Source organism: Coenobita brevimanus, chromosome 39, assembly GCF_032717465.1.
Source record: "Coenobita brevimanus isolate Jiangsu-jjx chromosome 39, ASM3271746v2, whole genome shotgun sequence".
NCBI lineage: Eukaryota > Metazoa > Arthropoda > Malacostraca > Decapoda > Coenobitidae > Coenobita > Coenobita brevimanus.
This window is the reverse complement of record NC_136992.1, coordinates 10,004,969-10,077,057: the sequence shown is the minus strand read 5'-3', so window position 1 is coordinate 10,077,057 and position 72,089 is coordinate 10,004,969.

The following is a 72,089-nucleotide window of genomic DNA, read 5'->3' as shown; positions in this document are numbered from 1 at the left end:
CCCACATCATGTCACTTCACCCCTTCTTACTCCACCCTACCTAAGTTCAAATTTACCCCATCACACCCCACCTAACCCTCAAACTATGCCATTCTACCCCACCCAACCTCGCCATTCCCTACCCTGTCTATCTGTCAATTTTATCACATTTCTCGCCACACCGTCCCGCCGACGTCTACTCAACCGTATCTGTCAGTTTTACCCCTTTCCACCACATGCAACCCCGCCAATACCCCACTGCACCTCATCCACCCCTCCATTACCCTACTACACCCCATCCAAAATTGCCGTACGCTACCCTGCCTCCTTTAGCACTTTTACGTACCTCACTCCAACCCACAATTATCACACTACCCCCACCCAACCTCGTTATTACTCCACTCCTATCCACCCAATCCCACCATTACCTCTCACCTGTTAAATTAACTTCACTCCTCTCCGCCCATTCCTCTCATACTGTACATCACAACTCTTGACAGTTTTACCCGATTCCGTTACAACCAACCCCTCCATTACCAGTTCCTCCCTCCCCCAACGAATCCTGCCATACTCCAGCTGTTAATTTTACCTCATTTGAAGCAGCTCAATGCCGCCATTGCCATACTCCACGACATCCAAACCCTGCCAAACTCTGCCTTACCTCGCTTATCACTTTTAACCCACTCCTCCCCACTACCCAATTATTAACCCACTCCACTCCCTCAATCTCTCGTACCTCACCCCGTCAGTATTACTTCCCTCCACCCCTCTCAACCCCGTCATCATCGCAGTCCACCCCACCCAACCTCTCATTATTCCACTTCGCTCCACCCATCCCCATGAAACTCTACCCTACCTCAACTGTCAATTTTACCCCACAGCACACAATTCAACCCCACAATCACCCAAATTCCAATCCATATTGTCGCATCATACTCTTCCTTACCTCATTTGTCAGTTTTACTCAACTCCGCCGTACTCAGCATCATCATTACCCACACCACCCCTCACAAACCCGACAACCTCTACCTTACCTTATCTGTCAGTTTTACCTCTACCTACCCCAGTCAACCATACCACTACCCCACTACTCCTACCTACCGCGCCATTTTCTACTCTTCGAAGCATGTTAATTTTACCCTACACTGCCTTAATGTTGCACGCTAAAATATACCTCATCTGTCAGTCACACCCCACGCCACTCCACCCAAACCCCGTCATTTCCACACTTCACTCTGTCCAACCCTGTTGTACTCTACACAAACTTATGTCAGTTTTAGTTCACTCCTTCCACTCAACAGCGTCATTCTCTACCCTACCCTGCTCCACCATACACAACCTCGTCATTCTCTATTCTACCTCACTTTTTTTTTTTTTTTGCGAAGAAGAAGGAACCAAAGGCCGCGAGCCCGCAATTGTTGTTCCTTCCAAGAGAAAAATAAAATACAAGTAGGTTTTAACCTACTAATCCCGATCAAACCCCGCCATTACCGCACTTCACCTCACCCAGAGAACCATACTCTACCCTCTCTCACCTGTGACTTTAACCTCAGTCCACCCCATCCAACTCCGCCATTACCACACTCCACTACATCGAACTCGACCATACTCTATTTCACCCTACTCAAACCCACCATCCTCTACCTTACCTCAGCGGTCAGTTTTGCCCTAATACAGCCGACACATGCGAGTCACACAGAGTACGTCGTCTGTCAGTTTTACAAACTCCACCACATCGAACCCCACCGTTATGCCATTCCACCCCAACTCAGTTATACTGTAGCCTACCTCACATTCCAATTTTAACCTACTCCACCCTACCCAACCACACCACCTTCCCACTCGAAAACAATCAACCTCATTATACTCTACCATATCTTACCCGTCAATTTCACCTCACTCCACCACACCAACACCTACTGTACAGTTATCCCACTCCACCCCACCCAGTTCCGTCAAACTTAACCGTTCCTCAGCTGCCAACTTTACTTTGCGTACTCCACCCTTCCCAGTCAGTCAATACCCAGCTCCACACATCCAAACCCATCTTTTTCCTTCCTGCCTCACCCGTCAGGTGCAACCCATTCCATGCAACTCAATCTCATGATTCTCTCATTTCATCCCACCACACCCAGTCATACTGTAGCCTATATTATATGCAAATCTTACACGACTCCACCTCACTCCATTCACACTAATCCCTGCCATAATCGACCCCACCTCACTTGTCAGTTTAAGCCCACTCCACCATACCTAACTCCACGATTATTCCACCCCACCCATTCCTTAAATTATCCCATTTCACCCCACTCAGGTGTGTGACAGATGCAACACATCCACAACATGCCTCGTGTTACACCAAACACAAGTCCCCTCCATCTACTCCAACAGCCACCCCACTCACACAAGCAGACATCACAACACAGTCCCAACGCACAAGCACTACACCTACAACACAGACACACGTAGGGAACACACCACCCCGAACACGCATGACCATATTATATGTAAATGTTGATGGCCTCGAAAAAAAAAATCAGAAATAGAACTATCCCTCCAAGACCACGATATATATGAAGTACTCCTACATGAAATGAGACACACACACACACACACACACACACACACACACACACACACACACACACGCACACAGCAGACCCCGAAAATCAAACACTACTCACACATCTGTTCAGACAAAACTGAGGGTCTTGGGGGAGGTCTCATTACATAGAATCACCTACCAATCCTCTACAGAGACACACCACAAACAGCACAATCATATTTAAAGAATGGCACGTTAGAAATACAGTCACTAAGTATCAAGTCTGGCTGCGGTTGATGAGTCAGCTTGGCCAGACAGACCGAGGTTCCTCTACTAGTAATTAAACATCTTCTCTTCTCCAACTTTTCCAAACACACACCATTATCCAGCATCACCCGACCCAACCCCACGATACTCAACCTTACCTTATCTTTCAGTTTAATCTCACTAGACCCCACCCATTCCCACCATGCATCAACCTACCTTACTTGTCACCTGAACTTTACTCTGCTCTTCACCAACCAGTCCCGTCATACGCTACCCTACCTCACCTGCCAGTTTTACCACACTCCTCCCAAACTAGCGCCACCATCATCCCAGTCCACCCAGTCCAACCTAACATCAAATGTTGGTTTTACCCCACCCTATCCCATTCAAGCCCATCCGTGACCCATTCCACCCCACACATAAACACCATACTTTACCCAACCTCACCAGTCTATTTTACCCATTTCCACATCAACCTGTTCAGCCATAATTTTTCCTAACGCACATTAAAGTTTTACCCCCCTACAGCCCACCCATCCGTGTCTTACTGTACCCTACCTCACCTCTTATTTTACCCAACCCTGCCCCAGCCAACCCCACCATTACCCCATTCGACCTGACCCATTACCACTATTACCCTAATCCACCCCACCAAACTCCGCCATTATCCCAATCCAACCCAACAACCCCCTCCATTGATCATTCGATCAATCTGCTCCATTACCTGAGTCCACCCTAACAAACTCAGCATTTACCACAATATACTCAGGTATATCCCACTATTACGTCACTCCAACACACCAGACACCGCATGTACCCCAGTCCACCTCACCAAACTCTGCCTTTACCTAATAGCACCCCACCGAACTCCGCCATTACCCCAGTGCATCCCACCAAACCCCGCCATTACCCCAGTGCACCCCACCAAACCCCCATCATTATTCCCAGTGCATCCTACCTACACGTATACCTTCAGTGATGCCGCAGAGTAGGGTCTCAAGGGTCACTGATTCCAGCATTACGCCCTGAATCAGCATTACGCCCTGAATCAAACACGACTAGGCTGTGTGGCTCTGAGTGAACACCAATGAACAGTGTAGTTTTGCTTGTGTGACCATTATTGTCCACGGCGAACCATATTTATATTATGACATAATGCTAAATGTGAAGCTATTCAAAGAATTCGGACCAAAAACAGTCCATTGCTTACCTAATGGTGCTGGAGAGACGCCTTCACGAAGTATAACCATATAACGGTGCATTGTGCTGCTCATCTGTACAGGCGCTCCTCAACTCTCTCTCTCCCACGAAAGGAGGATGATCGCCTGTAGAAGGGCAGCTTTTGTCTTAAGTCCATCGGGTTTTTCTCCAAATGAACCTGGAGCCACAACAGCAACAACAACAACAACCTTGCAGTTCCTCAGCATCTGGGTCTACGTTGCATCTACCTGTTACACGAAATCAATCACACTTCCATACACTTGACTGTAAATAATTTGAGAGAGAGAGAGAGAGAGAGAGAGAGAGAGAGAGAGAGAGAGAGAGAGAGAGAGAGAGTTGGGATGCAAAAATGAAATAACTCAGGAGAGGGAGGGAATCTGGAGGTAAAGGGGACAAGAAATGCTCGTATATCGTAATACAGTGAAGAGCAGTATGTGATTACATAGGTTTTGGCTATTTAGTAAGTTATAAACACCAGAGAATATGAGACATTCAAATGCCACTGCTTCAGGTGTGTATATAAGGCCTCCACCTGAAAATCTCTGTTACTCTGTCTGAAGGTGTAATGTACTGTACATACAACAGTAGTTAGTGTTGCTACTTTCATTTTTCCTGTAGGTAATAGTATATCTGTCTATCTACTGTATTTATGTATCTATTTATCTATAATTACAGATATGGGTATATTTAATATTCCCGATCATTGCCGTCTTTCCTTATCCCCTCCCCCCCCCACAAAAAAAAAAATCTAGTGAAGTTTTTAATTACTCACATAACCTGTGGTGCGGAGACAAGCTTCGTCAAGAATGCAAGACGCCAAACTCGCACTAACAACTTGACGAGGAGCCTAATTCCATGGCGCAGTCTGGCAGGGAAAGTTAAGACAAATTCTGTCACAGAATATCATCCCTTTCAGCCACAAGCCATCTATTTTGCTAATTTCTTTTAGCTATTAAACAAGCTTATCATCCATTTACGCGATGTAACAATATTTTCCTGTGGCTCTACACTGAGTGACAGTCAAATGGTTTCTTATACCTCAGATCATTCATGCCTTAAATGCCTGGACTGATCATCCCAGACCAGGACTTCTACGATCCTGATGAGGCAACAAGGCTATGACGCTGTTGACATAACTGTAGAGGTAAATTTACTTATGAACATTATATATACCAAACCTATGAATAACTAACATAACCGTGAAAACCAAATTATTTTTTCCTTCTTTGTTAGGATGAGCATCGAAGAATATATTTTTCACGACTAGATTAAGTATTGTGTGTGTGTGTGTGTGTGTGTGTGTGTGTGTGTGTGTGTGTGTGTGTGTGTGTGTGTGTGTGTGTGCGCGTGTAGGGACCCCAGGCTAGGCTATCGTAGTCCAGTACATTTAGCGGTAGATGACCAACTACTTCCCATGGTGGCATTAATTGATCGTAAAAACTTCCTCTTGGAGATACGAACCTTTGCAAGGCCGTAACTCAGAGTGGAGCGTTCTAACCACTACACCACCAGGTTTTTGTAATATCTGTGACTAAACTTCAGTATTATCGATTTATTACGTTTAGGACAGCACTTAAGAAGGAATGGGTTAATGCATACTATTTACTGTATGACTCCTCCAGCTGAAAATACTGTCCTGAGTTAAATAAAATCGTCTGCTTAGTAACAATAAAATGAAAAAGAAGTCATTTCCTGATAGGGTTAAAGTTTTTGCGTAATTCTGAGATGTTGATATTAGTTTCAAGATATTAATGAATTTATGATTAAAACACTCACACACACGCACACACACACGCCCATACCCATGCACTGAAACACTGCTTTGTTAGCAAGGTAGTATTTACAAGGGAGAGAAAAACCTCCCTAAAACACAAGAAAGTTGCCTTTAAGACGTCCAGAGTATTTCTTTGAGCCTACACAGTGGAGCTTTATTATACTCTTTTCACCTTAATTTGGTTCAAGCCTTTGTCCTTTTGCGTCTTGTTTCACGTAGCTTGGTGCAGAATATAATGCTACGGCCTGACATCCTTTCCTCAGCGCTTCTTCGTGACTAGCACCATGTCTTGTGTTGATCTGTTGCTACAGCTCAGCATTCAAGATGGACAGAGGGCAATTTTAGGCCAAGAAGCAGTAAAAATGATATTACACACTCGTCTGTCTATCTGTCTGTCTGTCTGTCTTTTGGTCTGTCTGTCTGTCTTACCGTCGTTCTGAAATTCATGTTATACTTTCATTACAATCCTGAATGTCCCATCCCTACTCAGTGAGGACCACGTGTACTTCTCGGCGTGGGACGGGATATGGGTGTATGAAAATAAAGATTCCAACATGGGCAACCTTAAGAGACTACCGGGGGAACTGCTGACCGCCATGCTATCCCAGGTGAGGCCAGGTCGGATTACAAGAGATTAAGATAGATTAGCTTGGGCTAGGTTAGCTCTGATCAGGTTAAGTTAGATTAGGTTGGGTTAAGTTAGCTTAGGCCAAGTTAAGCTAGGTTATGTTGGATCGGGTTAGCTTAGCTTAAATCATGTTAAGTAAGATTAGATTGGGTTAGGTTAGCTTAAATCAAGTTAGATTAAGTTGGGTTACGTTAGCTTAGATCAAGTTATGTTGCACTGGGTTAGTTAGGTAAGGTTTCGTGGTTCGTAATGGTGTTGATGTAAAGTTAGTGACTCTGAAGCTCGTACTAGGATTGATAGACGGCTGAGTGGGAGGTCAATCATCACTTGGAGAGAGAGAAAGCTGTGTGTAATGGTCTTCATAGTTGTTAAGGGCCTGGGGTTATGAGAAGTGTCAAAACAAAAATTGTGGAGATGGGAAGGAAACAGGTGAATGTTGAGGGATGAAGTAAGTACTTGCAAATGTAATATTATGCAGGTGATGCTGGATCTTAGTTAGCACTGTTACATAGCCTATGATTTCATCATCCTTTGTATAATTATAACGTACAGTATGCTGCATATTTGATCACGATTCGCCTCGTGGCTTCCATAGTGACCAAGCTTCCGTGTTCTACCTCACTCCCCCCTTCTCTCCTTATAGTAGAGTAATTCGTTCTTTCTATTATTCAGAGCAGGAGTGTCAACTCTTTGTCCCCTATGGCTTCATTTGCGCATCCTTCTTACAAGTTGTATCAAGCTCTGCCGGCCCCTATATAATGAGCTCAGTCTCTGCATTAATTGCCACTTAGATCTACTCCTCATTTTGTTCACATCTCTGTCCTCCCCTGTACAGTTGTTATTATTTTTGTGAGTGCTCAGGAAGTCTCCAACCATCTAGCTGCTGTGTAATTTGAGTATAAGTGTTATTCCATTTTTTCTTGTACTGTATGGCATAAGCTGTTAATTCGTAGGCCTGGTGAGGTTTTTGTGACTCATGTGGAGTTTTTGATGTCAGCCATCATTAATAATATTTTGTATCTGTAATAATATATCTTGCATTAACTGAGCATTATCCGGTTTTCTCATTTTATCAGGGCTGACTTAGATAAATTTACTCTCGCTAATTTCGTGCTAATAGAGGCTATTGCAGTTAACCATATATTTAACCTGTTTTTTGCCATTACATTATCCTTATGAGTCCTGAATGTTTAGTTGTTAGTTTGAGCATTAAACTTTAACTTGTAATTTTACCTAACTCTTTTGTTTTGAACCTGGACCTTTACGGGACAGTAGCGATTTAGTGTTCTCACTTGAAGTGTTCATTATCTCTCTCTGTTCCGTAACAGCACTCACAGGCTCTGATGTGCTGCTAATGTAATGTTATGCAGGTGATGCTGGGTGTTTGTTAGCACTCACAGGTTCTAATGTGCTGCTAATGTAATGTTATGCATGTGATGCTAGGTCTTTGTTAGCACTCACAGGCTCTGATGTGCTGCTAATGTAATGTTATGCAGGTGATGCTGCGTGTCTGTTAGCACTCACAGGTTCTAATGTGCTGCTAATGTAATGTTATGCAGGTGATGTTGGGTCTTTGTTAGCACTCACAGGTTCTGACATGCTGCTAATGTAATGTATGCAGATGATGATGTACTGCATGTTAACACTCTCAGGTTCTTGTGACTCACTCACAACTTAATAAAATCATCTGGCGGTTCCCAGAATGGAAAGCTAGAGATGTCCCGACCGTGACAGAGTTAATGGCAGGCACGGATTTGGGGGAGGGAGAGGGGGAGGGGTACGCCTCCTCCTGTTTTCCGCAAACATTAATATTTTTAAAGTTATGGGTATGAATATAAAAGTAGCAAATATTTCATTTCACTTGAATTTATCTAGATAATCGTATTGCTGTTATTAAGGTATGTAAAAATTAGGGGCATTTTTTGGGGTAGTTTAAATGCATTAACTGGTATGGATGTAAGGAATTCCCCCTCCTCTATTCCAGAGGGCAGAATCTGGTTCTGAATGGTACATGTACTGACACTCTCAGGCACCTACAGCTCACTTTAAGGTGTTTACAATGAAAAGAAAAATTAAATATTCAGCTGCTGGTGGGTCATAGGAACCTAGGTATAAATACTGGTATCATTAACTCTCTCATGGTCAGGACAGTCAAGTATTTTTCGTTTGGGAGTGAGACTCTGGTGTGGCGTGAATGTCAAAAGTAAAGAATTTTCTGTCACGCATAAAGTTTTCAAGCGAAGTGTTTTGGTCATCAGGCACAGAGCGTTGCCATGCAGTACCTGAGAGAACACCACCACAGGAGGGATTACACCGTCGACAACTGCCAGGACATCAGGTAGGCTAAGAGTGGTCAGAGCACTGCACTGACATCAGGTAAAGGTGATTTGAGAGCTACTTGGACATTAGGTTAAGGGCGATCCCAGAGGAAGTCAAGTAAGAGTGATCCCAGAGCTACTTGGACACCAGACTAAGAGCGATCCCAGAGCTGCTTGGATGCCAAGTCAGTGCGATCCCAGAGCTGCTTGGACGTCAGATAAGAGTGAACAGAGAACTACACTGACATCAGGTAAGACTGGCCAAGGAATTACATGGACATCATGTAAGAGTGACGACCATCATCTATGTTAACCTCTAAACAACTTCATTCGAGAGGTTAAGGTGCTGGAGCGGGACACCTTCATGTGGTGGCACCAACATGACCAGGCAGCTCAATTACCTCTTTATAAAAACGTCTTGTAACTACTTCCTTGTCTCAAGAAACAAGTATCGTTCTATAGAATTTACTAGTGTATCTCGTCTGTCATTTACCATTCCTTCTATAAACAGTCCTACACATGTTTTACCAGCCACATTCTTACCTACGTTGACATTAAAGTCTTCAATCAGCAATGTATATTTAGACCGTCTTGTTCCATTACCTGATTGATTTCATCATAAAATGTTTAAGTTTCTTCGTCTGAGCTTTGTGAAGTTTATCAATCCTTTCACGTTCACCCTGTTAGTTTTCTGGAGATGGAATCCAAATACTTGTTTGCACCGCTTGGTAAATATTTTCATTCTTGGCCAGTTTCACTCTCTAAAAGTTGCTTCATTACCATTCACCGTACCTCAGTGGCCCCCTAAATATTTACTCTGTTATAAACTCAAAAAAAAAAAAAAGTATTGTATATTATATTCTCAGCTACGTAGGTCCAGACTTTGCTCATGCTGCATAGGCTACTACCTATGATCTTGCGTTCAAGTCAAATTTATGAACTTTTAATTGATGGTTTCAGATTTTGATACAATTTAAAGTGGAAACATGGAATTTGATATGAACCTGACAGTATCAGCTGAGTCAACAGCTTCTGGTGTCTCTCCTGTGACCTTGGGAAGGAGCTGAGAACTGGTGACAGTTTCGTTTTGTGCCATGCATGTCCTGCCCTGATGTGTTAGAATGTAATTCGAATTCCTTGAAAGCAATTCAAATGAATTTGTCACAACTTCTGTGTTGCCGAAAAGTGGATCTTCAAAATATTTCCCACGAGATCTGCAATAAATTCCATGAAGGGGTTCATGAATCTGGCCACCCAGGCGAGTGTGTCTGATTTAATGTTGACTTTCACTACGTTGCCAGCTGTTTTCTGATCCTAAGAAGTCTATTCCACAAATTGGTAAACATATCAGTGAGTTTATTATAACGTGACAGCTCAGTTCATCCCTGCAGGTACCGCCAATTACCGACTATTGGTGTGGAGGTGGACGTGTTGTGCCGCGGGTCTTCCTCACTGCAGGTTGATCGTGTCACCCTAGTACTGCCACAGGCCAAACCCCACATTGCCTTCCACACACGTCCCACTGCTACAGCAGCTGCCACTGCCAAAGCTGCTGCTGCCATCAACATTGTCCTGCCACTAACGGGTCGCAGGGAAACCTTCCAGCAGTTCCTGGCCGACCTACAGGAGGCAATGGCGCCACAGGCAGATCTGCAGCTTGGCCTGACTGTCGTGTACATTGAGGATGGAGGAAGCGAGGCAGCAAGAGCCGCGCTGGAGGTAGCCACAGCTGCCATCCCTCGCCTCCACACTGACTTCCTGCTGCTGCCACCACAGAAGTTCTCACGTGCGCGTGCACTGAAGGTTGGAGTGGAGCAGAGCAACATCACAGCCCCGGTGGTGTTCCTATGTGACGCTGACGTCATGTTCACCAACACCTTCCTCACACGCTGCCTCGCCACGCCAGTCAGGGGATCACAGGTGGGTGGCAGGTGGTGTCAGGTATGTCAAGTGTGTGTTGCAGGTGTAGATGCAGGTTAGGTGCAAATGAGTGTAGGAGTGTCAAGCAAATCAAAGTTCGTCACAGGTTTGCTTCAGGTGTTAGTATGTGTCAAGTGTGAACCAGCTGTGTCACAGGTGGGTCAGGTATATTACAGGTGTGGCAGGGAAGCCAGATGTATGTAAATGTTACAGCTGTGTCACAAGTGTGTCAGGGGTAACAGGTGTGTTAGGGCTGTCAGTGGGGCACGCGTGTGTCGTGGATGCACAGGTATGTCTAGGGTCAAACTTGATTGGACATCTCATTTATTGGATCCCTCGATATAGTGGCTTTAGTGGAATGCTGCCACCCTCACCAACACGCATCAGGGATTGTGGGCATGATAACTTGGTCAGTAAAGCAATTTCTTCATGCAGTTTTGCACATACAATTGGCCTGTGGTAAAGACCAAGCCTAGATTTTCAAGTTTCTCGATTCACCCTTCCCACCCAACTTCAAAGCTAATCACAGAGTGCCTCAGAATCTAGGAGGCGTTTTGTCTTACATCTTCATGCACACAGAAGTCTTATGCAGAGGACAAGCCTACTGGTTTTCAAGGTGTTCGGTGTCCCTCGCCCAACCCACAACAACCCGAACGCATGGCACGTAGTCGATGCTGTATCTTATTAGTCAGGTCACCTTATGTTGTTTTGCTTTATAGCTAGGATTATGGCGAAGGTCATGTGTTGTAATATTCAGCTTCAAAGTCAGTACCACCCCCCAGTATTCCACACTTCCCCAAACTGTCATAGATTGTGATTGCCATACCTTTTTTATTAGATTTTCTTTTGCTGCGTTACCTCACATGCATAATAAGACTGTGATACAAATATGACAAGGGAATTATCTTTAAAAAAAAAAGAAAAGGGAGGGGGGGCGTCCGAGGAGGAAACAGGTGAAGGTCAACCCTCGTCAACCACACCTCATTGTCCCAAGCCGGTATTTGTCAGTTACATACATCAAAGCTCATATGTTTCAACAATGCCCTCCATCACATTAGTAGATTCTGTCTCTCGGTAAGTAGACCATTTCTGTATCTTTAGTTTAATACACAAAGTTGGCCAAGGCAAAATGATGCCAGTTCAATTGATTTTTCACTTTTACTGCAGCCTCTCACCTTTACACACACACACACACACACACACACACACACACACACACACACACACACACACCATTTGTACACCATGCACCAGGTTATGTGCTGTGTTAATATCACTTTACGAAACAAACTGCAAATTCTTAATTAACTTGCTGTCAAGAAAATTTAGGACACACGTGCACATTTGTGTTGCTTGTGATCTCGTACAGCAGTAGGAAAGAGCCATTCAGTTATAGTGCCTTGGTGGTATATTTCTATTACAAAATATTCATCACTTATGATACCTAACAAAATGTGGTATTTAGACGTAAAGAATATTGCACAACAAACTCTATGGTATCTCCTACAAAAATCAAACGCATTATATATATATATATATATATATATATATATATATATATATATATATATATATATATATATATATATATAGATAGATAGATAGATAGATAGATAGATAAATAAATAGATAGATAGATAGATAGATACAGATATAGATATATAAGAGAGAGAGAGAGTCAACCCCCTATCAAATCCTCCTTTCTAGGTGTACTTCCCCGTGGCCTTCTCCCAGTACAACCCTACCCTGCTCAACCCCCTGGGCGGCACCCTCAAATACCCTCAGGCCAAAAGCTGGCTGGAGGAACCCTACCTGGACGACAACTTCGGCTTCTGGCGCCTGTGGGGCCATGGTGGGGCGCCATCAGACGATTTGTTCATGATTCTCTTTACCTGAGTAAAACCGTCTGTGGCATACTATGAGACTTCACAGGTACCGTACACCTTACATATAACTACATCATACAATGCCGTACCATACACACACACACACACACACACACACACACACACACACAGGAACTCTTCCAACCCCTGCATACCAATCGTTCAGTTCACATCTGCTTCCCCACGCAGGAATGGTGTGCATCTACAAGTCAGACTTCGTGCGAATAGACGGCTTCAACCCCAACCAGACCCAGTGGGGAGGAGAGGACGTAACCTTCCTTAAGGTTACCGCTCGCATGGGCTACAAGATTGTTAGGTAAGGTGGTGTGTGGGGTTGATTAGTGGTTCTTAAGACGGTTACGTGTTTTAACATCGGACCTCACCAGGCAAGAGCTGGTGTTAGGTTTTGACAGGTGTGTGTGTGTGTGTGTGTGTGTGTGTGTGTGTGTGTGTGTGTGTGTGTGTGAACATATCAACTTAGTCTCACCCGATTTTAACCATACATGATAGAAGATCTGAGTGTCAACAAATCTAATGAATCTGTCTTATTTTAGAGCAATAGATTAAAAGTCAGTCAGATGGCTACGTGAAAGTCAGAGCTGGCATAATCAGCTTCAACAGTTTTGCCCATTTCAGATCAGGCTTGGAGTACGATTTGATGGAAAGGCAAGAATGACGTTATTCAATTTTTAAATCAATCAGTCAAAGGTCATGTATTTGTGAGAGTAAACGCTGAAAAGATGATGGTAGTAATGGTGAGGAGGAGGAAGAAGAAGAAGGAGAAGAGTTTATGATGATGATGATGATGGTGACTATGATGATGACTGAGAGTCGGTTAGGGTGATGCTGCTACTGCTGCTGATGTTCATGGAACGGTTGAGGTATGACATTGAAGATGATAGTGATGATGACGGTGATGATGATAATGATGATGATGATGATGGTAACCTTTGGTAATCACCTGCAGATCTCTGGACTACGGGCTCTTCCACCGCTACCACCCCAAGAACTGCTCAGCGGTGGGGCAAGGCCATATGATGGCGTGTTTAAGGGTACGTGCTCTGTGTGTGTGTGTGTGTGTGTGTGTGTGTGTGTGTGTGAGTTCATTCTCTCACCTTGAGGATGCCATTTATAAATTTTTATTCATTTTAGTCCAGTCAAAATAGCCTCTCCCCGGGCTCCTGCTCTCATAATTTCGTGGGTAATATAGGAACGGACAATGAATGGTTTGTTTGATGTTTCAGAACTGTATCTAGCTTAGGATAAACTGCCAAGCTGGTTACGTGCAGTCAAATACTAAAGTCCGTTCGCCTCCCGTGCCTCTTTCTCATTACTGGATTCACAGATGCTTGAATGTGACGTAGTGGATAAGGCGTATATTATCAACCACCGATGAATGATAATGTGCACCTCACTTCACTACGTCACAGTCAAGCGTCTATGAATCCAGCGATGAAATAGAGACAGGAGAGGTGAACGGGAAGCCTTCACCAACTCCTTCATTGTTTGAGGGCCTTTCCTAAACAACACAAAATCGTCTGCTTCAAGCAAGAATCAAACTACCGACTTTAATTCACTTAAGGCTAAGGGCTGGAGGGGCTGCATATCCGAGGGTAACTGGCGTTTTTGCTCACATAATGCTACTCAGGGATGGGTGAGACTGATTACCCTCTCTTTAAAAAAAATGGATGATGACTGGCAGACCTTTCATTGTTTGAGTTATGAAATGAAGCGCAGTGGTGTAATCAACTCGGCACTTCTCAAAACAAATTCATAAATAAATAAAGTTAGTTTATATATATATCCTGATAAAAAAGAAAAAAAAAATGGGAGTGTTTTTGAGAATGACGGATTTGGAAGACGGGAATCAGTACTTCACAATAACAACCCAGCAGCGAGTCAGACACAAATACGCCAGCTGACTGGATGGCCGGAGGACAATTACACTTTTTGGTAGTTCCTTTACCATAACTTGGAGCAGGTTTTCGACATTTTGCATCTATTATCCGTAGCTCGATGCCAAATGAGAGCTCTATATCCTTTTCATAGCACTTCTTTGCTACTACCACTGTGTTTGTGTTGATCTTCCTGTACCAGCTCCGCATCTAAAAGAGAAAGTAGTTTTGATGAAGTTAAAAAGAAAAGAGTATAGTGCGATAGGCCAGGTAGCATTCAAAGCTCAACAGCGCGAAGCCTACACGTGATAGCGCTGTGCAAACTGGGTGGAGCAAGGCAGTTGCGGTGTCCACCAGGGAGCCAAATCTTCTCATTTTTTCCTTGCAACTAGCCGAACGAAGGACCCTGGTCCGACCCTGGTGAGGCCATGTCTACCATAATAGGGCTTCGGTTCCCTACGCGGTGTATGTACTGATCTGTCCCTGTAGTATGACTCCCCAGAAACAGTTGCATGCTTGTGGTAAACGGATCTGACGGGCCACACAGACTGGTGTTAAGCTACAACAATGAAAACAACAGCAACTCAATGTCAGCTGTGTGATATAGGTACTGACTGATTGGCTGGCGGGAGGACAGTTACCGTCACTGATTCATTTCCTAATCAGACACTCACAAATCTCCAATAAACCCAAGTCGCCTGCCCACAGTTTGCGGCGAGTAAATAAAACACTTTCGCCGGATTAGTACAGATATAATTAACCAGCTTCATAAATCGCAGTAGTGGTAATACACCCAAACTGCCTGGCGTGTAGTGCTGGAATGTGGCCGGGGATTAATGAACTGTTTTATTTGCGGTAGGTGGAGGCGCTCACCATCCACTCATTCGATGTAGTGCTGCTCTCGGATGTCTGCCCTTTCCTCTCCTCCCTCTTTTCCTTACTTCCTCTTCTGTCTTTCTTTACTTCATTCTTTCCTCGTCCTTTTGCCCACGGGTGACTTTACACTCCCTCTTTTGTCTTTCTTTCCTTCATTCTTTCCTGTTCCTTTTGCCTATGGGTGACTCTACACTGAGTGGCACGCCGAATGGTTTTCTGTACACCAGGAAACCGTTTACTATGCTGGGTGGTAACCATATAACTAAATCATGGCGTCTGGTGGCTTAGTGGGTAATTGCGGCGCTCCAATCGGATTGAGCCGGTGAAGGTTTATATCCAAGGGGTGGTTGGGGTTATTGCTCACGGTATGCCACTCAGGGATGAGTGAGGCTGGTCACTCATCTTAAATGTCAGGACCAACTTGCCTCGCCCCGGGCTTCTACGCCCCTCATGGGACAACATAGGATTGGATGATGGATGGATGGATTATTACCGATGAATCAAAGAATGATATTCCTGCTGATGCCAGATGATTATATTCACTGAGGGAAAATTATGGCAGTTAATTGGTCAATAACTATCTTGACTTACTAATTACAGGCAGGACACGGTACTTAAGTATTCTGTTTAGGCGATCACTACATAATTATGTTCAGCATATGTTTGGCTACACACTCCTAGCCCTCTTCTGTCTAACTTTCTAATTCGAGTTAACTGACATTATTAGTCCTTCATTTTCACAACAGGAATACTGAAGAACAATCTTCCTCAGTCTGTCTTTCCTACTGCCTATGACCTCCACAGTGTTTCCGGGCATCTCGAAACGAACGAATTTTCTTCTGGCATTTTTTTTAAAGAGATCGTTTGCAGGCTTTCAGATTCCGGTTACTTCTAATTAGCATAGAGAAAACAAAAATAGGGAATTTAACCTAGTGCCATTATTATTATTATTATTATTATTACTATTATTATTATTATTATTATTCGTATTGTCATTCCCCTGCCTACAACCTTCAATCATTTAGCCCCACCAACCCGGTGATATATATTTTATTTTAATCACGCTACCGACAGACGAGTTAATGGAACTTATAACAGCCACCCATAGCAGCAAGACAATTAACGAATTCTATATAAATGAAGGCTATAATTAATCCCTAAATTAACTCCATCGCCACCATCGACGCCCTGACCTCAACCCTCCAGTACCAGCATTTTGTGGAGTGACCATTTCCCCGAACTGGAGGTTCTTTGTTGCAGTGTTCAGTATAAATGATCAGTATCTGTATCACTCAGTATTATACATAACGGTATAATTACCAGCCGAGATAGCGAAGCTGGTATTAGTTTTCGGTTTGTTTGTGTGTGTGTGTGTGTGTGTGTGTGTGTGTATGTGTGTGTGTCTTAGCACTATAACTTCGCAACCGCTCAAGATATCATCACAAAAATTTACAGGTGTGTAGTTGGAAGAAAAAGTGATCACGAGTTCGAAATTGGTGAAAGTAGGTCAAGGGTTGCCTGTTACCACGACAACTTCGCAACCGCTCAAGATATCACATAATTTTGCAGGTGTGTAGTAGGGATGAAAAGCTCCGAGTTCGAAATTAGTGAAAGTAAGTCAAGGTAAAGGTTATATTCCGACCCGCGCTAGAGATGTATCGGCTCGCGGCTGGTGTGATTCCTCCCTTGGGGGAGCCTAAAGTTATATTTACTCTCATGTAGGCAAAGCAATAAATAAAAGTAATGCAGGGCCGTGAACAATAGGAAGGAATGATCGATAAATATATGGCAGAAAGTGAAAGATAATGAGAGAGAGAGAGAGAGAGAGAGAGAGAGTACCTTTCAAAGACTATCTATCTATCTATTGCCAGACGCCTCAATCCCGTTTGGGGTGGACACAAACAAATTGCCTCCACGTCGCCCTGTCCCCCTCCATTTCACTGCCCTGCTCCCAACTCGCACCCCCCTTTCTCATATACCTCTCCACCCCATCCCTCCATCTCATCCTCGGCCTCCCCCTCCCTCTTCCCCCCTCCACCTCACTCACATACACTCTCTTCGTCAGTCTCTCACCCTCCATCCTCTCCACATGGCCAAACCACCTCAGTGTGTTCCTCATAACGCTTCCTATCACATCCACATCCACACCACAACGCTCTTTTATATCCTCATTCGTCAGCCTGTCTCTCCATGTGACTCCACAGGCTCCTCTTAAATAACTCATTTCCACTGCCCTCACTCTTGACTTGTGTCCTTCCAACAACGTCCAAGCTTCACTTCCATAGGTTAGAGTTGGTATCACAATACTGTCATGTAGTAACTTTTTCACTTCCATGCTCACTTCCCTGTTTCTTATCACTGCTTTCAAGGAACGAGCAACTTTTCTTCATTGTTGTACCCTTTCAAGCACTTCACTCTCCAAACCTCCATCCTTACTCATCACACTACCCAAGTACTTAAACGTACTCACATTTTCCAGTTCCTCACCATCCAACCTCGCTGTACATTCACTGACTTCACCTTTCTCAAAGACCATCACTTTACTCTTCCCTACATTCACCTTTAAATTCCGTTTCTTACACGCTCTCCCAAACTCATCCACCAAGCCTTGCAGCTCTCCTTCGTCTTCACTCAACAACACAGTATCATCTGCAAACAACAGTACAGGGAGTTTCCAAACACTATCCTCTCTCACCAGGGCCAATCCAACATCCATTACCCTACCTTGTACCTCTTTTATTGCCCCATCCATTTACAGATTGAACAACCATGGAGACATGACACATCCCTGTTTCAACCCAACTTTCAAAAAGAAAAATTCACTTAGTTCACCATCTACACTCACTGCAGCCTTAGCACCATCATACATACTCTTCACAGCATTCAACAATTTCCCATCTACTCCATATATTCTTAATACTTTCCACAATCCTTGTCTATCCACCCTGTCATATGCTTTCTCCAAATCCATGAAAGCCGCATACAACTTCTTTCCCTTCTCTAGAAACTTTTCCACTAAACATCTAAGAATGAATATCTGATCTACACAACCTCTTCCCTTCCTAAAGCCTCCCTGTTCTTCTCCAACTAATTTCTCTGTTCTTTCTCTAACTCTGTCAATAAGTATCCTACCATACACTTTTCCTATTATACTAAGAAGACAAATGCCCCTATGATTACCACACACTTCTTTTTCTCCTTTTCCTTTGTACAAGGGAATAATTATACCTGACTTCCAATCCTCCGGTACTCTACCTTCCTCCCAGGCCAATCTGCACATCTTCCACATCCATTCTACTACTATCTCTCCCCCATGCTTCAGCATTTCACCACACACTCCATCAATTCCTGGGGCTTTCCCCAATTTAACTTTCTTCATTGCTTCCACAACTTCTACCTTACTGATTTCTTCCTGTCTTCTCACCTCCCTCCTTCTCCCAGCCATTCCCCAGCCACTTATACTCGCATTACTTCCATCCTGTATGTTCAACAATTCCTTAAAGTGTTCTCTCCATTTGCTCACTTTTTCTCCTTTCTCCACTAGTAATCTACCATTTTTATCTTTCACTCCCCTGCTAACCTCACTTCCACCCTGTCTTACTCTCTACACCTCTTTCCAGAACATTTTCTTACAGTCCCTCCACTTTACACTCAAATACCTTCCAAATTCCTCATCCACTCTCTTCTTACTCTCTCTTACTAATCTTTTCACATCTCTCTTTCTTTTTACATATAACTCTCTCCTCCGCTTCTCAACTTCTTCCACGCCCCTATTTCTCATCCATTCATTGTATGCTTTCTTGTTTTGTGCCACAGCCTGTCTCACCTCTTCAGTCCACCACGCTGTTCCTTGCACCCCCCTCCGTCTTCTCTTCCTCCCACACAGCACATCACATGCTGCACATATTTCTTCTGTAAATATCCTGCACACATCTTCCACGTCCCCCATCTGCTCCAATTCATATTTGCCCAATCGTTCTTCCACTTCTCTCTTATACTCTGCCTTTTTCTCATCCTCTTGTAACCTTTCCACTCTCCTTGCAACTACTCCTTCCTCTCGTCTTTCCCTTCTTCTATTCCTCCATCTTACTTGCATCCTAATTCTGGCCACCACCAAGTAGTGGTCAGAAAGTCCACTCCCCCAACCTCTATAAGCTTTTGCATCCATTACACATCTGCTCATCCTTTCATCCACACACACATAATCAATCATTGCCTTTCTTTCATTCAGTTCACCACCCACCCTTCTCATCACTCGCCATGTATACCTGTGGATCATTTTGTGCCTGAAGAGGGTATTGGCTATCACCAACCCCCTCCCAGCACAAATGTCCACTAACGCACTGCCATTCTCATCTATCTCAGCAGGCACACCCCACTCACCAACTATTCCATCCACCTTCACATTACCAACTTTACCATTCATATCACCAATCAAAAACACTCTCTCATTCCTTCCAAACTTTTCCATGCACACTTCTACATTTGTCCAGAACTCTTCTCTCACTCTTCTAGCACGATCTTGCGTTGGCGCATACACACACACACAATCGCCCACATTTGTATTCCAACTTTCAACTTTACCCACACAATCCTTGACCCAACTGATCCATACTGTCTTATGCTCCTCTTCCATCTTTTACCCACAACTATACATACTCCTTCCTTTGCCCTCTCATTCTCACCTACTCCTGCACATATACCCCATCCATTCTCCCATTCTCTCACACTTTCTCTTCCCCATTTTGTTTCAGTTATTCCACATACATCCACTTTCGCACCCTCAAGCACCTGGACAATCTCTCTCTCTCCGACATAACAAAGCAGCTACTACAATTGTCTGAAGAAACGCCTAACGCTCAGAGTACACCTAATAACACCTCAACATTATTACTTACCCGCTGAATTATCCATGAGCAATCAAAGTAAAATTAACAACACAACGAGAATACACTGGTGACGCTTGAAAGCTGTGTGTGTGTGTGTGAGAGAGAGAGAGAGAGAGAGAGAGAGAGAGAGAGAGAGAGAGATAGTGTCACAAGCGCACTCCGTGTCCTTTGCCTCACTACAGCGTGGAATCGAATACTGTTCCTTTTCGCTTCCTCGAAGCAGTGTCAGAACCGATGAAGAGACGAGAAGTTGACCACCTGACTTTCAGTTTCATGATTTGTTGTTACTGATTAGTTGTTGGTTAGTTAATATTTTATTACAGTACAAATAGTCGAAAGCGAGTTACAGCATCTTTTAACTGTCTTGAAAGTGTTACAACTAATGAATCAATAACATGACTACCCCTCTGAATGTTAACGCCTTCATGACGACCGAAAGTTTAACGATTTTATTCAATCTTCTCCCAGACAGTTATATTTATCTTAACAACTGCCTTCAATCGACCATGGATTATCAAAACTACACATCCGATGATGACATAAATCTTAACTCTTTTAGTGTCGTTTCCTACAGACAACTTCACAGTAGTTATCTTCAGAGAAGCCTTTCAACGCCAAAGGGTTTATGATAAAGCTTGTCAATATTTCTGTAGGTTTAGATTTCCTTTGCAGGTCTGGGGCTGTGATCAAATGAGTCAGTACCCCAACCCTGTCAGCTATGACTGACTGGCTTTGCAAGATCTCTCCAGGCTCTGACATCTATTACTCTTCTGGGACTGTAGGTCAATGGAGCCAGATTTTGTGCAGGCTGATATTGTTACACTGATCATTAACAACCAGGTGTGTTGAAATGTTGCTTCATTAATAACAAAGATGTGTAATAAGCTTATTGGTTAGGCATCAAGAATAGGCTACAAGTGTTATGATGTAATGGAGACGGTGCAGTAAATTCCGTGTTGGGAATATAGAATTACAGTACAGTGTATACTGATACACACACACACACACACACACACAAACACACACACACACACACACACATATATATATATATATATATATATATATATATATATATATATATATATATATATATATATATATATATATAAATCAATATCTATGTATCTATCTATCTATCTATCTAAATCAATATCTATGTATCTATCTATCTATCTATCTATCTATCTATATATATATATATATATATATATATATATATATATATATATCTGTATCTATCTATCTATCTATCTGTCTATCTGTCTACATATATATATTCATTCATTTATTTATTTATTTATTTATTTATCTGTTAATAATGAACCAATTTAAGTCAAATTTGTCACCTACTTTCTTCACTTCATTGCAATTTATCCACAGTTATATTAAATTTTGATAACGATGTCCTTCAGCGTTTAAACAGAACTGAACCCGATTTTCCAAACCAGCAACTTTCCTTTGCAAGTTGTCCACTGGGATGGCTACATCTCCCTAACAAACTTTTTTTTTTACCTGACGAAGTGTGCCTGGCTTATTTTTAAATCTTGTTACTTGAAGGAAGAAATATGTCTTGAGTAAAATAAGAATAATAACTTCATTTGTATTTATCGAGTACGGCCTAATCATTGCCTCAGTGCAGATGACCGACTGACGTCCACTCACAGCTGTTTTGGTGAAAGAACAAAATTTCATTTTAGCAAACTGCTCTGTTACTTAAATGTTGGAAAATTTCTCCTTTTCATGTGATTGAAACAGACTGATGTTTGTTCCACTTTAATCCAGACATCAGTTAAGGATATTTAATGTTATTCTTGAGCCTCAAAGGTGTGAAAGCTGTGTGTGTGTGTGTGTGTGTGTGTGTGTGTGTGTGTGTGTGTGTGTGTGTGTGTGTGTGTGTGTGTGTGTGTGTGTGTGTGTGTGTGTATTGTATATGGGGGACCCAACGCTTGTCTCATTCCTATATTAATACTGAATCATCATCCAGAAATCCACCTACTCTTATACATGCTTTATTATTATCATAACAACTCCAGTTATACCTTAAAAAATCTGAACTCGAGTCCACTTCGGGGCAAATAAAGACAGCTCATTATACCACACACGCTGAACCAAACCCAGCCTAATATGAATCCTCCTGTTTTTCTATCTATGTCTTTGAAAGTATACCAGCCTGATCTAATTTAGCCCAATTTTGTCGAACTTTACTTAACCTAATTTCACCTTGTCCCTCCCCTGCCCATCAGGTCAAGGCTATTCACGAAGCCTCCAGCCTGACCCTGGGTATGTGGCAGGTCAGAAATGAGGTCAACACGACGGCTTTGTGCAGCACTCTGACGACGAAGTCACACAAGCGAGTAAAGGAGATGATGGTAAATAAAACGGCCAGGCATTCGGGGAGAGGAATGAAGAGGTTGGAGAGAAGGAGGAAGAATTGGCGAGGAAGAGGAGATGGAGGTGGCAGCTTGTGGTCTAATGTGGTGTATTTACAGATAGCGTTGCTGTTGATGATTACTTTTAATATAATTCTCCTAATTTCCTTATGTAACTATCGGCACGAGAGGCGGTTTAGATAAAAGTAAAGGAAGTACACAGAATTACTGTACTGGACATTGTTTAGTAAAGAAAATTCCAAAGGATCTGTGTTGTAGGAAATGTAGGAAAGGGAAGGTGTTGTAGGGAGAGGTGTGGTAGATTGATGTGTGTGTGTGTGTGTGTGTGTGTGTGTGTGTGTGTGTGTGTGTGTGTGTGTGTGTGTGTGTGTGTGTGCCATTAATATATACATTTATACAAAATTTACATAGTACAATATGATAGTGACTGTCTGTCAAGACAGAAGCTCCCTGACAGACAGATATATCAGTTCAATGTAAATGCTTTCAGCATACCTGTACTTCTAAGTAACCTTAACTTTATAAAGAATTCTATAACTAATAAAAGTCTAATATCTAAAGGTATTTGTGAAAGTGATTACCTAGGAGATATACAATACAATGTTATGAAAAGTATTAACAAAAATATTTACATTCAGATTTATAACCTAGGAGGTATACAACACAATGTTATGAGAAGTATTAACAAAAACTATTTACATTCAACTTTATAAGATGGATTATGTGGTAACAATCAAAATGAATAGCAACTGATTTTACAGAGCCATACATAAATGTGAAATAGAGCTGTTAAGAATTCTGAAGTATATAATTTTTAAATTCCCTTTTAAATATTAAAAGATTGTTTATTTTAACAAGAACCTTTTTATTTGGTGGTACACTGTTAAATAATTTAGGGCCAAAACATGATATACTATTTTTATATAGTGTTGTTCTGAATTGTGGACAAATTAAATCTACATTATTGCTTCTTGTCTGGTGAAAGTTATCAACAAATTTAAATATTTCATTTCCTACATAATTTGTAAGCATTTTATAAATCAATAATAATGAAAAATATTTAAGTACTGAATCAAATTTTAAAATTTTCATTAAAGAAATAGTTTCGTTTACTGATTCAAACATACCTAAGACAAAAATACATCTGAAAACTATCTTCTGTGCTCTTGTTACCTTTCTCTATGAATGATGCCCATGTACAGTCAACAAGAGTTCCACCTGGCTACCTAGTCGCGGGATATGGCTAACTTGGCAACAGCGCGTGTGTGTGTGTTCGTGTGTACATGCCCGAGAATTTTTCGAATCATCAAGCTTCATCCTCTTTGCCGTATTATTTTATTATGTGGTCATTGTATTATGCTGTGATATTGGCTAATACATACTGTGTGATTGGTATAATGAGCTGTGCACTATGCTATTTATAAATCCTGATTTATATAAAATAATTCTTCTCTTATCTTGTAGCGTGAACCACGATACAGGATGAGTTGTGGTTCAGAAACATCGCGCCATTTATGGGTGAACTTGCTCAATGTTTCTGAACCACAACTCAACCTGTATCGTGGTTCACGCTACAAGATAAAAGAAATATTTTATATAAATCAGACTTTATAAATAGCACTGTGCACAGCTCATTATACCAATCACACAGTATTTATTAGCCAACATCACAGCATAATACAATGACCACATAATAATATAATACAGCAAAGAGGATGAAGCTTGATGATTCGATAAATTCTCGGGCATGTACACACGAACACACACACACGCGCTGTTGCCACGTTAGCCATATCCCGCGACTAGGTGGTTCAGGTGGAACTCTTGTTGACTGTACGTGCCCAGATGGATACAGAGTATGTTAAGTGAGAGTAACACAAGGTATAATAAATACTAATCATTGCATCTGTAGTAAGATTATACTGTATTTTGTACATTATTCCAAAAATTTTTGAAACGTTTAAACATACTTCATCTACATGGAATTTCCAATTTAGATTTTCGTCTATTCGAACCCCAAGGAATTTTGTGTTGTGTACTTGATTTAATGTTTCTCCTTCTACAGTAACTGTAATGGAGACAAGTAATTTTTATATATTTATCCTGAAAAATTATATAATTAGTTTTAGAAACAGTCTGAATATATTAGATGTCACCCACTGATAAATTCAATTCAATTCTGTAGTTGAGTTTGAATGTAAGAATTAATATCTCTGTCAGTTAATAAGAGATTGGTATCATCAGCGCATATAATAAATGGTAATTCAGAATATCATTTATTATATCGTTTATGTATATGAGAAAAAGAATTGGTCCTATATTTGACCCTTGTGGTACACCTTTGGATATAGACTTAAACTGTGAAGAAGTGTTATTACAAATAACAGACTGTGATCTATTACAAAGATAGTTACGAAAAAGTTGTAGCGGCACACCTCTTATCCCAACAGGTTTTAATTTGTCTAATAAACTACTATGATTTAATTAATCAAATGCTTTAGACAAATAAATTAAAATGCCAACTATATAAAGTTTATCTTCTAAAAATTTATAGACATCGTTAAAGTGCAGTACTGCAGTTTCTGTTGATCGATTTGCTCTAAAGCCATGTTGGTAATGAGTTAGTAGATGTTTTTTTTCAATATAGTTAAACCCACAGCAATATTTTTTTCAAATACTTTACTAAAAGCTGGTAAAATTGAAATTGGCCTGTAGTTATTAATGTCACATATGTTACCAGACTTAAATATAGGAATGACTTTGGCCTTTTTTAAATGATCAGGAAATATGCCTTGTTAAAATTTTAAGGAAAGATTAATTATGTAGGATAATGGAATGGCCAATGATTCACATGAATGTTTTAGTATTTTTGGTGAAATTTCATCATAACCTGGAGCATCAGATTTTAGGGAGTTTAAATAATTTGCTACTTCACTGCTATTTGTTGGAGACATATACATAGAAAAAACAGGAGATTGATTTAAATACTGTTACGTCCCCGTCCCACACTGCCACAGGCTCCAACAGCAGTAGTACAGTATAGGAAGGACGTTGCCCAGTGAGTTGTTCTCCTTATGGTCAGCCTTAGGTGTTCAGCACACAAGATCAGCTGAGGTGTTGTAATAAACACTGGCTGCTTAAGTTCGCTGTCTTTATTTTTCCAAATAATGACACGAATGTTTTTCAACTTCACTATTCTCACAAGCACTGGAGCTACACAAACTTTACTAACTGATATTACACTTAATGCTTGACAACAGTTCACTGTTTTCACTGGTACTGTTGATAAACAAACTTCACTAAACACTTCACTGTTTGCCAACACTTCACTGTTTTCACAAGTACCGAAATTATACAAACTGCACACAGCACTACACTCAAAGAGAACTGAACACCAGCTAAACTTGTTCTAGTCTCTTATCCATCCTTATATAAGTTTGGATTGTACTAGAAACTTCTACATTTTTCCACATTTCTGGTGTATTCCATAGACAGAGCACAGTTACCAACTCGGAGACAAACAAAACATGCAAGAGTTTTCTTACATCACATAACACTGTAAATTATTTACCATGCAAACTTAATTCAAATTACATAATTTAACAATCACGTAAATAAAACATTATTCAGAAAAAGAGCATAAAAAAAATGCATAACTTACGAAATAACCACGTTCACAAACAGCAGGTAAACTGGCAACTCTGACTCGTACCGAAACCTACGGTAAACGTAAAGAAACATTGAGATGCTCCTCGACTAGCTAACTGGCACATCTTGCTTCTTAACAATACCTTTTATAATTATCGTCAAAAGAATTTGATTCCACATTACCTAGATTAATAAAATGTTCATTAAACGTAGTTGAGATGTCAGCACATGGTGGGTCTAATGATATTGTATGTGGTACATTTTTAGCCCTGCCCAGATGCGAGTTTATAATTTTCCAGTGGGATTTGGGGTTTTCTTGATTATATTTTAATACATTTTTGTAATGTTCATTTTTTACTATTCGTAAGATTTTTGTTAAATTATTCCTATATTGCCTGTAAGTTTCCTTATATGTTAGAAGCCATTTACTTGCTAGTCCTGCTAACCTATTTCTTTTATTAATACATGTTTTAGTAGCAGGAGTAATATATGGACTTACTTCACACTTATTTACATAAATTTTTCGTATTTGGAAGTGCGTCTGAAATAATGTGTTGAATTCATGAGGAAAATAAATTAAAAGATTCGTTAGGACAAGTACACTGTAATACATCATTCCAGTAAACCTTTTCTAAGTCATATCTAAAGTTATTGAGAGCAGAATCAGTTATTATTCTCTTGTTGACGTATGCAGGAGGAGGATTGACTACAGTATTTCATATTTGAATTGTGTGTGTGTGTGTGTGTGTGTGTGTGTGTGTGTGTGTGTGTGTGTGTGTGTGTGTGCTTTGGCACTGCGAGGTGTTTGTGTCATTGTATGTGATGTGACTATGAGGTTTAGCAGTATAAAGTATGGGAGCATAAAATGTAGCAATGAGTGGTGTGACTGTCAGGTGTGAAGTGCGGTAGTGTGTGGTGTTGGTATGTGTGGTATGACTGTGAGGTGTGACAGTGTCGGCGTTGCAGTGTGAGATGTGGCAGTGAGCAGTGTGGTAGTATGTGGTGTAGCAGTGTGAGGTGTCGCATTGTGAAATGAGGGAGTGTGCAGTTTGGTAGTGTAAAGTGTAATAGTGTGCTGTGGGGTTGTGTCCATTTATTACAGACTCCTCTACCGCCCTATGTAGTAGTATCTGCAGAATTATATAAAAGAGCTGCGTTGTTTGTTTGTTTGTCCTTCAGTCACGCCCAATCCAAGGGCCAGAGACCCCCAGACCCATATATATTCTGAATCAGGGTGACCCAAGGATGCTTTTAAGGGGGTCAAAATTCAGATCTGGGTCATTAGAGGTAACCGATAGAATGGTCGCCTCTTCGGGCCGGGCAACGTCGGGTACCCCTGCAGCCCAATTTTTGGCATGGAGACTCACATGACCTCCATTTCGGACATAGGCTATATGAGGTTGACCTTCGAGGTCATTTGCGGTCACCAGTAATAGTAAAGAAGTGCTCACAAATACTGTACGTTAGTCTGCAAAAATGAAATAGAAAGTTCCTGGACCTCTTATAATACCTCTTCAAAAGCGTAAGAGGTACATGGTCCTTTTGAAGTAGAAAGAAAGATTCAACTAGAACAAATAGGATTAGAGTGTTCGTCTCTTTGGCCCGGTCAACGCCGGGTACCCCAGCTAGTGTTTATACAATTCTTAGGAAATAACTCAGGTAAGGTTGATCAGTGTCTGGCTAATTTTTGCCTTAATAGTGGCCACACCAGCGTAATGTAAAGCCATAATCTCGTTGACCTCTGAGCTTTCCTGTCGCCTCTTCTTTAGTTAATATTTTACACTTTACACGTTTATAATTCTCATGTATGTTACTGATGGAAACTACGTCGATGTTAGAAAGACGTAAATTACAGGGCAGATAATATTAATGTGCAGTATGTAAAATAAATCGTTAACGACAAGGCGCTACGATGTCTCCTATGCCACTTGGAATAAGATCTGTTTTGGGGAATATGGGCAGGAACAAGATGAACAATAGCTGACGCCAACTGTTCAGAGGCGAATCCAGCATATATTGAAATGGGAGGGGGGGGGGGAGTCCAAAACTATTTATTATATGGTGACTACGGTGCTGGTGAGGGGCACCTTCAATTGGTGGCACTGATATGACGGGATGGTGGAGCTGCCTGGTTATACAAGCGTCCCCCAATCCCCTCCCCATCCCCTAAAAGGAGGATGGTGGGCTGCAGAAGAAGGGCAGCTTCACTTTGCAGGCCACTGGGTTCACGTTTCAGATGAACCTGGGGCTACAACAACAACAACAACAACAACAGTAACAGCAACATCAAGAACAACAATAAGTAATCATCATCATCATCATCATCATCATCATCATCTAATCCTACATTGCCCCATGAGGAGCGTAGGATCCCGGGGCTAGGAGAGTTGGTCCTGACATTTACGATGAGAGTGACAAGCCTCACTCATCACTGAGTGGCACTACGTGAGCAATCAACCCCAACCACCCCTTGGGTATTAATCTTCACTCGCTCAATCAGATTGGAGCGCCGTAATTACCCACTAAACCACCAGCCGCCAAAATTTGGGTATACTGTATGGTTGACACCCAGCGTAGTAAATGGTTTCCTTGTGTACAGGAAACCATTTGGCTTGTCACTCATTGTAGTCACCCAAAGGCAGAAGGAAGAGGAAAGAATGAAGGAAAGAAAGACAGAAGAGGGAGTGTAAAGTCACCCGCAGGCAGAAGGACGAGGAAAGAATGAAGGAAAGAAAGACAGGAGAGGATGGATGGAATGAAGAATGGAGGAGAGGGAAGGGCAGACATCCCAGGGCAGCACTACAATCGAGTGAGTGGATGGTAAGAGCCCCCCGTAATAATAATAATAATAATAATAATAACAATAATAACAACAACAATAATAATAATTTTAATAATTATAATAATAACAACAATAATAATAATAATAATAATAATCTGTCTATCTATCTATTGCCAGACGCCCCAATCCCGTCCGGGTTGGCCACAAACAAATCGCCTCCACGTCGCCCTGTCCCCCTCCATTTCACTGCCCCGCTCCCAACTCACACCCCCCCTCTCTCATATACCTCTCCACTCCATCCCTCCATCTCATCCTCGGCCTCCTCCTCCCTCTTCTCCCCTCCACCTCACTCATACACTCTCTTCATCAGTCTTTCACCCTCCATCCTCTCCACATGGCCAAACCACCTCAGTGTATTCCTCTTAACGCTTCCTATCACATCCACATCCACACCACAACGCTCCTTTATATTCTCATTTGTCAGCCTGTCTCTCCATGTGACTCCACAGGCTTCTCTTAAATAATTCATTTCCACTGCTCTTACTCTTGACTTGTGTCCTTCCAGCAACGTCCAAGCTTCACTTCCATACGTTAGAGTTGGTATCACAATAATGTCATGCAGTAGTAGTAATAATAATAATAATAATAATAATAAAAATAATAATAATAATAATAGCAACAACAACAACAACAACAACAACAACAACAAAGATAATAATAATAATTATTATTATTATTATCATTATTATTATTATTATGGTAGTGCTTTGGTGGACATCTGTGCTTGTAAGGGGTTGGCAATAGCCAACACCTACTTTCGTCATAAGATGATCCACCGGTATACATGGAGAGTAATGAGGAGGATGGATGATGAACTTGCTGAACGAAATGTAATGATAGACTGCGTGTGTGTGGATGAGCGAATGAGAAGACAAGTGTTGGATGCAAGAGTGTGGAGAGGGTGGGGGAATGGAGTCTTGGACCATCACTTAGTGATGGCCAAGGTAAAGATGCAAAGAAATTGGTTGAGGAGACGAAGGGGAAGACAGGAGGAAACATCCCCTGTAAGAAGAGTGGAGAAATTGCAAGATAGTGAGAAAATGACAGAGTAGAAGACCATAGTGGAAGAAAGATTGGGAAGGTATGAGCTAGAGCGGATGGAAGGGGTGGAAGACGTATGTAAGATACTTACGGAAGAGATAGGCACAGCGTGTGAGGCGGTTTGTGGAGTGAGGAGATGCAAGGGTGTGCAAGGGATAGCATGGTGGAATGATGAGGTGAAACGAGCTATGGAACAAAAGAAGAAGGCATATAGTGAATGGTTAGCGAGTAGAGGAAGGGGAGAAGATGAAAGAGAGAAGAGAGAGATATATGTGAGCAGGAGAAGGGAGGTTAAGAGACTGGTGAAGGAGAGTAAGAAGAAAGTGGATAAAGAGTTTGGGAGGAATCTGAGTGTGAAATGGAGGGAGAGTAAGAAATTGTTTTGGAAGGAGGTAAAGAAAGTAATGCAGTGTGAAAGGGGAAATAGTAGGGGAGTGAAAGATAGGAATAATAGATTGCTGGTGGAGAAGAGAGAGAAATTGAGGAGATGGAAGAAGCACTTTGAGGATTTGTTGAATGTAGAGAGTGAGAGCAGTGCCAGTATAAGTGGTTGGGGAATGGCTGGGAGAAGAAGAGATGAGAGGAGGGAGGAAGAGATCAGTAGGGCGGAAGCAGTGGAAGCGATGAAGAAGATTAAGTTGGGAAAGGCCCCAGGAATTGATGGAGTGTTTGGTGAAATGCTTAGGTATGGGGGTGAGATTGTTGTGGAGTGGATATGGAAGTTGTGTAGATTGGCTTGGGAAGAGGGAAGGGTTCCTGAGGACTGGAAATCAGGTATAATTGTTCCTTTATACAAAGGAAAAGGGGAAAGAGAAGTTTGTGGTAACCATAGGGATATTTGCTTTCTTAGTGTGACTGGTAAATTTTATGGTAGAATACTCATTGATAGGGTTAGGTATATGACAGAGGAGCTAGTTGGAGAAGAACAAGGGGGATTTAGGAAGGGAAAAGGGTGTGTAGATCAGATATTTGCTCTAAGATATTTAGTGGAGAAGTATCTAGAGAAGGGAAGGAAAGTCTATGCTGCCTTCATGGACTTGGAGAAAGCTTATGACAGAACAGATAGGCAAGGTATGTGGAAGGTATTAAGAATATATGGAGTGGAGGGGAAATTGTTGAGTGTTGTGAAGAGTATGTACGAGGGAGCTAGGGCTACGGTGAGAGTGGATGGTGACCTGAGTAAGTTCTTTGATCTCAGTGTGGGACTGAAACAGGGTTGTGTGATGTCTCCATGGCTGTTTAATATATACATGGATGGGGTTGTAAAGGAGGTGCAAGGTAGGGCAGTGGATGTGGTGGTGGCTCTAATGAATGAGGGTGAGATTTGGAAGATTCCGGTGCTGCTGTTTGCTGATAGATACAGTATTGTTGAGTGAAGATGAATGGGAGTTGCAAGGTTTGGTGAATGAATCTGGGACAGTGTGTAGGAGGAGGAAGCTGGAAGTTAATGTAAACAAAAGTAAAGTTATGGTGTTTGAGAGGAATGAAGTCACAGAGTGTACAGTGAGGTTGGATGGTGAGGATATGGAGAATGTGAGTGCATTCAAGTACTTGGGTAGTGTGATGAGTAAGGATGGAACTTTGGGGGATGAAGTGCGTGAAAGGGTACAGCAGGGAATGAAGGTTGTTGGTTCACTGAAAGCAGTGATGAGAAATAGGGAGGGGAGTATGGAAGTTAAGAAATCACTGCATGATAGTATTGTGATCCTTACCCTGACGCATGGAAGCGAGGCGTGGACCTTGCAAGAGGGGAACAAGTCAAGAGTGAGAGCAGTGGAAATGGGTTACTTGAGAGGAGCATGTGGAGTGACGTGGAGGGACAGGTTGACGAATGAAGAAGTGAAGGAACGTTGTGGGGTGGATGTGGATGTGGTTGAGAAGATTAGGAGAAATACACTGAGGTGGTTTGGACATGTGGAGAGAATGGAGAGTGAAAGACTGACTAAGAGGGTGTATGTAGGTGAGGTGGAGGGAGGGAGAGGGAGGGGTAGACCGAGGATGAGGTGGAGGGATGGAGTTGAGAGGTATATGAGGGAGGGGATGTGTGAGATGGGGGGATGGTAATCAAATGGTGGGTGACAGAGCGACTTGGAGGCGTTTTGTCTGTGGCCACCCTTTGCGGGATTAGTGCGTCGGGCTATAGATAGATAGATAGATAGCTTATTATTATTATGATGATGATGATGATTATTATTATTATTATTAGTAGTAGTAGTAGTAGTAGTGTTATACATTCACGACAATCATGTATTTAACATTTACGTAAACGAAGGTGAATATACGTAAATATACAGCAATATTTTGCGTCGATGCCCCCAAGGTCTCATCAACATTCAGGTCACACGAAAAGGAAATGGCAAACAAATATAACTGATATTTGAGGCAGTAATTCTGTTAACGAGCTGCAGGAAAACAACAACTCGCCACAGAGGAACCAAAGCATTGGTTTGATTTTCTTTTAGTCCTTTCTGAGGACGTCATTTTTATTGCATTTTTTTAATCCATATATCTGTGAAGGTTTCAAGGAAGGTTATATCGAAAAATTCTCTCCTTACATGAGGGATGTCGTCTCCAGATAGCAAAAAGGAAATATACAAGGTGGTTCATAATATAACGCCCCTCTTCCACTCCCCCGGGCAATTTCTTCGTTTTGCGGGAACGCCTCAGTCGGCGATATCAGTGTCTAACCTGTATCATTATTCACTGCCACTCCCACTGCCACACCCACGTCCACACCACTATTAGAGCCGTCCCCGCAACACATCAGATACCACCAGGCAAGATTCTAGTGGTGCACTATTTCCGGACCATCCTGTTTTCTGACCTTGGGAATGAAGGGTCGTATCCTAAGAGCGTTCTGAAAATTTCGTGACACGTTTTTCTTAGCGATTTATTCATCACATTACACCTCAGTATCCTTTTGTATGTTGTTAATGCAAACTACACCAATACTGGTGCTGGAGAGGGACGCTTTCACGTGGTGGCACCAATATAACTGGGTGGCTCCATTACCTGGTTATACAAACGTTCCTCAGTCCCCTCTCTACCCCACAAAAGGAAGCTAGTGGACTGTAGGCAGAGGACAACTTCAGCCTGCAGTCTACTGGGTTCACATTTCAGATGAACCAGAGGCTACAACAACGATATCCACTACTACTACTATTTCTACCACTACTACTCCTATTACTACTACTACTACTACTATTATTATTACTACTACTACTACTACTGCTACTACTTCTACTAATACTATATCACTATTAAAGCGAAATAATTACCTTCAAGAGAATATTATGGCATATTACGCAAAATAAATCGTTAAGGATGAGGTGCAACGAAGCCTTCCATGCCAGTTGGAATTCGGGTGAGAAATGGTAGTATGGGGTCGCTGATGAGTAGGGACAGTATGGGTCGTTAATGGTTAGGGACAATATGGGTCGTTAATGAGTAGGGACAGTAGGGGGTCGTTAATGAGTAGGGACAGTAGGGGTTATTAATGAGTAGGGACAGTAGGGGCCGTTAATGAGTAGGGAGTTTAGGAGGTCGTTAATGAGTAGGGACAGTAGGGGTCGTTGATGAGTGGGGACAGTAGGCATCAGTGAACGCCCGGCAGGACACAGAGCATTTCGAACAGTAGGTACGCTCCCGTGAAGGCGGTCGTCCCCGTGTGGTCGTACGGAGGAGACACCTGTAAGAGCAGACAGGTGAGATTAGAGGGTGTGAGATTAGAAAAAAAAACAATAAGCCTCGGACAAGGACTGACCAAACGATGACGACCAAGGACCGGACAAAGGACATGGTTATCGGAACGTGGAATGTAAGGGGAGTGAATGATGAGGTGAGAGAGAGATTGTCCAGGTGCTTGAGGGTGCGAAAGTGGATGTATGTGGAATAACTGAAACAAAATGGGGAAGAGAAAGTGTGAGAGAATGGGAGTATGGATGGGGTATATGTGCAGGAGTAGGTGAGAATGAGAGGGCAAAGGAAGGAGTATGTATAGTTGTGAGTAAAAGATGGAAGATGAGCATAAGACAGTATGGATCAGTTGGGTCAAGGATTGTGTGGGTAAAGTTGAAAGTTGGAATACAAATGTGGGTGATTGTGTGTGTGTATGTGCCAACGCAAGATCGTGCTAGAAGAGTGAGAGAAGAGTTCTGGACAAATGTAGAAGTGTGCAAGGAAAAGTTTGGAAGGAAAGAGAGAGTGTTTTTGATTGGTGATATAAATGGTAAAGTTGGGATTGTGAAGGTGGATGGAATAGTTGGTGAGTGGGGTGTGCCTGCTGAGATAGATGAGAATGGCAGTGCGTTAGTGGACATTTGTGCTGGGAGGGGGTTGGTAATAGCCAATACCCTCTTCAGGCATAAAATGATCCACAGGTATACGTGGCGAGTGATGAGAAGGGTGGGTGGTGAACTGAATGAAAGGAAGGCAATGATTGATTATGTGTGTGTGGATGAAAGGATGCGAAGATGTGTACTGGATGCAAGAGCTCATAGAGGTTGGGGGAGTGGACTTTCTGACCACTACTTGGTGGTGGCCAGAATTAGAATTCAAGTAAGATGGAGGAATAGAAGAAGGGAAAGACGAGAGGAAGGAGTAGTTGCAAGGAGAGTGGAAAGGTTACAAGAGGATGAGGAAAAGGCAGAGTATAAGAGAGAAGTGGAGGAACGATTGGGCAAATATGAATTGGAGCATATGGGAGACGAGGAAGGTGTGTGTAGGATTTTTACAGAAGAAATATGCGCAGCATGTGATGTGGTGTGTGGAAGGAAGAGAAGACGGAGGGGGGGTGCAAGGAACAGCGTGGTGGACTGAAGAGGTGAGACAGGCTGTGGCACAAAACAAGAAAGCATACAATGAATGGATGAGAAATAGGGGCGTGGAAGAAGTTGAGAGGCAGAAGAGAGAGTTATATGTAAAAAGAAAGAGAGAGGTGAAAAGATTAGTAAGAGAGAGTAAGAAGAGAGTGGATGAGGAATTTGGAAGGTATTTGAGTGTAAAGTGGAGGGACTGTAAGAAAATGTTCTGGAAAGAGGTGAAAAGTGTAAGACAGGGTGGAAGTGAGGTTAGCAGGGGAGTGAAAGATAAAAATGGTAGATTACTAGTGGAGAAGGGAGAAAAAGTGAGCAGATGGAAAGAACACTTTAAGGAATTGTTGAACATAGAGGATGGAAGTAATGCGAGTATAAGTGGCTGGGAAATGGCTGGGAGAAGGAGGGAGGTGAGAAGACAGGAAGAAATCAGTAGGATAGAAGTTGTGGAAGCAATGAAGAAAGTTAAATCGGGGAAAGCCCCAGGAATTGATGGAGTGTGTGGTGAAATGCTGAAGCATGGGGGAGAGATAGTAGTAGAATGGATGTGGAAGATGTGCAGATTGGCCTGGGAGGAAGGTAGAGTACCGGAGGATTGGAAGTCAGGTATAACTATTCCCTTGTACAAAGGAAAAGGGGAAAAAGAAGTGTGTGGTAATCATAGGGGCATTTGTCTTCTTAGTATAATAGGAAAAGTGTATGGTAGGATACTTATTGACAGAGTTAGAGAAAGAACAGAGAAATTAGTTGGAGAAGAACAGGGAGGCTTTAGGAAGAGAAGAGGTTGTGTAGATCAGATATTCATTCTTAGATGTTTAGTGGAAAAGTTTCTAGAGAAGGGAAAGAAGTAGTATGCGGCTTTCATGGATTTGGAGAAAGCATATGACAGGGTGGATAGACAAGGATTGTGGAAAGTGTTAAGAATATATGGAGTAAATGGGAAGTTGTTGAATGCTGTGAAGAGTATGTACGATGGTGCTAAGGCTGCAGTGCGTGTGGATGGTGAACTAAGTGAATTTTTCTCTTTGAAAGTTGAGTTGAAACAGGGATGTGTCATGTCTTCATGGTTGTTCAATCTTTACATGGATGGGGTAATAAAAGAGGTACAAGGTAGGGTTGTGGATATTGGAGTGGCCCTGGTGAGAGAGGATAGTGTTTGGAAACTCCCTGTACTGTTGTTTGCAGATGATACTGTGTTGTTGAGTGAAGACGAAGGGGAGCTGCAAGGCTTGGTGGATGAGTTTGGGAGAGTATGTAAGAAACGGAATTTAAAGGTGAATGTAGGGAAGAGTAAAGTGATGGTCTTTAAGAGAGGTGAAGTCAGTGAATGTACAGCGAAGTTGGATGGTGAGGAATTGGAAAATGTGAGTACGTTTAAGTACTTGGGTAGTGTGATGAGTAAGGATGGAGGTTTGGAGGATGAAGTGCGTGAAAGGGTACAACAGGGAATAAAGGTTGCTGGTTCTTTGAAAGCAGTGGTAAGAAACAGGGAAGTGAGCATGGAAGTGAAAAAGTTACTACATGACAGTATTGTGATACCAACTCTAACGTACGGAAGTGAAGCTTGGACGTTGTTGGAAGGACACAAGTCAAGTGTGAGAGCAGTGGAAATGAGTTATTTAAGTGGAGCCTGTGGAGTCACATGGAGAGACAGGCTGACGAATGAGGATATAAAGGAGCGTTGTGGTGTGGATGTGGATGTGATAGGAAGTGTTAGGAGAAACACACTGAGGTGGTTTGGACATGTGGAGAGGATGGAGGGTAAAAGACTGACGAAGAGAGTGTATGTGAGTGAGGTGGAGGGGGGAAGAGGGAGGAGGAGGCCGAGGATGAGATGGAGGGATGGGGTGGAGAGGTATATGAGAGAGGAGGATGTGAGTTGGGAGCAGGGCAGTGAAATGGCGGGGGACAGGGCGACTTGGAAGCTATTTGTTTGTGGCCACCCCAAACGGGAATGAGGCGTCTGGCAATAGATAGATAGATAGATAGATTAGAAGGGTGTGAGATTATGAAGGTGTGAGATTAGAAGGGTGTGAGATTAGAAGGTTGTGAGATTAGAGGGGTGTGAGATTAGACCGGTGTGAGATTATGAAGGTGTGAGATTAGAAGGGTGTGAGATTAGAAGGATGTGAGATTAGAACGGTGTGAGATTAGAACGGTGTGAGATTATGAAGGTGTGAGATTAGAAGGATGTGAGATTAGAAGGGTGTGAGATTAAAAGAGTGTGAGATTAGAAGGGTGTGAGAATAGAAGAGTTTGACCTTTGATGTAGGATTAGACAGGTGTGTGATTAGAAAATTAAATTAGTCAGTTGTGAGATTCGAAGGTAAATTAGAACACGGGGGAGATTGAGGGATTAGGCAGGCATGAGATTAGACAGGTGTGAGATTTGTCAACTATGACATTAGTCAAGTGTGAGATTTGTCAACTATGACATTAGTCAAGTGTGAGATTAAATTAGTGTGAGATTAGATGGGTGTGTGATTTGGCAGGTGAGAAACTGGACAGGTGTGAGATTGGACAGTTAGCAAGAATGAAATAAAGAATCAGTAATCACACTGAAATGCTTAAGTTGCAGCTCAAATAGGACACTTGAACCCCCTCTACTGAGATTTTTGCCACATTTTATTCTTGCTATCTCCAGACGATTTATATTCAAAAAGAAAAACATCAGCCAGGAGGGTCATCGCTGTGTCTACCCCAAGCCAGGTAAAATCATCCGGCCATGGCAAGATTAAAACAAGAAGAGATGGCATAATGCAGGAGATGGTTAACCATTTGCTTCCTAAAGTGATTGTCTGTGGATTATTTGACCTGTTACCTCACCCACCTAGACTCATTACACTGATCTACCTTATAATCTCTTCCTTATCACACTGACTCACCTTATACCTCCTCCTTATTACACTGACTCACCTTATTATCTCTTCCTTTTTACATTGACTTACATTATATCTCTTTCTTCACACACACACCCTCACCTGATACAATCTCCTTATCGTACTGACTACCTTATACTTCCATCTCCTAACACTGACTCACCTTGTACCTCCATCCCCTCACAATGATTTACCTAAGGCCTTCTCCTCTTTCCGCTCCTCCTCCTCCCCACTGACTTACCATATACCTCCTTCTCACACTGACCCACCGTATACTGTTTTATCACACTGGCTCATTCTCTTCTTCCTCCTCCTCCTGGTCAAACTGACTCATTCTGTTCCTCCTCCTTTTCCTCCTCACATTGACCCATCTTCTCCTCCTCCTCCTCACACTGATTCACCTTTTTCCTCCTCTTCCTCACACTGACTCACCTTATACATCTTCCTCCTCTTCCTCCTCCTCACAATGACTCACCTTGTACCTTCACCTCCTCCTCAGACTGACTCACACCTCCTCCTCTCAACACTGTCTTATCTAACTCTTCCACTTCTTCATACACTGACTCATCTGATTCCTACTTCTCCTCCTCTTCACACTAACTCAGTCTCTGAGACTCACTCACCCATTAACTCAACTGATGTTTAACATTCAGTGACTCATCTTCTCACACTGACTAACCCTTATTCTTCTTCCTTCTCCTCTTCACACTGACTCGCTTATTCCTCCCCCAGCTCACATTGACTCAGTCTAATTCCTCCTCTTCCTCACACTGACGCATTTATTTACCCAGTTTACTCATCATGACTCACACCTATTTATTCAGCTTGCTCACAGACTCCTTCAATGACTCACTTTATTCTTCCCACCTCCTCAAGTTAACTCAATCTTATTTCCCCTTCTTTTAACACTATACCACACTGACTCATCTTCAGTCTCATATTGCCTCTGATTCATCTCCTATTTCATTTTACCTTCTCTGACTCACGTACTGACTTATATTATTTCCTGACTCATTCTGACTGACTTCACCCATCCCGACTCACTTGCTCATATTACTCTCTGGCTCATCCCTAACTACTTTGGCCACCTTAACTCACCTATTGACTCATATCACTCACTGACTCATCCTCTAACTCACTTTACCAACCCTGACTCACCTACTGACTCTTGTTACTTCCTGACTCACCTACTGACCCCTATTATTCCCTGACTCACCTACTGACTCCTGTTATCCCCTGACTCACCTACTGACTCTTGCTATTCCCTGACTCACCTACTGACTCATATTACTCCCTGACTCACCTACTGACTCCTATTACTCCCTGACTCACTTGCGACCCTTATTACTCCCTGACTCACCCACTGATTCCTATTATTCCCTGACTCATTTACTGTCTCTTTTTACTCCCTAACTCACCTACTGACTCCTATTATCCCCTGACTCACCTACTGACTCCTATTACTCCCTGACTCACCTGCTGACTCCTATTACTCCCTGACTCATCCACTGATTCCTATTTACTCTCTGACTCACTTACTGACCTTTTTTACTCCCTAACTCACCTACTGACTCCTATTACCCCCTGACTCACCTACTAACTCCTATTACTCCCTGACTCACCTATTGACTCCTATTATTCCCTGACTCACCTACTGACTCCTATTACTCCCTGACTCACCTCCACCAAGTCGCATCCCACCAGATTCAATCCCTTGCAGCCTCTGATGATCTCCATGGCTTGTACGGTGGTAAGACCCCCTATCTCCGGGGTGCCTGGGGGTGAGGGAGAAGCTGAGGGAGGCAGGGGATGAGGGAGGGAGGTAGGGAGGAAGAAGAGTGAGGGAGGGGGAAGGTGGGTGGTGAGTGACGGAGAAGGGGAGTGGTGAGGGATGAGGGAAGGCGCGAAGGGGAGGGGTGAATGGAGAGAGAGAGAGAGAGAGAGAGAGAGAGAGAGAGGTGGGTGGTTAATCAGGGACTGTGTGCATGGTGATAAAGTGATGAGTAGCAAAAGAGGGAGATAGGTAGAGACGGTTGATAAGGAGGGGGGAAAAGAAAGGATGCGGGATAAGGAAGAGTGAGTGAGCTGAGTAGTGAGGAAGAGAGAGATGTGAGTTGTGAGGGAGAAAGGGTGAGTGATGAGAGATAGGGGTGAGTGGTCAGGGAGAAAGGGTGGGATGAGTGATAAGGTAAAGGGAGTGAGTAGTGAGGGAGAGAGGGCTGGTTGGTGAGAGAGAGGGGTGAGTGGTGAGGGAGACAGGGATGGGCAGTGAGGGGATAGGAGAAAAAGAGGTAGAGTGTTATACATCAATGAATAAATTAAGAAATGGAGAAAGAGAGATGAGGGAAAGGTGAGCCGGAGGAAGAAAGGAAAATATGAGCGGTGTATGGTGAGTAGAGTGATGTATGGTGGGGTGTGGTGAGTTATGTATGGTGATATATGGTGAACAGAGTGATGTATGAGGAGGTATGGTGAGCAGAGTGATGTATGGTGAGGTATGGTGTAGGGAGGAAGTAATGGGATAGGAAAGGAAATGGTGAGGGAGCAAGAACTAAAAGAACAAGTGGGAGTGGAAGAAGAGTGAAGAGACAATCGTGCAAATTGAAGTGATGTTAAAGATAAATGTCATCATCGTCCTTATTATCATTATCATAATCACTGTCCTTAACCTGATTATCATTATCACCATCAATATCATCATCAATATCCTTGACCTACATCCTATAAATGTATGGGTTTTGAAGGAACCGGAACTTGAAAGAGAAAAATACAGAAAGTATTAGTTATCAAAAGTGTCCTGAATAAAATGTGCCGTACAGAACATCCAGTCACTCGTCATTAAAGCTTTAGAAGTTCTCAGCTCAACCTCACAGGACAAATCGTCCACACGAAACATGCCTTATAAGATACGTGACACAGAGACTCTTTTGTCGCCTGCCAAGTAAACAAATAGGTGCAGCCTTTGTCATGTGTATCTCCTGCCCAATTAATACAACTTCGTTCATTACGGCTTCTCGGCGCATTTCCCACAGATGATTAATATTCTCAGCTGAAAAAATTCCTCCGATGTAAGACGACACAGAAGACTAGAGTTGTCCCGATCATGAGAGGGTTACTGGTGATAGTCTTAGCACTCAAGATTCTCACTTTCAAGTAAGTAAAATCGTCTGGCACCAGCTGGGATAAAATACGAGGCAACACGCGGCCATGAAAGGTTTAACTACACTCTCCCCAAAAAATACTGAAGCAAAGTAATAAAAAAAATAGTTTTAAAAAACTACATTTCTAGGGTTGAGAATTTTACATCGTCGTGGGAAAACTATCTTGAGTTTCATTGTGTGATTCTTACCCAGACGGATTCTCGGCATTATTGGATCAACATCAGTGGGAAATGTGGTTCGCTGGAGACAGATGGAATTCGAGGAAGAGGTGGTTGGGTTGCTTTTCAGATGATAAATTTCCTGCAGGCTCCATGTGTCTTTTTCTCCCAATATAATTCCTTGTAATAAATTTGCGATAGTTTTAAGGCAGGAATGTATCTGTGCTAAATATATACCTGTATCTACAATGGCATCTCCTTTCATACCACCAGTACTGTGACATATAATTATTCATTTTTCATAACACTAGACTCTTTCATATACCATACGGGAGAGGGCTAATGGAGATTACCTTTAGCCCTTTCACTGCAATGGGTCTCTTCAGTTGAACAAAATCGTCTAGAGATAGTAACAACTAAATAAATCACCGCGGTCGTCGGCCACATACCTATGTTGTGCCAGACAGAAACTATCTGGTTGTAACCCAGGACTTATTTGGATACTATACAGCGCTTAACGCATTTTTTTTATCCCGAGGAAACACCTATCAAGACATGAGGATTTACTGTCAAAAGAACTATTATTTTCTTGTATGAACGCATAAGTAACAAATTAATTTAGACGTCACTTTAAACCACTTCACGTCCTGTTCCATGGACTGCTTCTCATTATATCACTTAAATTATCTTTGCGTTCTCCCTAACTTCGTGATTACTGTTTTCTGGTTTCTACTAAATATCGTATCTTTCTTCTCTTCTTCCTCTCCAATCTGCGTTTGGTATTTCCCTTCACCCCTCCTGCCTTTATCACTCTTTGTCTCGCGTGCATTTCTCGAGGGATTCCTGCATTGGTTGACCCAGACTTGCCCTTGACAGTCTTCTTCCTTTCACCTTTTTTGTCTCTGTCTGTCTGTCTGTCTGTCTGTCTGTCTCTCTGTCTGCCTGTGTCTCTGTCTCCGTTTCTGTCTGTCTGTCTGTTTGTTTGTCTGTGTCTGTGTCAGTGTCTCTGTCCCTGTCGTCTGTCTATCTGTCTGTCTGTCTGTCTGTCTGTCTCTGTCTCTGTCTCTGTCTCTGTCTCTCTCTCTCTCTCTCTCTCTCTCTCTCACCAGTGCCTGGACAGTAGCTGGGATCAATGGAGTCGATGTCGAAGGATAGATAAACGGGCCCGTCTGCCATCTGCTGCCGAATTTCCTGCATCAGGGGAGTCAGGGATCTATACCAGCACTCCTCCACACCCACCACGCGAAAACCCTGCCAGAAAAGGTGAGAAACTGTGAGAAAATGAGAGAGAGAGAGAGAGAGAGAGAGAGAGAGAGAGAGAGAGAGAGAGAAGTGAGATGAAGTTCAGAGAAACAGGGAGAAATCGAAAACTAAGTTACAGGAAATGAGAAAGTGTAAGAAAACTAGGGGGAAAATGAGACCTGGATAAGAGAAAAGATAAAGAAAGCGAAAAGGAGGTATTAATGGGAAATCAGGATAAATTGAAGATTTGAGAAATTGTGTTAAACGAAGAGGAAAAAGGAGAAATGAGAGAAAATGAGAAAACGAAAACTAGGTAGCCTACGTGTGGAAAAATTAAGAAAATCTGCGATAATGCGAGAAAAAGAGGGTAAGGCGATGGATAAATAGAAATAAAAAGAAAGTAGGATGCAGATGGGAAAACTGCAGAAAGAAAAAAATAAGAGAAGGAGAGGAAAAGTGTTACCAAATATGGGGAACAGAAAGAAAATGAAACTTAGAAATAAACGGGAACACTAAAAGAACAGAAAACTTGAGGAAGTGTAAAGGTAAGAAGAAACATGAGACGAAAGGTGTGACGAAAAGACAGAAAGAAATAAAAAGTAGAGACAAATGCGGATATGAAAGAGAAAGCAAAATTGAAAATGTAAAATAAGATGTAAAAAGAAAGAAGCTGTGATGCAAAAAAAGGCTCCTTAGCTGAATAACATCGTCTGGAGGTTCCATGATGTAATTATTCATATTTCAGAGACTGAAGAGGAGAAGGAAAGGCTGGCACTTGGACTGGCGTTTTTTATTGCCTGTTAGAAAACCTGAAGAAAAATGTTAGAAAAAAAAAATGAAATCAGTATAATAATACGAGAAAATGAAAATGACTCTGCAATGAATAACCAGTTGAAAAAAGCCAAATTGAAAAAAGATAGAAACAAAAGAGTGAAAGAAAATGAAAGCGTGAATATATTATGTAAGGAAACTGAAAAAGGAGAAAGTGTTATTAAAAAAAAAAACCACTATCTGTAATATGAAAATATTCGGGGACATAAAACAATTCCAATCTTCTTTCTGCTTCATGTTAATCATCATCAATATCAACCCCATCCTCCTCCTCCACCTCCTCCTCCTCCTCCTCCTCCTCATCATCATCATCATCATCATCATCGTCATCTTCATCCCAGCTATATTGTCCAGTATCAAGGCATAAATGGAACTGCCATGATCGAGAAACAAGAAATGATAGCAACATAACAGTACCAAACTGAGCCACAGCTCCACTGACTCATTATTCCAACTTTCAAGAACATTTATCCTGCCCCTTAATATGAAATGGAAAAGTAGAAAACGGTGTGGAAAAATATGTGAAAAAATGAAATCCTTTATACTCCCCCAACACAGAATATTTCGCGATAAATACGAGAAAATCTGTTAATTAATAAAATGACTGCTAACACTAAATACACACACACACACACACACACACACACACACACACACACACACACACGCCACGCAAAAATGAGATTGGAACTTACATTTACGCTCAGGCAAGACGGAACCAGTAATTTGCAAGGAAGAATCTGCAGTGGTGAAAAGGTTAATGAAGATCGTATTTAACACCTCCAGCTTCAAAACATTTTCCTTTAGTAAATAAAATCTTTGGAGGGAGCTAAGAAAAAAAAAAATCATGGTTTGGGTGGAGTCGTATCGGTATGAGAGAGGGAGTCTTTTACACAAAGATATTTCAGTCTTTTCTCATGCCATTTTATTCAGTTCTAGGGAGATATTTCCAACTGGAAGGTTAACCACAGTGTTATTAACCCATCCACAACATATCATTCCTTAACAAGAAGGAGTAATCACACAGTACAACATCCATGCCTAAGTTATTAGTCTAAGGGCTAAACATTTAACATTGCCCTGTGACCTTAACCTTCGACTGATGGTTCTCAAAATCTAATCACTCCATTCTTGCCTGATCCTTAACACTTTCACCAAGTTTGGTCCAAATCTTTTCTGAACTGTTTTGACTTAACCTTGCCCTCTAACCTTGACATTTGACCTTCTTCTGTGACCTTGAACTTTGACTCATTGGTCTTGAAATCGTTCCCCTTTATCCATACTCTGCTCCAAACCGTTGCACAAGAACTGGTTTAAAAGAGGATAACAACTGATCAATTTGACCTCGCCATTTGACCTTGACTTTTGATGGAATGTTCTGAAAAATATCTTGTCGATCCCTACAGTGATCCTCAAACCTTGCACTAACTTTGATCCAGATCAGATCAAAATTGTTTTTGTTATTTTGTTCACACACACACACACACACACACACACACACACACACACACACACACACACACACACACACACACACACACACACACACACAGGTCCAACTTTTACCTCGCCTTATGAATCCCTTGACCTTTGACTAGTTTTCTTCAAAATCGAATCCCTTCATTCTTGCTTTACCCTAAACTCTTTCACCAGGTTTGATTTACATCGAATAAAAACTGTTTCAGTTGACCCTGCTAAGTCAAAACTTGACATAATCCTGTGACCCTGAGCTTTGACTTACTGTTCTTAAAAACTTTAGGCCAACGCCTTATTTGAACTTCAATCCTTCCACCAGGTTTGGGCAAAATCGGATAAAAACAGTTTAAGTTATTTTGTTTTCAGAGAGAGAGAGAGAGAGAGAGAGAGAGAGAGAGAGAGAGAGAGAGAACATAATACCCGCTCTCATTTCACAGGCGCGGGTGTAACTTAAAATCACCAGCAGGAAGGAAAATAAAAATGGGATATAGGTCCTCTTAGGTAGTGGTGTTAAAAAATACTTTCCCTTGATAAAGGATAAATGATGCAGGTGTTGAACATGCAAGAATAAAATGAAAATTTTCTTTATACACCCACAACAAGGATGCCCTTCAGTAGCTAAAAATGTGAGGGAAAAACATGGGAAAAAACTGACACTAAAATAAGGATAAAAATGCAAACAAGTGAGTAGAAACGTGTTTGGATTATCCAGTTTCTTCGAAGCTAAACAATGTCTGGAGGCAACAAAAGCATTCTACAAAGGTTTCGTATAAAAATGATTTTTGAGCATCGTTTTAACTCCTACACTGGGAGGTACTTCCTTAGCTGATAAAATGGTTTGATGGTGGAATAAGAAATGAAACTGGAAAGAGGTCCTTGGGGAGAAAAGATATGAGGAGGTCCTCTGCGATGAGTACAAGAGTTTGGTATCAGCAAGAATATAATTAAAGAAGAAAAAGGTCCTGCCATATTGTGAGGTGAAAAAAGCAGGAAAAAATAAGAGCCTAAGCAAAACTCTTTGACGTGGTAGAAATTAGTGAAAAGTATGAGACTAGAAAGCACTCAGAGAGCGCATACCTCCGCCATTGCCATTGCCATAAAAAAGGATCCGGATCCGGATCCATAGATATAGGATCCTGATCCGGATCCACCCCAAGATTTAATAAAGTTATTTTTTGGTCCATGGCCCACCTTTCCACAATATTTCGTTGAAATTCACTGGGAATTTCTGGAGACACGCCAGATCGGGATCCGGATCTGCCCCCAAATTTAAACAGTTCTTCCTTGGTCCATGGACCACCCATCCACACAATTTCGTCAAAATCCGTTCATAACTTTTGAGTAAAATCGGATCCGGATCCGTGGACATAGGATCCAGATCCGCCCCCAAATTTAATCAATTCTTTCTTGGTCCATGGCCCAGCTTTCCACAAATTTCATTGATATTCGTTACGAACTTTTGGAGATATTGTGCGGGATACTCCGGATCCGGATCCGGATCCGCCGCAAAATTTAATCATTTTTTCTTTGGGGTATGGCCAACCGTTCCTCAATATTTCAACAGAATCCGTTCGTATCTTTTTGAGTAATCCTGCTAAAAGAAAGACAAACAAACTAACATGGGGTAATACATAACCTCCTTGGCTGAGGTAAAAAGTACTGAAAAGAGTAAATTATGTTCAGTATAAAAGAAATAATTCAGTAAAATAAGAATAATTTTGCAACGTAAAACACACTGTCAAAATATGTACATAAAATAGTTACTGTATGAACTTAGGGGCACTCATTGGAGCCCATCTCTCCGACAAGGGCAACGCAATTTCCAAACCACTCATCATAATGGGTTAAGTTTTATCGTCACTGATTAGGGTTTCGCAAAAAGTGTTTTCCGGATCATAAATCTGTAATACGATCCGAATCTGTCCCAAAAGTTAATCGATTGTTCCCTGGAACATGGGCTATCTACGCACGAAATTTGGTCCAAACCATTCCTCTAGTTTTTGAGTAAACCTGCTAACAGATAAACAAACAAACTAACTAACAGGGGAGAAAACATACTAACCTTGTCGGAGGGAATAAAAAAGTGTTAATGAAATATAGATAAAGCAGTATGTGGTTTAAATGTTAAATGAAATAAAGCATCTGCAATTTCAATAAAAATGAAATCGCTTATGAAGGTTACAGAAAATATACATCAAAATAAAAATTATAAAACATTTCTCCAACACATGAAAGACCGGTAAGTTGGTTAGTTGCTTGACACGGGTGTATAGCATAACTTTATGTCTACCTGTCTATCTGCCTTCTCATTTTTTCCTCCTGTGTGTGTGTGTGTGTGTGTGTGTGTGTGTGTGTGTGTGTGTGTGTGTGTGTGTGTGTGTGTGTGTGCGCGCCTCTCTATTCAATCACTTAATTTGTATCGTTAAGCCAGACATTTAATACCAGATTCCATCAAGGAAAACCCCAAACAAAAATGACTTCAACTCCTTTCTCAACCTTCGTCTCCACAGAGCTACAAACCAAATATGAAACTATGATCACAGTGCCCAGTAAAGATAGATAGATAGATAGATAGATAGAGAGAGAGAGAGAGAGAGAGAGAGAGAGAGAGAGAGAGAGAGAGAGAGAGAGAGAGAGATTATGTAATGTTAATATCATTCACGGTACAGTCAGAGAACAATCTGCACACAGGGCAGAATAAGGCCCGTCTACGAAGTCAGCAGCTGAGTAGGGTTACAGAAGGCACCGCGTCTATTCAGCAGACATGCCTATGGACACTCGCTGACCCTACACTGTTCTGTTCTGCTTTGGCCAGACCTTCCATAGTGAAGGGGTGACGTAAGGCAAACCTCTCATTTGCTTCAGTTATCTGTATAACGTGCCCTTTAATTTTTAACAATATCCAACTCAATGTTGCCTCAACACTGAACATACTTGGGGTTTCATTCTCTTGGGATTTATCTTAGAAAGATCATGTTATATCTCTCGTAAATTCTGCTTCCAAGAGATTAGGTGTGCTAAGCCTACCCTGTGCCTTCTTTACCCGCGCACAGTTGTTGACTTTACACAGAGGTTTTCTTCGCTCCTGTGTCGAGTACAAATCTCATGGGTGAGGAGGTTCCCCACATACAATTCTTCTCGTCAAGGTGTAGTATGGTTTACGTCTCACAGACTCTCATCCTACTGTACAGGCCTCCTTCAACCTCTGTCTCTTCGACGCACTGATGCATCTTTATCTCTTTTCTATCGCTACTTCATTGATCACTGCTCCTCTGAACTGCTTGCTTGCATCCCCCCACCACTACGGCTGGCGGGCAGCACCTGTCAGGCAGCAAACTCTCACCCCTTTTCTGTTCAGCTGTCTAGTGAGAGAGTTAACTGTTACTCCCAGTCCTTCATATATGCAACAGGTCAGCTATGGAACTTTCTTGCTCTTTCTGTATTTCCTACTGCCCATGACCTCTAGTCTTTTAAACCCATTGTGTCTTGGCATCTCGAAATGAACTGATCTTGAATTTGGCTCTCTATTATTTTGCTTTCATTTTTTCTTTAGAGGAAACAGTCTTGCGTACTTGTATCCGATAGCTCCTTCTTCCCTACATTAAAAAAAAAAAAGTAGCCCACAGGGAGAAAATGGTAAATGGGTGAATCCCCAAATTTTCTTCTTTTAACAAAGAAAAAGGAGATTCCTTAAGTGGCTCACGGAGAGATACCTCATTGATAATTCATAAAGTTAACAGTCATTATCCATAAAATATAGACAAATTAGAGCTGCTGGAAGCAGTTTAATGTTGGAAGGAGTTAAATAAGCAAATCTTTATGATAAATCTTAACTTAGTCAAGAAGGAATAAAGTGACCCAGTGAGAGAGACAAAATGCTAAAATTATTTCCAGTGGCCGGAATATAAAGCGAATCACGGAGTGGCCCTAAAATTAGAGATGAATACAAAATGCCGCAAATAGATTACTGATTGAAGGCGTTAAATAAAGAAAATCCTCATTTTTTTTTTAAGTGTCCCGCTCTGATCTTAACCTTAATATCTCCAGGCCCAGCAGTCCTTATACTTGCAACACACACCTTCACCTGTCACCGCTTCGTCATTAATACCCAACGACCATAGTAAATATATGCTGAGGCCGTGTCAGTCAGGACTGTGTTAGCTGGGGTGTTTTTATGACGTGTTGGTGGGACGTGTGTAAGAGGGTAAAGTATATCTTAACGAAATTCAATTAATCAAGCGTTACCTGCTCCACGCTGGGATAGATCTCGCGTCACTTCAGACGACAAATTGCTTCACTTATCACTCGGCCACCACGTCACCCTAAAAAAAAATCCCCCCCCCCCCAAAAAAAGGGCCAGAATATAGAGCTAGATAGAAAGAGGGAAACAGAAAATCCCCAAATCCCCCCAAAATACCAGAATATAGAGTGAGACAGGGAGAGGGTAACAAGTGATCTGTGATGGGTGTGTTACTGAGGCGCTGTGAATGAGCTGCCTGGTTAAGTTCATTAATTTGGGAAAATTCATTTTGATGGGTCATTTGTCGCAGTGAGGAGATAACGGGGTGGGGGGAAAGGGGGAGAGAGAATGTTGGGAAGGAAAGATGAGAGAAGAGAGAGAGAGAGAGAGAGAGAGAGAGAGAGAGAGAGAGAGAGAGAGAGAACAGTATTCATGCAATGTATCATTAACAATCCTCCCCCATCCGGTCTCTTCCTCTGCTATATAACTACACCTTCTGACACCTCCATCCTGGCACTAGGAAAGCCTCACCTAAAAATACCTCCTTTGAACCTGAAGGCGGCGTAATCTTGGATCAACCTCTTGTGGACTTGGGAGACTCCCTGGCGCCTCATAGTTACTATATTAAGTTCACTTTATCTGGGCGTAAAATTGTTATCTATCTGTTTTGAATGCTGAGCTATGACAAGAGATTAACAAAGAAATATGGTGTTAGTCACGAAGAAGTGCTGTGGGAAGAATGTAGAGCCATAGCATTATCTCACTTTGTCAATGAATCAGAGGAGCTGCATGAGAACGAAATTCTCTGCCAAGTTAAAATGAACGAACTATACTTTACTTTTGAATTTGGCACAGTTACCTCCTCAGTTCGGTTCGCCTCTATTAAAATTATTCGACTGGAGGTGTTAAGAGTAAGATAAAAAACAATCCGTTATATATAAAAGCTTGGTGAAGTTAGCTGGTACCTCTTTCAGTACGGCGGGCCTTTCTTAACTTGTGTAAAATTGCCTGGAAGCAACAAGATGAGGGTAAAATAAGATACTCTATATTCCCTGCATTGTTACAAGCAAGGGAGAAGCCCTGGCGAGTCTCTCGTCAAGTACTGTAGTGGCATTTTCTCACATATGAGCTGCCCAACCCAGCCCAGCCCGACCCGTCCCGACCGTAACGCTTTTGAGAAGCTTATATCTAAGCAACCACAGGGCCCCATTTGTTAAGATTTGTTTTTGACAGGTTTCATCACACCCAGGCAGTGCACGTGGGACGTGACACGCGCCAAGTGCAACATGCCGAAAATCTTCAAAAGAGGGCTACGGGCCAGACAGTTTGTCGTAACAGCATGAAACTTGGTAGGTAGATAACCATCAATATACTCCAGGCATCCTTGGGGTGTAAGGTGACATTTCAATTCTTTCGTATTTTAATGGACTCGATAGTACCTCGCCGGCAAAGGCGTTTAAATGATGAGAGTGTCTACTTCCTTTTCTATATCATCATCGTCATTACCATATTAACAGCATTATCATCATCATTATCACTATCATCATCATCATCATCATCATCACTATCCTCCTCCTCCTCCTCTTTCTCCTCGTCGTCATCCTCGTCGTCATCATCATCATCATCATCATCATCATCATCATCAACATCATCATCACTATCCTCCCCCTCCTTCTCCTCCTCCTTGTCTTCCTCCTCCTTCTCTTCCTCATCTTCATCATCATCATCATCATCATCCAAACCCGATTTCTAACTAACTGTGAGCTGATATGGATCACAAAGCAAGGACAGGGTGGCGTTAAGTTCAATCAATAGTCGGCCTTGCGCCCGTAAGCGCCTGTGGTGTGGCTCGCACCTGTTTACAATGGTGCCACGTTTCCTCAACTTGCGATGTGAAACGGAAGCTATTTATGTACAAGGCATCACAAATTCGATAAATTCAGATGAATAAAACTTACACTTGTGTATTTTGATGGATGAATCAACAGTAATCTAATTATGCATAAAATATTTATACAGTAACACAGAAACATGGCATACATATTGTACAGTGTTGCTAAAAGAAATAGCAGTCACTTTTAATGTTTTTTAGCGTAGTTTTAGGGTGGTTAATAATATTACAGTTATGGATATAATAGAATGAGCCTGAAAAAAGAAGAAATATGCCAATATCCAAAGTAAAAGAAATAATTCATATAATTCTTGTGAGTGGCAGCACTGACAGATAGCTTCCCTACAGAGAGAGAGAGAGAGAGAGAGAGAGAGAGAGAGAGAGAGAGAGAGAGAGAGAGGCAGGAGAGGGGCATGCATTGAATGCATTGTCGGCATCACTAAATATAACAAAACCAAATTAACAAATGAAAGCACAATTATAAATAACTTATAAAAGAATCAAAAGTACTCAGGGTGGCTCACATTTCCCGCCATGTGGTAGGTGAATCCAGCCCCCCCTTCCCCTTCCCTCCCTTCTTAATCCCTCCTGGGTGTCTCAGGTCAAATCCCCCTTCACACTTCCCCTCCCCCCTGGACCACCACCCCAACAAACCCACATCCACACTCCCACCCACACCTACACCCACACCCCACTACGTCGGGGTGTATGAATCAGTAACGTAACAAACCTCTCAGCAGACAGTAACTTTGACACTCCATCTACTACTAAATATAACAAAACCAAATTAACAGATGAAAGCACAATTATAAATAACTTATAAAAGAATCAAAAGTACTCAGGGTGGCTCACATTTCCCGCCAGGAGAGAGAGAGAGAGAGAGAGAGAGAGAGAGATAACGGTATAGAAAACGTGGCAACACTGTACACAGGTGCGGACCACACCACAGCCGCAAACGTGCGCGAGTCCTACTATAGTGCCTAGTGAAATGTACAGCTGGCGACATATTAACCTGGGACAGTGTCTGTGTGAAGTGGAGGTGTACCTACCAATTCTATCTACTATGCATCATAGCTACTTGGTAATTTTAACTATACCTCATACCAATTAATCTGGCCAGGCATGTATGGCAACAGTGTTCCTGCCGAGATTCTGATTGGCTGGAGGTGGTTGTTCGATTTCGTTGTTGCATAAACCGGTACTTTCTTTAATATCAGATGTGATACTGAATTTGTCGAAAGTACAGTCGTCAAAAGCAATAAGATATCCGTTATATACTTAACAACAATGAAATTTTCGTAGGAAGGTAGAGATATGAGTCAACAAAGTATTATAACAGTCCAAGTCAAGGTTAGCATTCGAACAACTCCTTTAAATCTCCGACACTCCTTAATATAACAGAAAAGTAAGGAAACCTACTTAATCTAGGCGTTGGTATAACACATTTAAAATCTGAGATCAGTCCTTACTGTGATAATAGAGGAGATACAATGAAATAGTTTTCCTTTAGCCAACTTTGAATTTCACCATTGTTTCAAACCTCCCTCCCCGCAGAACTTGTCTTTTCATTGGAATTTTTAATTATTCAGAGTTTTGGTACATTTTAAAGGTGAGGATTGATCTTATAATTTAAATGTGTATTATACCAATGCTTAGATTTAGCAGGTTTCCTTAGTTTTCTGTTATATTAAGGAGTGTCGGAGATTTAAAGGAATTGTTTGAATGTTGACCTTGGCTTGGACTGTTATAATACTTTGTTGTCTGATATCTTTACCTTCCTACGAAAATTTCATTGTTGTTAAGTATATAACGGATATCTTATTGCTTTTGACGACTGTACTGTCGACAAATTCAGTATCACATCCGATAATAAAGAGAGTACCGCTTTAAGCAACAACGAAATCGAACAACCCCCTTCAGCCAATCAGAATCTCGGCAGGAACACTGTTGCCATACATGCCTGGCCAGATTAATTGGTATGAGGTATAGTAGGCACATCATTTGATTCATGTGCGTGCCACCAACAAATATATAATTATGTCAAGGTTGTTAAGTGTACCTAATGACAGACCTTTGCTACATAATGATGCTGTCCCAGGTTCATATGTGGTGTACTGTACATGTATTTGCCAACTCATCACCCCAGTCTTAGACATTCTCTTCTCATCGGTATAACTATAGTGTTTGTTTTCACCTGACAGAGATCCCTAACCTCTTTCAGCTCAGTTGATGGCCACGTATAGTCAGACTGGAGGGATGCCACTCATTCCCACCTCATGACTAAAGCTCAGTGGATTTCGCGTAACCATATCATAGTATTCAAGCTGTGGTTGTGATCCATTTCTCTTAGATGAAAGCAAACTAAGTATAGCATCACATTCCTGATAATGTCAGATGGATTTATTCAGCTGAGAAGAAGTCATAGGAAGCCTTCGGTCTGAAAAGCTTCCCCAAAGCTGAATGAAATGGTTGGGATGTCTGTACCAGTCCATACTAGATCCACTGGAACACCGGTGTTCTCCTTGAAAAAAGATTGATGGCCAGAATTAATCACTCTTCATGCTGGCAAAGTAAGAATAAAAGGGAGCACTCAGAGAGCGCAACACCAGCGACCACCAGCTGGTTCAAGGACTGAATATTTAAAGTAAACTTGACCTTCCACAGATTTCTCAAAAGAGGGAATTACTTCATTCTTGCATAATCAGTAACATTTCCACTAAATATGACTTAAATCAGCTCAAAACTGAGTTGACTCTTCCAGTGACCAAGATCTATGAACAGTGACTGTGACCTTGACCTTTGACGGATTGTTCTTAAAATCGAAACCCTTTATCCTTCTTTTAATATGAACCCATCCACAAAGTTTATTCCACATCAGATAAAAATTTGCATAAGTTTATCACCACACAACTTGACCAACGATATACGAGTATTGTTCTAAAAACCAGTAGGTCAGCCTCCTGAATGATCCTCAACTCACCCACCAAGTTTGATTCATATCAGATCAAAGCACGCACAGACATATGGGTTAGACTTTGATCTTGCCTTGTGACTTTAACCTTTGATTGTTTTCAAAATCGAATCCCTTCGTTCTTGCTTGACCATTAATTTTTCCAATAAGTTTGGTTCAAATCAGATCGAAACTGACTTGACCTTGACCTGTGATCTTGGCGTCTAATCTTTCCCTTCGACCTTGACCTTTGACTGGTTGTTCTCAAAATCGAATAATTTTTACTATTGCTTTAACCTCAATCCTTCCAAAACGTTTGGCATAAATTGGATAAAAACTTTTTAATTGGCCTTGTTACGTGCCCTTGATCTTTGAAGCATTTTGCTCAAATCACAATACGATTGTGTACACTGTTCGGCTGAGTCTCAACCTTTAAGCGAAGTTTGGCTAAAATCGGATCAAAATTACTTGAGTTATTTAACACACACACACACACACACACACACACACACACACACACACACACACACACACACACACAACGATCAAAACATAATACCCGCTTTTACTTCGCGAGCATGGGTGTACAAAGATATAAAACGGTATGTTCCAAATTATCGTGCAGGCCGTAAACAGTCTGGCTAATGACAGTAGAAGTAATGGTGGCGGTGATATCATTGTGGTAATACTGGCAATTTGCTATACCCAGTAATATTCATGGAGGCAATATCATTACTCTCCGTGTGCTCAGCTGCTTGGAATATACACACAGCTGACTCCCACGCCATGTGCACCTGACTCCCCCCCTCCCCCACACACACATTTACCCCTTACACTGTGCTGGATGGGGACTCCTTCAAATGGTGCCACCGACATGAACAGGTTAGTGGATCTGCCTGATTTTATAAACGTCCCTCAGTTCATTTCCTATCCACTGGAAGGAAGATGGTAGACTGCAGAAAGATATTTCAGTGTTCAGTCCACCGGGTTCCCATTCAGATGAACCTGGGACTACAACTACTATTACTACTAACCCCTCACACACACACACACACACACACACACACACACACACACACACACACACACACACGCAGACAGCCTAATGGAACCCAGCACGATGATTTTCAAACGAAACTGAGACCAATATCTCGCCGATAAGAGTTCAGTATGTTTGTTGTGCTCTCCCGGGAAACACAGCTGGTTGCTACTCTACATGCAGCCTTCCCCCTCCCCTCTGTACTTTAATCCATTACAGTCACTGGTATTCAAAATGATATTGGACACTTCTTAGTACCTCTACCTTAGCGATTTATTTCAAACCTAACACCTTGAAATTCTTCTGTATAATATATTGTTTTAGTCCCCTCATTACTACCAAGTCATATTTTATTTTCTTCTTGCTGACTCTAGACGATTTTTTCAGCCCGAGAGAGATTATTTGATCTGGAGGGGTTTAATATTCTAGCATCAGCCCCTTCATCATCAGGGGTTCTCCTAAGCTGAATGAAATCTTCTGGTAACATTAAGAATGAAATAAAAGCATTCGGGAGCCAAATGCTAATCGCCTGCCAGAATATGCTGTTGGCTACGTCCAAGATCTTGGCCATATCTTGGTACCCCAAAGGTTTCATGTTGATAGCTCAAGCCTTTCAGGAGACATAATGGTGCTAAAGGCCGGCGATAAAAACTAGTTGACCTTTGGCAGCCATTTTGGTGACCTTCACTTTGACCCCGAGTGCTCATTTTCGAACTGGCCCAAGATTTTGGCCATATCTTCATACCCTGAAGGTTTCAGGTTGAAAGCTCAAACCGTTCATGAGATATAATGGAAACACACACACACACACACACACACACACACACACACACACACACACACACACACACACACACACACACACACACACACACACACACACACAGGCAAAAACATTATCTCTCCATCTTGCTAAAAGGCAGGCTATAACAAATAAAAAACACGTCATCGTAGTAGTTGGGTTAATAGCGGCGTAGTTTGCATCAATTACATAGGAGAGGATATTGAGGTGTAGCGAGCAAAATAAATCAATAAAAAAGATGTTACGAAATTTCCCTGGCCACTTAGAATACGACACTAGAGCCTATGTTACTTCAAGGCCCGTATTCTCGTAGGTCGAGGAAGTTCCCTAGCACATTTTCCTTAATGAATTATTTTGCTTATGACACCATTTTGTACTCAATGCTACCAAAGCCCTTTCAGTATCGCCATACTCTACATATGTAACCTACAGAAAGATATTAACCAGCTATATCCAAAAATAAATCGCTAAGGAAGTGGTATTAGGAAGCGTCTTTAACAGACGAAAATACAAGCCCTAGTATTTCTTGTCCCTCGGCTACTGTAATAACACCAAGGTACGGGAAAATGATACAGTCCGTTCGTCTCTCCAGCCTGTTTTCGTCACCGATTTGTAAACGCTGGAATGTGCCGCAGCGGACTAAGGTGAGAAAATGAGAGAGAGAGAGAGAGACAGACAGACAGAGAGAGAGACAGAGAGAGAGAGCAACCTTCTCGAGTGCACTTTCTCCTCCGCGTCTCATTTAAGCACCTATGAATCCAACAAATGAGAAAAAGGCGGAGGAGGTAGGTGATGCGACTTTTGCATTTGATTGTACCATGACTGTACAGCTGATACTATTAGTGCTACAATCTCTCTCTCTCTGTCTCTCTCTCTCTCTCTCTCTCTCTCTCCAAAGCTAGTAAAACTGCTTAGAGTTCGCCATATTAACAAGCTATGTACGTCACAGGGCTGAGAGAGTTAATGGAGAGTGTGTCTACTTTTCCAACCCCAAGGACTGTCTCCAGAGTTAAAAAAAGAAATGTAGACCAAATTAATATAAACAAAGGTACTTCTCGGGGGTTAATAAGTTAGTTCACAACAACTCAGGAGACTCACGATATTGCAGTCATTGTGCCAGAATGGAATGATCCTCAACTCCACCTGCACCACCCTCCTACACCTCCACCCTTCCTACACCACATTCCCCACCTACTGTACACCCGTCCAACACCTCCACCTACACCACCCTTCCCACCTATACCTCCCTCCCCCACCCACACAACTCTTCCCAACTACACCATCCTTCCCACCTACACAACGGTCCCCCACCTACAACACCCTCCCAACCTACATCACCCTCCCCCATCAACACCCTCCCCACACCTACACCACCCTCCTTCTTGCTTTACTATCCTTACCTTCAACTTGTAGAATTACTGTAGATATAGTGATAGTCTTCTCTGTAACAAGCAGCCTCGAAAGGACCATTAGGTCTGTTGCTGTTTGCTTTCCTTTGTACGCCTTTATACCTACAACACCCTTCCACGCCTACACCACTCTCCTCCACCTACACCAACCTCCTCCACCTACACCACCTTTCACCACCCTTCACACATACACCACCCTCCCCCATCTACACCTCCTTTCACCACCTTGCCTAAACCGTCCTACACCACCCTTCCTACTTTCACTACCCTCCCCCACCTACACCACCCTTCCTACTTACACCACCCTCCCCACCTACACCACCCTATCCACCTACACCACCCTCCCCCACCTACACCATTCTCCCCCACCTACACCATCCTCCCCCACCTACACCATTCTCCCCACTTATACCACGCTTCCCACCTACACCACTATACCCACCCACTCCACCCTCCCTTACCTACAACACCTTCCTCCACATACAACCCCCCCCCACCTACATCACTCTTCCCATGTACGAGTAAACCACCCTCCTAACACTCCCCACTTACACCACCCTCCCTATCTACACAACTCTCCCACTAACACCACTCTTCTCTATTTACACCACCCTCCTCAAGTATGCCATCCTCACCCACCTACACTACACTCCCCCACCTACACCACCGTCCCCACCTACACCACCCTCACCCATCTATACCACCCTCACCCACCTACACCACCCTCATCCACCTACACTACGTTCCCCTTTCCCTAACGACACATGGCACCAGGAATATCGAGAGCTCTGGGTTACCGTTTGTCACGCGGCAGCACTACCAGGGCAACTACCACTGCCATTACCACTACCGCTACCACTACCACTCCCACTACTACTACTACTACTACTACTACTACTACAACAATATCACCACAAAGCAAGGAGGGGAGCACTCAGAGAGTACAGCATTCACCCCCACCAACTGACTTAAGGGTGTAACATGTGACTTTGCCCTCTGACCTTGATCTTCCATCAGTTGCTCTCAAACTAAATTACTTCATCCTTGCCAGATCCTTAACAAATCCATCAAGTTTTGTCAAAATCATATAAAAACTGAGTTGACCTTGTTGTTTGACGTTAATATTTGAAGTTTTTCTTTAACCTCCACCCCAGATTAATTGCTCTTATAACCGAATCCCTTTATCCCTGGCTTATCTTGAAGCCTCTCACAACGTTTCGTCTAAATCGGGTAGATGCTGTTTTAGTTTAACTTGCCATGTGATCTTGACCAATACCCTATTGTCCTTAAAAACAACAGGTATACCCCACCACTAAGTATGCTTCAATTCGGATAAAAACTCTTCAAATTATTTATCTTACACAGACAGAAAGTCAGACAGAAAAGCAGACACACAAACACGTCGGGTATAATTATCATAACCTCTCTCTTTTCGGGAGCGAGGGTGTAGTAATTTATTTATGTAATCAGGCTGTTGCACTGCCCAGTTATATTACAAACGTCACTCAGCTCTCTCCCTATCCCCCTGAATGAAGTTGTTGTCATGCAGGAGAGGGTAAGTTCAGCCTGCAGTGCACCGCGTTCACATGCAGATGAATCTTTGGCCACAGCAACAACACCTTCCCTTCAGACCCACTTACTAGACTCCTGCCGATGTTGCAGTCATTTTCCAATAACGCCGTTCCCCTCAACCCGATCTCCACCACCCTCTCGCAGGCCAACAGGCCCTCGTCGTAGGCTCGCTTGATGGGCGTCCCGTGCTCTATTCTGCTGCCTAACACCTCATCCTGTAAGTCCGAGTGAGCGTCCACGTGTATGAAGCCAATGAGACCGTACTTCTGAAAAATAAATAAATAAAATAACTAGAGTTAATATCAATTTGATGCCTGAACCCCATCGATATTTTTCAAGCCATAGTCCTACCTATAAAGGTCATTTTCAAGAGTTAGAATCCTGTTTGCCCCTGTTCACCCAGTGGTATAAATAGAGATTTAAATGTAATATCTATTTAGAGGGGATTGTATTCTAGGGGAAGACTGTGAATGGGAAAAGTAAATGTCTGTCTTAATAGTCCCTGTATAGTAGACAGGCATTACTTCTAAGCCATCTTCGTCTCAAGACAGTGACGCATTATTGTAGTTTGTTTTTTCATGTTATCAGATTATTTTATGTAATTTAGGAGAGCTCTCAGTTCTAAACTCCACCTTCTTAAAATGAAGCTTCTTAAAATGAAGTTCTATTAAAATGAAGTTCTATTAGTTTTGCTGTGGCCGCGAACGTATTAACCAACTCCTACGAGCTTACAAGTCTACAAGCCTACAATTCTACGATCAAGTAACCACAGGCAAGTAATCAGGAAGAAGAACGAGTTACGAGTGAGGAAAAACAAGCTCTACGATTAACTACAAGTAAGAAGTCTACGAGACATCTCCATAATCTTCTACACGTACCTACAAGTAGAGGCAATCTTCATCCAACAACAGGTAAATCACGGTAAGAAAGGACCGAGAAGTGAGACAAAGCAGTGAGAAACGACAAACAGTAACAAGCAAAAGTGAGAAAGGAGGAAGTGCATCTGTACTGTGCCAATAGTGCTGACCCAGCACGGTGATGTAGCAGCAACACATTTCTCTTCCTTGAACCTCCACCACCCTCCACCACGACCTCCCCCTTCTCCAACACTACCACCACCACCATCTCCATCATGACTACCAGAGTGAGGCAGCTACTCAGCAGTGTGTTTTCATTAGCTGAGTGGGGACAACGACACCGAGTGCCGACTCAGTCATACCAGGACCCTGACCTACCTCAACCAGATCTTACCAACACTCTTCATTCAGCATCATTATCATCAGCAGCGGCACCCTAGCCAGTATTCCCAACACAGTTAATATAAGTGAGTCGAACACTTACTCTATTAGTTTATTAGAACTACTTCATTTATATACAACTTTACGTACCGTATATACACAGTGATAGACAATATCCTTAAATCAACATATAATACACACATATGAAAATCTAGTAAGATCAGAGAATTAAAATATAGGTACACATGTATCCTTCATATTACAGTGACAAGGAAACTCAATTGAAAATGTCTAACACAAATCGGAGCTAACAGCAGTATGCTATACAGTACTCAACCTTATGCTTAAATACTTACAACCAGTACCTATTCTATCTATATACCTAGGCTGCTTCCCCCGAGGAAAGGGAGGTAGCCGAGACAGGACGACACACTCCCCATTTACTCATCCATTCAAACACATTCATTCGCATCTTAGCCCCAAGGGAAGAACGGACAGATCCTCACCGCACCACACCGCACAAGGGTCAACTGCGCAATGCAATCAGTGACATCCGCAGCAGGGCCCGACAGCAGAGCTGGTTTACCCCTGCCACATCATAACAGACCCATCCCTTTACCCGCACCTGACCTGACTAGCTGATCAGACCAAATGCGGGAGAATATCCCCTCAGGGCTGCGTCATCACTTATTCATTCACAATTTCTCTCCATTTATTTCTGTCACGCACAGCCACTCTTCCTTGCTCAACAGACATCCCTCTCACATCCAGTGCTCTCTTCACACTGTCCATCCATCCTATTCGTGATCGTCCTCTCAGCCTTACACCTCTCACATCAGATCTAGTTATCTTTTTCACCAATCGCTCATTATCCATTCTCTCCATATGCCCAAACCATCGCAACACCCTCTGCTCAACTCTACCAGCCATCTCCCGAACAACTCCAGTTCTCCTTCGCACTTCATCATTTCGCACTCGATTCATACGCGTCACTCCACACATACTCCTCAGACACCTCATCTCCATTACATTCAAACTTTTCCTCTCTGCTACACCCATATTCCATGTTTCGGCCCCATATAATGCAGTCGGTACCACAACACCCTCATACAACCTTCTCTTTACGTCCATTCTAAGCAAACGACATCTAAACACTTTTATCATTCCTCCCAGCACCTTTCCTACTTCATTTATTCTAAACTTCACTTCTACATCTATACTTCCATCCACAGCAACATGTGACCCTAGATATTTAAAACACTCTACCTCCTCAAGCAACTCGCCATTCAAAGCTGTATTCATCTCCCTACCATCTACCAACCTCGTACACTTCATCACTTTACTCTTATTCTCATTTACTTTCAATTTCCTCCTTTCACACACCCTTCCGAACTCCTCTACCAACTGTCTCAGTCTCTCCTCTGAATCAGCCACCAGTGCAGTATCATTTGCAAACAGCAGCTGCTTCAGATTCCACTCTCCACCATCAACATTCACCTGACTCAGACCTCCACCTAAAACTCTTGCATTCACCTCCCTTACAACACCATCCATGTAAATATTAAACAACCAAGGCGACATCACACATCCCTGTCGCAGCCCCACTCTCACAGGAAACCAGTCACTCACAGCATTTCCCACTCTTACACACGCTCTATTATTTACAAAAAAAATTTTCACCCCTTTTAGTAACCTACCATCAAGTCCATACAATCTTAAAACACTCCACAAAGCCTCCCTATCAATTCTATCATACGCTTTCTCTAAATCCATGAATGCCCAAAACACATCCTTGCCTTTCGCTAAATACTTTTCACACACTTGTCTCACAGCAAACACCTGATCCACACATCCCCTCCCTCTCCTAAAGCCACACTGCTCTTCACCAATCACTCCCTCTGTACCCTCTCTAACTCTCATAATTAACACTCTACCATAAACCTTACCTACAACACTCAACAGACTTATACCCCTAAAGCTAGTACATTCATACTTATCACTCTTCCCTTTATACAACGGGACCACACAAGCACTTGCCCAGTCAATTGGCACCATACCTCTCACAAAGCACACATTCAACAATCTTACTAACCAGTCAACAATGGTCACTCCACCACCTTTTAGGCATTCCACAGCACACCCATCCATACCTGCAGCTTTCCCTGTTTTCATCTCCTTTACTGCCTTCTCCACTTCCTCCTTCGTGATCAAAGAATCATTCAACTCTCCCAACACATTTATTCCTTGCACCCTTCCATCTGCCACAATCTCAGCCACCCTTTCCTCCTCTACATTTAACAATCTTTCAAAATACTCCGCCCATCTCTTCCTTACTGCATCCATCTCAATTAACATCCTTCCATCCTCTGCTTTTACTCGTTCTTCCTTCCCAGACTCTCCCTTTCGCACCGTTTTCACCTCCTTCCAAAACATTTTCTTATTCTGTTGAAAATTCTCTGTAAGCCGCCCACCCCACCTCTCATCTGCTGCCACTTCAGCATCACTCACAGCCCTTCTCGCCCTATTCCTCTTTTCCTTATACCTTTCATATGACATCTCATCCTTCCTCTGCAGCCACACTTCATATGCACGTCTTTTCTCAGCCACAGCCATACTTACTTCCTCGCACCACCATTCACTTCCTTTTCTTACACCACCACCCACACGTCTCACACCACACACCTCTTCTGCATGCCCCACCATAGCACTCTTAAACAACTGCCATTCCTCCTCCACACTGCAATTTTCCGGATCTTTCAGTGCGTTCCACTCATCTTTCAATTTCTCCTGATACTCTATCTTTTTCTCTCTTTTATCCAACTCACTCACTTTCAAAACCTCCCTGCCACACCTAACTCTCCTAGCTCTCACCCATCTCTTACCTACTCTTAACTTTCCCTCCACTAGGTAGTGGTCAGACATACCTCCACCCTCCCCTCTCAGAACTCTCACATCCAACAATCTTCCTATTACATTCCTAGACACGACCACATAGTCCATCAAAGCTCTATCAACAACCCTTCCACCCTCCTGTCTCACCCATGTATACTTATAAATATCTTTCTTCTCAAACAGCGTATTCCCAATCACCATCTCTCGCTCAACACACATCGCTATCATTCATTCCCCATTTTCATTTCTTCCAGGCACACCATGCATACCAACTACACCTTCAACTGCTACATTTCCCACTCTAGCATTCAGATCTCCCATCATTACCACATTCACATTCGCTCCAAAACTCTGCAGACACTCATCAACATCATTCCAGAAAGACTCCCTCTCTTCTTCATCCCTTTCACTACCAGGCCCATATGCACTCACAAACACCCACAACTCACGTTCAAATTTCACTTTCACCCACATCAGTCTCGATGACACCTCCTTCCATTCAATCACACACTGCTGTACTTCCGGACTCACTAACAAGGCCACACCTTCTCTTGCCCTTCCTCTATCAACACCTGACAATCTTCCATTCACACTTCCAAACATAGACTCACCCTTCCCTTTCATCTTCGTTTCACTCAAAGCTAACACATCCAACTTTCTTCTCACAAACATTCTTCCAATCTCCTCCCTTTTAGCCTCAATTGTACTACATCCACGCACATTCATAGACCCAATCTTCAGGGTACGGGGATAACTCCATCCCCCATCCCTTCCTCTGGCCTGTCTCTTTTTAGGAACTAAAAAACAGAGGAGGGGGTCCCTAGTCCCCTCACCCCGCCCCTTTTAGTCGCCTTTTACGACACGCAGGGAATACGGTGTTAGTATTCTTCCTAACACAACCTGGCCGCAGAGTAGTAGTACCACCCCATAGTGCGGCCAGATTGTGTCCCCCCCGCCACAGGGGGGGATTTAACAATGAGCAAGCGTATCAAGTTGACTTCACAACCTTTGGAGGACTGTAGTGTCAAGTAAAGTGTGAAAATAAGTGAACACTGAACATATTGTAAATACTGTATATATATATTTTAATATAAAACAACAAAATAAGGGGTTACCTATGATATCATTCAAATATAAACTGTGCAACATACCTATGCTAATACACCTATGATGTCTCACATAACTAAGCTAATACACCTATGGTGTCTCACATAACTAAGCCAATACACCTATGGTGTCTCAAAATGAACAACTACATGAAATATGGATGATTCTTGATATAACTGCATTGCTATTATTGTATTAGTTATATACAAATGTATCAGTTATATAGCTACAATGACCACACTTGTGATTCCTGCAGTTATGTAACAGTTACTTTAACAAAATGTAACTACAATTTTATGGCCAACACAATTATGTAACAGTTGCATTAGCAAGATGTAACTACAGTTTTAAGGCCAACACAATTATATAACAGTTGCACTAACAAAATGTAACTAAAATTATGGCCAACACAATTATGTAACAGTTGCATTAACAAAATGTAACTACAGTTTTATGGCAAACACGGTTATGTAACAGGTGCAGTAACACAATGTTAGGTTACAGTCAGACTTATGTAACAGGTCCACTAAAATTATGTAACTACAATAGCATTAACACGATGTAACTGCAATTATGCAGTATTCATACAATTATGTTACTTTTACAGTATTATATATTTCACTTACTGATTATAATGTGTATATAGTATGCATTAATTTGTTATGATAATATTTACTGTCGCTGGTGCGACAGTGGGCGTGACCGAGTGAAATGTAGATATTATATAGGCATTATATAGGCATTAGTATATATCTCATAAACACAATGTACAGGATGTAGTGTCTGCTGGAGACGTACACAGCTTCTCACTAGGAATGGCAATTCACATAACGCCTGTCCACAGTCTTGTTGTCCCAGACCATCAAGAATTCTTAACCATGTGATGTATTTCAATCATCCTCGTAGTCCAGACGACCAAGAATTTCATAACGTATTCAAACACGTGGAGTAACCAGCCCTATTCGGCTAGTCCACGTGAATGGAAATCTACCAGACACTACATCACACACACACACACACACATATCCTCTCCAAGTTGTATATAATGTCGGAGAGATTTCATTCAGATCAGAAGGGGCTAGAGAGAAAGGGGAGAGAGGGGCTACAGAGAAGGCCCAACACTAAGGTCATTAGGCCGTCACGTTCCGTTACGCTGTAACTCACTATTGATATAACCGTGCAATAAAACTTCATAACCCAAGAGTGCTGTAACTCACCTCGTTGACATTACGTCTCACGACTATATTCTGGCTGTGCTTGACGATCCACAATCGACTTCCCTATCTCCCCACAAGTACTTACGACCACGCTATCGAGATGGGAAGCCAGAATTATCTGGCCAATATTCTGATAATAAAACAGGATCAACTAGAAACTATACTAGGATCATGTGGTGAAACTTATAATGATTGTAGAAACATAATGTCAACCATTTGATAAGGAAACTAAGTCCAAAAGGTACAACTTTTAGTAAAGAAACTAGAATCATAGGGTCATTTTTCTGATCATGAAACTAGGATCATAAGGTCAACCTTTTGATAATGAAAATAGGATCATAGGAGCAAACTTCTGATAATGAAACTAGAATGATAACGTCATGCATCTGTAAATTTAACTATTTAAAAATGAATCAAGGATCGTCACTCAAAACTTTTTAAAACGAGACCAGAATCATCTCATCAATCTTTTCAAAATTAAACAAGAATCGTCACCTCAAATTTTTAAAGACAGAAGCAGAATCATCTCATACCTCTGAAAAAAAAAAAAAAAAAAAAAAACTACAATAGCCATCATAAACTTCTGAAAACGAAACTGGAACCATTATCACAAACTATAAGATGAAACTAGAATCGTTCTCGCCTACATTTGAAAATGGAACAAAGAACCGCCATCTGAAACATCTGCAAAATAAAACTAGAATCATCCAAAAATTTGAAAATGAAACAAAAAAACATTTCCTACTTCTGAAACAGAAAGTAAAATCGTTATCTCAATCTTCTGAAACGTATACTAGAATCGTCATGTTAAACTTCCTATAATGAAGCTAGAATCGCCATGTCAAGCTACTCAGAATGAAACTAGAATCACCACGTCAAACTTAACACAAGAACCATCACCCAAACTTCAGATAATGAAACAAGAACCATCACCCAAACTTATAATGAAACAAGAACCATCACCCAAACTTATAATGAAACAAGAACCATCACCCAAACTTATAATGAAACAAGAACCATCACCCAAACTTATAATGAAACAAGAACCATCACCACAAACTCCTAACAAAGCTAAAATCACCACATAATGAACCGGTAATCGTCACGTTAACTTCTAAAAATGAAACTAGAATCACCAGGTCAAAATTCTGATCATATAACTAAAATCAGAGCCTCTTATGACAGGAAAGATGGCAGTAGAGTCTAAGATCCGTATTCTCGTCGGTTAAGAAAGCTTCCTTAAACCTTTTCCTATGTGATTTATTTTGCTTATTACACCTCACTGTCCCCGCCTGTTACACAAATCCTTCTGATGTCGCCATAAACTACATTAATCACGTACAAAACGATATAAACTATCCATATCCAATAACAAGTGGTGCCAGGCCCAACAAACCTTGCCGAACAGCAGTTATTTTCAACCGTTTTCAAGTTATAACACTCTGAAATCCGTGATCTTGCGTTTGACCTTTAAAGGTCACTCATGGTCAAATATCAAGGTGCCAAATGGAAGTCCATATGAGACTTCCTATATCTTGATAATAGTAAATATCTCTGTAATCAACTAGTCCTACTGGACTCAGGTTCGAATCCCGGCTAGGATAGGGAACAATTTAAGGATCTGAATTTCATGAAAAGCAGATTATTCTGATCTACCAGATGACCCGCCGACATGTCATAAAAGTACCCCCTTTATTACCAGTACACCAGTCCTGTATGAGACAGCCCTAGCATGTATTCAATATGGATGGTGGGTGTTAGCGCCGAAGTGGTGACGTGTGGAGACGAAGGAGGACTACTGGGCCCCAAGGAGGATTACTGGGTCTTGGGAATAGGCACTGAAGCCTTTTCCCAGAGTCAGACACTTAAAAAAAAAAAAAAAAAGTTTCGCGTCATTGTCCCCTGAGTATCCGTGACCATGAGTTTGACATTTCACTGTCACTTGAGGTCAAATGTCATGTTACCAAAATATAATCCGATATGGTATTTCCAATATGCTGATAATAGTAAATACCGTATCTGTCTTCAACCAGAGTCGTGTTATAACTCCCTGAATATCCTTGACCTTGAGTTTGACCTTTCAAGGTCACTCAAGGTCAAATGTCTTGGCGCCAAAGCCCGTATGGTAGTTCCTGTATCCTGATAATAGTACGTATCTCTATCTTCAGCCGGTTTCAAGTCATATCCCTCTGATAATCCGTGACATTGATTTTGACCTTTCACACTCAATCGATTACCATCAAAATTTAATCACTTCATTTTGGGACCAGTGCCCACATATCCTGAAAGTATCATGTAATTTTATTCAGCTGTTTTCCTGTAATGTTGCTAACAGACAAACAAAGAAACAAAGAAATTCTACCAAAACAATACCTCTCCGAACTCCGTCCCGGGCGAGGTCATATATCGTTTGAGAAAAGACTTTAAGGGAGCTTCTTTAACCGACGAGGATACGGGCCAGTGTTGTATGCTTAAACCTTTTATTGCAAAGTGGAATGCAGACCCGAAAAATTGTAATTATCGGAGCACCTGTGGTTATTATTTATGGTTAGCCTGTATCCCACACTACTGAGAGAGAGAGAGAGAGAGAGAGAGAGAGAGAGAGAGAGAGAGAGAGAGGGGGGGGGGAATATTGACAGGAGGGGCATACACGTCCCATCTCACTCACTAAAGAAATTGTCACGAAAAATATATACAGGGAGCTTGCATTCCACTTAGCGGCTTTGTGTTGTAGCATAAAACTATAAGAGCAGTATCATGAAGAGTAATATCATTACCAGCAATATCATTAAGAGTAATATCATTAAGAGTAATATCATTAAGAGCAATATCATTTAGAGCAATGTCATTAAGAGCAGTATTAAAGGCAGTAACATTAAGCATATCATAAAGAGCAGTATCACTGTGCAATATCATCAAGAGCATATCGGAAAGAACTATATCATTATAAATCCATAAGGTCGAAGCTATGCAGAAGCCTTGTCTTTATAAGGATAAACTGTGATGCCTGTGATGATAATAAAACAGGTCTGACCTTTATGTATCTTGCTGCAGCTTTGTGTGGGTTGAGTTTGTGTGTGTATACGTGTGGCTTTAGCTTTGTGTGTGTATACTTGTGGGTTTAGCTTTGTGTGTGTATACTTGTGGCTTTAGCTTTGTGTGTATATGCTTGTGGCTTTAGCTTTGTGTGTGTATATTTGTAGTTTTAGCTTGGTGTATGTGTACTTGTGCTCTGGTGTTAGTGTCTCTGTCTCCCAGTCTCTTTGTGTGTGTGTGTGTGTGTGTGTGTATTTCTCTCTCTCTCTCTCTCTCTGCTTATACAGTAGATATAGCTGGGCCTCATCAATTCCACAGTTGTCAACTATTGGTGAGAGAGAGAGAGAGAGAGAGAGAGAGAGAGAGAGAGAGAGAGAGAGAGAGAGAGAGAGAGAGAGAGAGAGTGTGAGTTTCCTCGGTCCACCAGGTGCTTGCTTCACCCATGGATCACTGAGCCACAAGCATCAAAGGAGCAACTAAGCACCTGTGAACACCTTACTACCGCCAGACGATTTTATTTGGTTATGGAGAAGCCTCTCGCAGTGAAGGGGTTAAAAACAGTTCCCATTAACCCCATGATACAAGACATCCACTCTAAGCTGAATATATCTCTCTGGTTGTGGCAAGACTCCATGTAAAAAAATGTCTGCTTTGTTGTAGCAAGGATCAGTATCAAAATTATCCTTGCACCGGAATAACGAAAAAAGTGTGTGTGTATATATATATATATATATATATATATATATATATATATATATATATATATATATATATATATATATATATATATATGGCATAATTCTGTAAGCCTTATATATTCTGCCTTAACTCCGAAAAAAGCTGCCATCTCTTCATTCATAGCGCTGAGCTACATTGAGTGATAAACTCTAGGATATGATTCTAGTCACGAAGAAGGCATTTGGAATTAGCACAAATTCGTAGTGTTGTTTTATTCTGGCATTGAGTTACAGGTAATAAGCTTTGCAAAAAGACGAAGTTCTCCTGTTACAGGGCAAGTGGACTGAAATAAGCAGTAAAACGACGAATATCTCCCATTCAAGAAGGATGAACTAGGCCACCATTTTCTACAGTTAACATCTTGCTATAGCTCGGCATGCAGAACTGAAAGATGGTAATTCTGTGTCAGGTTAAACTGGACAGAGTATAGAAGCTCGGACCCCATAGTTGTAATATCAGGAGGTGGAGCACAGAACAAGACCCGGCCCAGGATTGCTGTATAGACGCCAGACGATTTTATTCAGGCTAGGAAGTAATCATTGGAGTAAAGGGTTAAAAACAGGCTGGCCTGCCCTACCGGTGTTCTCTCTCTAGCTAACGGGAAAGTCATCACCTAAATAAGGTCCAGCACTTCTCATGCGTGCAACAGGTGGCTCTACAGGACATCACATTTCACCATCGGGGCACTAATAACAAACGTCCACACTGAAGACACCGAGTATAAACTAAGACAAACTCTTTCAGAACTGATTTGGTATTAGTGGGGGGGGGGGGAGGAATTATGTCGAAAATCCATTAACACTCCAAGGCTCTTCGGAATCACTCTCAGATGGATAAAATCGTCTGTCATAGGCTAGAATGGATATAAAAGTGATCCCGACAGAGAGTGTTGATGGTACCATTATTAACACGTCATGCTCATGGCAAACACTCTCAGCTGAGTGAAATCGTCTGGCGTTAGCTGGATTGGAACAACCATCCAGAGCTGTCTCGACCATGAGAGGAATAAAACTGTTCTCAGGAAATTCCCAGTCCCAAACTCAGACCGATCTCGCTTCTTTCCGAACCGAAGCCCAGGACTCAGCCACTTAAATCCCCACTCCCACAGGTGGCTATAAATTCAGAAATACACTGTACAATCTTTCTGCTTAAGCCACTTCACAGCAATGATAGCGAAATTTATAGCACTATATCGCTTGAATTCAGATTTTAGTCGTCCAGGAATGCCATGATCAGTAACCCATACTCTAATATAGCTGAACAATATGTGCGGTTCAGTCATCATACCGAATACTAATATACTGATTTTATTTTTGTTTTTATTCTTTTATATATTTATATTTATTTTTCTTCTAGTGAGAAGCATAAATAGTTTCATCTATTGATGAGACCGGAGGATTGTGTGTGTGTATATAAATAGATAGATAGATAGATAGATATGGATAGACAGATAGATTGATTGATTGATATATAAAATTCTTTAGAATACAGAGATAAATAAATAGTGAAGTAAATATTAGGAGTAGATGGATGGAGAAATTGTATACATCCAAATTTATACATGTATACTGTATATCCTATATATCTTTATCAATATCTGTCTATCTGTCAATCAATCAATCAGTCAATCAATCCATCAGTCTCTCTCTCTCTCTCTCTCTCTCTCTCTCTCTCTCTCTCTCTCTCTACTGTACAGTACATATCCATATATCGATATCTATATCTATATCTACCTACCTATTTATTAATTAATTTATTTATCTATCTATCTATCTATCTATATAATGTTTCTATCTATATAGATAGATATATACAGTAGATGGACAATATACAGTATGTAATTATAGATAGATAGATAGATAGATAGATTGATTGATTGATTGATAGATTCATAGATGGTCAATTCTTTATGGACTTTGCCCCAGTTTCACTCTCCCTTTCTCAGATATTCACACATCAGACTGGATCCTTAACCTGCCCTGCAAGTCCTCCTGCAGCCCCTTTCATACTCTTCCTGAATTCACCAGTGGATGAATCCCTCTTAGATAATCCTTCAAATCGTGAATCTAGTTTCATCAGGCACCTTAAAAGAGACATCCTGCTGAAATCATGCAACAATTTATTTAGATCCGGTTTGCATCTTCTTCAGCACAGTTCTCACAAATATGTATAATTCTTCCATTTGAGTAGTTCTCATCGCCGTGTAATCATTGCACAGATCAAATGAATTTTCTCCTTCCCCCATGCAGCCGGGGAATGATTTCGCGACCTTCCTGTCAGGAGTCCAATCTTTTACCATTTGACCTTTGTTGACTTCACTAAAGAAATGTTGCTGTTAACTACTTCAGTCATATGCCATCTATTTTTAGCTGATTATTAATAATATGAGTCATTTTCATTCATAGACAGGAGGACTTTCAACAGTGATGATGTTAGTGAATGTAATATCTAAAACATACAGTGTAATATAGTTGGATGGACTAGGATATAAGAATATGATGAAAAAGTTGCTGATATTGTTTTTAACCCTGCTCTTTTTAGCCAAGCGGACCCGTCGATCACAGGTATGTAACTGCTTCCGGTGAGCCTGCCTACAGGTATAATACAGTACTGTGTAGGGAACTGGCTCCCCCCTGTGGTAGACAGCTTCTCGCCAGGGTCAGACCAGAGTACTTCCCCTTGGCAAAAAGTGTAGGGAAATAATGAGGTTCGGTTCCCGGGTGGGCGTTCCGGCTGCTTTGCTCCACTCAGGGTGCCAGCGTCACCATGTGTAGGCTTCTCTTCATCACCTGGTGAAGCAGAAAATATATGAGCTTGGGATGGCACAAGCTATAGCAGTGAGCTTTCTGTCTCATCAGCTCCACCCCTCTAATTGACCTCCTTTTCTCTCCTACTGTCTTTGTGGCGATGTTGATATCACTGTCTTTTTACTATCGCTGTTACTCTGGATACTACTGTTCTGAACTTTCTTCCAATATGTCTTCCGTATTACGGAGGGCACGTAGCACCGGTTTGTCTACACTTCTGCTCCATTGTCAGGCTTTCTTACAGGCTCCGACGAGGAACCTACACGTGGTGGCATTGTGCAGCATGGGTGGAGCAACTGTGTCGTCTACCAAGGAGCCAAACCCACTCATATTTCCCTCCACTTCGCCGTGAGAATGATCATGGGCCCGAAATGGTGAGGCGCTGTCTACCACAAGGTGACTGCGTTTCTCAGCATGACGTACGTACTATATTGTGGGACGGCCCCTTAGTAACAGTTGCTTACTGTG